This window comes from Tripterygium wilfordii, chromosome 9, assembly GCF_013401445.1.
Source record: "Tripterygium wilfordii isolate XIE 37 chromosome 9, ASM1340144v1, whole genome shotgun sequence".
Classification (NCBI taxonomy): Eukaryota; Viridiplantae; Streptophyta; class Magnoliopsida; order Celastrales; family Celastraceae; genus Tripterygium; species Tripterygium wilfordii.
This window is the reverse complement of record NC_052240.1, coordinates 5,814,997-5,883,912: the sequence shown is the minus strand read 5'-3', so window position 1 is coordinate 5,883,912 and position 68,916 is coordinate 5,814,997. Positions and strand designations below refer to the sequence as shown.

Here is a 68,916-nt window from a genome sequence, read left to right as displayed (position 1 = left end):
GGATCAGCAATTTCGGGATAAGCTGACCGAAGTACTGAAGCCTCGCTAAGGCCCGGGGTAGGAGAATCAATGATGTTCACTTCAGAGTCAGACGCAGTCTGTTCACTCGAAGTAGAGGAAGAAGACGCGTCTCCCGAAGAGGAAGATGAAGTGGAGGAACTTAGAGACATAATAAAAACAAAAACAATAGAAGGAAGTAAAGACTGACCTTATGGTATGGAAACTGAGAGAACTAGAGATTGAAGAATGTTCGGTTTTGCAAAGGAAGGCTTCGGTCGGTCAGTCAGATTAAACGCTCTAAATAGTAAAAATGAGGCGAGTAAAAATCGAAGAGAACTGCAGGCCACCTATTTATATAGGGGAAGATCTGATCTAACGGTGCGTAGGTTGAGACGCTCTGCATCCTTCGATCTTGTCCGCAAAGATGAACCGTCGAACAAACATTATTACACTCATACTCAGTTCATCATTAAGATACCTCGGTACGAGTGTGGGGGGCAACTGATATTCCCAAAATACCCCCACTAATGGGAGAAGGCCACGTGGCAGAATAAGTTCCGGTGAGGACAATACGGGAGACGTACCGAAGGGTACACTTCGGTTCTCGACCGAAGTGTATACTTCTGCACTATCAGACCGAAGACCACACTTCGATAACCGTACTACAGAAGCATGTACGCACGAAGTCCAACTGATGAAGAGTCCTCATAGGACGCCAATTCTAGATAGAGTCCTACTCCCCTTTGGAGAGGGATACAGATAGGATTTACCATCCGAGAAACCCTCTGGAAAACCAATGAGAGAGAGTCCGACTCCTACTATAACTCAAACACTTCAAACTCATATAAAAGGGGAACCTCTGCCCTCAGGTAAGGAATCTAACTCCTGCACTCTAAAATACTTACTGAGCAAGAGGTAACGCTCGAAGCAACGAGCCATCCTCCCAAGTTTAGTACCGTACTGACTTGAGCGTCGGAGAGGTCCCCCCGAGTACACCCTCGGGGCCCTACCGAAGCTTACGTTCGCTTCTTGTGCAGGAAGGAAGGAAGAGATCACGTACCAGCAAAGCAGAAATTAGTTATTCCAGCTCAATCTGACTTGGCTGATTTGTCTGATAGGTAGACCTGTTTTAGACATCATCAAATATAATTCTCTCTTCAACAAGCTCCGGCCGCTATCTTGGATATTATTTCAAGCAGATTTTCCACATTAAAGATTTTAGACTTTAAGGTTTTTTTTTGGTATCTTTTTTTTTTTAAATTCTTGTGGAACAATAAAAGATGGTTAATGGGATTTCTGGAAGTTAATAAAAACTTTTTTAATTTCACAATGAATTTGCGATAGTGGTTTAGGGAAAATTGAGTCTAAAGCCAAGAATACTTTCTTGAAGTTTCGAAACAATAGCAAAAAATCAATCTACTCTATTTGACCAAACAAATGATTCATCGATCATTGGACCAGAAGATCCAATGGTCTACATTATTATAATTCTCTTCTTTTTCAACTTTTGACATTGAAGATTTTGATTTTGATTTTGATTTTCTTTTTTATTATTCTTCATCACCGATACAGAGTGATTTTGACTCAATAGAAATTGAAGACTAATAGCAATGATGGGTGGAGCTTATCATCCTTTTTCTTTTTTTCACCACCAGTACATAGTAGATATAAGATTCTATGAATCGCTGTTGTTTCAAATCTACCGATCATCGGCATGTGGATTTGAGTGCAGATCGATGAAAAGAGAGAAGAGGAGGAAGAACTGGTAATGAGTTATCAGGGAGAAGTAGTGGATTGATTGATGACCGTCAGATTTTGAGAAAGATTTGACGGTCCACAAAATGAACAGATCTTGGAAACCCCGTCATGGCATATCGCAATAGGATGTTATAAGTTGGTAGCTTAGTTTAGAGAGAGGAGGAGAAGAAGAAGAAGAAGAGGGAGAGAATGATCAAAATACTTTTTAGGATCCAATTATTAATTGACATATGGCAATTTGAAAGTAAATCAAGTTAACTATCAGGGATAAGGACTCCAAAACTAATGTTAAATAATGAATTAAAATGCATTATTAAGTATTTTTGGTGTTAATAATATTAGTATATAATAGATTTTGAAAAACAATTCTAAATCTTAAACCTTCTTTTTTTTTTGGTAATCGATAATTCCTCAGCCCAACATACCCACCGGATAGTTGGGCCAACTCTAAACTAGGGCACCAATCTCACTCGCTCTACGTTGGCAATAGTTAAGACCGAACTAAAATAAAGTTGAAACTGCTGCTGCTGGTTATGGGAGTTAAACTTGAGACCTCCCGCATTTATAAGGAGTTACCATAGTCAATTTCATCATTCCAACCAAAGCTTCTTTGTTCCCTAAATCCTACATACAAAACCCTAAACACTAAAAGGTAAACCCTAAACTCTAAATCTTGAACCCTAAACACTAATATGTCATTTAAAAAAACAAAGATTTAACATGGTTTTTGAGAGGGAATTAGCTAAGACTTGAAGCCTTTCCCAGCTAGACTAATAGTGTTTCTATGCCAAACCATCAATTAGCTAACAAGTTGTATAAAAAAGGGGTTATTTTACTCCAAACAAAGAGTTTGAGGGGCTTAATATTCACATTTTAGAGTAGGAGGGCTTAAAGTTAAGGTTGGGTAGAGTAAGAGAGATGCTTATCCCTTAATGTTTTATGCTTTCACTTTTTTTAGAAGGAAAAAAATACAAGAAAATAAATAATAATAGTAATACTACTAATAAACATGAAATTAATTAGAAATATTCTCTTCTTCTTGTTAGTACGTAATAATTTAATGGATCAATATATATATGTAGACTTTCTTCATTAATTTTATAATAAAAGGCACATAACAAAAGCTAACAGCTGTTCTTATTTAAATTTTTTAATCCAATTTATTATGTGAGATATCTGGTAATAGACAGGGAGTAGATCTATATATACAGCTTTACAGTTCTAAAATGCACCATCGATCCTATATTTTATACTATATTCACTGTTTCAATTTCACTGGACAAAATGAGGATCGATCGACTTGCATGCAGAAAAGAGGAAACGTAAAGTGTCACTCTTACAAGTCCTGTTTAATACATTATTCAATTAACTAATAACACTCTAAACATACATTATTTTCAAATGTGGCTATAATTAATGATGATAATCTCTGTATGTCTTCTTAATTTGCAATCCCTGTGGGTTTTTATGATTTGAGGCACAATTCCATAGTACATGCACATTGGGGTAGGTCAGGTACATTATGCCTCGAACTATTAAGATTTTTTTTTTTAACGAGTAACATTCAAAATACGGTCACGTGAGCCTCCCCGATTCACACGCACTAGGGTAGATTGGGGGTAAATGTAGTATATTGTGCATAAAACTATTACTTGAGTCTCCTCGACGGATATGCACCTGCAAACAATTATATGATTTTCGGTCTATGGGATAACTCCAAATAAATTTGTTGGACGTGAGTGTTAAATTAGGATCCCTTGTCTTTGGCATGGCTAATCCGGACAACTTGGCACTCAACAACTATTAAGTTTCAATTGTCAAAATTGCCCCTTTTTTTTTTTTTTAAATTCATTGTTTTTAAAAAAAAAAATTTTCAATATTTAGTGCTTCTTATATATGTGTACAACAAGCCATAGCTTTCATTAATTTAATTACTTGAAAAGAAATACCTACCTTTGCATCCAAACACATGCATGTTGGTCTTGAAAAAGGAAAAAAGTATATGCAGAGAGCTGTCCTGTATCTGTATGTGCAACGCCCATAAAATTAAAACCACCTAAAGCAAACAAATTTTAACTTTAGGCTAATAAGCTAACCAAGATTCTTGTACCAACTGCCTCAAAACAACTTTAGCCGCCAATAGAAAAACCACTATCATTGCCAAAATGTGATGCCCTTCCAATTTCTGTTACCTTTTTCCTTGGACACAGACGCACACATATATATATTGGAAAATGGGTTTTTATAAGCCATTTGATGGGGTTAGACCTCGTAAATGTGGACTCTGCATATTGAATTGGAAAGCGGGGTTACAAATGATTATTGTAGGAACCACCTTCTAAAACCCTGATTTTTTATGTCTAAATTAATCTAAGGGGTGTTATTGAAAGACTATAATTGAGGACGAAATGGAATTGAACAAAAGGATTAGGGAAAGAAATTTGGACGACCCAGCTATACGAGAATCATTGAGGACACCACTCGTGGTTGCTGGAGAAGAGGAATTAGATAGGTAACCTTTTCTTTCTCTCCCTATTTATCTTGTCTCACGGATTACCTTACCAAGGTAAATCTAATGAGAAATCTCTATTGTTGATGATCTAGCAGTCTTGATCATGGAAAAAGAATCGTTGGGGACGATCGGTAAACTAGTAGCACTACTAAAATCGAGAGGAACTTGAGTGGGGTGAGTGTTCTCTCTCTACGCAGTCACTCTAACTGGTATTCTAACCGTGGAAAGGAACTCTGTGGTTCTACTACAGTGGTATGCCAGAAAAATCGTGACGCCTTCTGTAGGAGCAATTTCTAGAGTCAACTTTGATTACGTGGAGACTCATCTGTACCTTTGAATCCTACAAATGTCACAACAAAAACAACCGTGAAAGCTCTCGGACCGAACTGGGGGTGCCGATCTTAGAGGCTCTGACGATCAAGTCAATGGTGATCAGAGATGGAAGACCGGCGATGACTGGAGTGTTTGTGGCCGAATATTTAGTGAGGGCTTGGAGAGTTTTGATCTCTAGTTCTCAATGTCCGAATCCCCTTCTCCAACATTTATATGAAAGTGAGGACAGGCCTCGGGAGTTGTGTCACCAACTTATGTCTTTTTTGGTAAAACCCAAGGTATATGCGTATAAAAGTCAAGTATAGCGGACGTGTCAGGGTTGGTAGCCGAAAAACAAGATGAGAATGTCATGACATATGATGGGAGTTTGACAAGTGTTGGTCACAGAATGGAGAGTAGCAATATGCAACCATAAATGAACTGATATCTATGGTAAGAGATCATACCTGGAGATACGTATCTGTCAGGTACAAGGATGTTGGTGTGAACTGGATTGGATCATGCTCCCTGGGAGGGAATGATCATGGGCCAGATTGACGCCTGGGCGTCTAGGCGCCTTCATTGTGGTGGTGCCATTGCTAGGTGAGGGAAAGTTCATGTTAAGTAATGATGTCGTGAATATAGTAAAGCAGGTATACGAGAGGACAGTAGCCGCTATTGTCAGATATTATGGTGTCAAGGTCACTGTTTGCTATCACGTGATCGTGTCGTCAATGGATAGAGTCTTGAACGTTTCGTATGGGCCAGAGTGTGCCAGTTGGGCCCATGGAATGGGTATTTTGGACTTAGGTTCGTCATTAAGTGGCCTAGTGGGGCCATACTATTTTTAATAACTACAATTGTCCCTCACTCTCTAAGTATGAATGTGGCTTCATCTTGAAGAGTAGTTCGCGATGTGCACCCTGTTCGACCTACACAGAACGAGAGATTGTTAAGTAAATGTAGCCTCGAGAGACATGTATAGCTGGTATCAGCTTAATATTGCCTGAAGAGGCGTGTATAGCTGGGATCAACTTCTTGTTGCTTGAAGAGGCGTGTATAGTAGGTATCAGCTTAATGTTTCCTGAAGAGGTGTGTATAGCTGGGATCAGATTCTTGTTGCCTGTAGAGGCATGTATGACTGGGATCAGCTTCATTTTGCATGAAAAGGCGTGTATAGCTGGGACTAGCTTCTTGTTGCTTGAAGAAGCGTGTATAGTTGGGATCAACTTCTTGTTGTCGTGTCTGTTTCTGTGATTCCTGCTGAGAAATGGAAACAACGTCAACTTTGTGAACAAGAGTATAACTAATAAGTAAGTAATTGATTTAACTGATTTGAAAAAAGGTAAGTTAATTGAATACTCGTACGAGAGAATGAAATCAAAATGATAATGATAATTCATTAAATGAAACTATATAGAAATTGAGGTCCCATACAACAAACATTGGACTTTGCTACATGGCAGGTTAGGGGCCCCAATTACGTGATTGAGTGTGTTTTTAAATAGAGCAAGAACAAAGAGTTTTTAATGCCACGTGTTAGAATGAAATGGCTGGCATTACTGTGTCTGACATGTATTTGAAAATACGTTAATCATTTCTGGGGGAAAACGTTTCGTGAACCGTGAAAAGTGATGATTAGGGTTGTCTTTAGAGGAGTCACGTCATTTAATTAGCATCGTTCCGTGTGCCTTTTATACTAGGGTATGAAGTTTAGTCAGTACTTTGCCATTTTAGTAAGAGCTTGCTCGTTGTCACAAAGAGTTCACTGGGTTTCGTAGAAGTGCCATGAAGAGGGAAGCGACTTCTGAGAACGATTGTTCAAAGGTAATTCTTGTTCTTTTTGCTTCGGATTATAATTTTGGAATGGCCCGATCAAGTGAAGGTGACTCTGAGAATGAGGAGAGGTCTGTGAGCAGCAGGGCACAGAAGGAAACAAGCATGAACTTCTCATGGTTTGGGTCAGAGGCGTAGAAAGCCGGCAATGATGAAGGAAGAGACAACGATGGTGATGGTTGTGTGAGCGAATAAGGTGGCAAGGTAGAGAGGAATAGCCACATCGAAGGGCCCTTGTTGCTAAAAGGAATGAATCCCAAATCGATTTTGGCATTGAGTGATATCGACTACTTGAGGAAGACGTATAAGATTCACTAGTCCATTGAGATTAGGCCTTGGGCCGATACAGAGGGTGTCAATCATGAGGTCCTGGGATGGTCCCCTTTTTATGTGTTTATGTTCAAGTTAAGGCTTAGATACCCAATTCCAAATCTGTTGGTTGATGCTTGTAGGGTATGGAAAATTTTACACAATCAATGGATGCCCAATAGTCTCAGGATTATGCTAAGTATGCAATGTTTGGCGGAAATGGAAAGGCTGGAGTTCGGCATAAGGGAGTTGGCGATTGTGTGCTATGCCAAATCAATTGGGCCAGGCATGCATACTTTAGTGCGCAGGAGAGGGAGAGAAGACCTGATCCTGGACACGGTCTCGAATGATCATGGCGGCGGTTGAAAGAACAAGTACTTCTTTGCAAGGGGTGGCCTGGTTTATGGGTGCCATAGAGATCTAAATTTTAATTGGCGGGAAGCCGATAGTAAGTTCTAACTTAGGGAATTTATCAGTTAGTGTTACTAAATCTTATGCATTTTTTCTTTGCAGTATCTTGAAACGCAAATAAGACTTGGAAGAAGAATACAAAACTAGCTAATCTGGTGAACGTGTTTTACAGCTTGGGTAAGCACAAGAGGTCTTGTAAGAACATCTTGATAGAGTACAACTTAGAGATATCTGTGTTGTGGAGATACATAAGTAAGTCCGTTGAAGCGTAATGAATTAATGTCTCTCGTGTGATTCTTTCTGTCTTTGGTTTGATTTGTTCTTTATTCATTGTAGGCGATGAGAAGTTTAACAATGTGCTTGCTGATGTCGTCGAGATGGAAGCACTATAGGATGCTTTAGTCTAGGACTCTGAACTTTTGAAGACCAGTTAAGGGCTCTCCGGTGGACTAGGATTTGTTGCAATGAATCGTGCCGTTGAGGAAAGTAAGAAGAGGAAGGCAGTTGGAGACACCGTAGAGCTTAGAAAAAATAGAAAGGACGACCCTTCTATAAAGGGGAAATGAGAAGCTTCTGAGGTCCGCAGGAAGTCCAGGCACGAAGCGGCGGCCCCAGAGATTGGTGTTAGGAGGGGAGCTCCCAATAAGCTTATGCATAATGCTATTGCCGCCATACCCATGGGTCGTGGAGGCGTTCCCTTCACATCTGCTCTTTCCACGTCCGCTACAATTGTGTTGGATAAAGAGTCTGACGAAGATGAGGAGGACGTAATTCCTCTTATCAGAAGGATAGAAAATGTTAAGGTGTCTAGGGATGTAGGGTTTGTCCCGCCCAATCCTGATGTTGATGTTGGGGTGTTACTTGGAGTGGCGTCTGAAGATCATGGGGCATTCGACCACAGGAAGGTTCACCTTAGCAAAGAAGTCATGGAAACCGGTACTGCTCAAGATGATGCTGTGATTAGCAGGTCGGGAGCACATATGTCTGAAGAGTTAGATAATGAGGGAGATATTGTCCTAGAGAAGGAAGTGGATGGATGCCCGACCCCAAGTTAGAGTAGATATGAAATGGGGGAGATCTCATTGTGGATTTCCAAGTCGTTTTTTGTGACTTCTGCTCATATTCTTCCTCCAATGGGCATCAGGAAGTTCATCTTCCCTGAGGATGCGAAAAAGTTAGATGCCATGATGTTGCCCAACCAGTTCAACTATTATGTGGCCCATTGTTTCACTGTAAGTTTCTTTTCGCATTTTCTGTATATATTGCGAAAGATCTTTTCGGTAGTTATCACTTGTATTCACATTTTTTTATGGAAATGCAGGCTTTACAGGGTGTACTAAGGTCTGGGGAGAATGTTGTTGAGGAATTGGCTAAGGAGAGGGCCGAAAAAGAGAGGCTTGAGGGTTTGTCAGAGTCTCTGGAGGAGAAATTGTCCAAGGTTGATGCTCTTACTGGGGAGTTAAAGACGCAGTTGAAAGATTAGAAGGCAAAGAGCTCAGAGGCGTCTGCTCAAGTCTTGGATTTATGATGTAAAATTAACCCTTAAGTCTTGTTGATTCACACAGAATACCAAGATTGCAGGGACAATGAGAGGAACTCTTTTCTATTCTTCTTCTTCTTCTTCTTCTTCAAAACACTATCCCTTTTCCCAACAACCCAAACTCATAAAACCCTAACTACAACATGGGCCAACCAACAAGACAAAAGGCTCAAAACCACAGAAGCCCAAAGAACAAAGGAAAAGAGGCCCACATGTCTAACAAAAGAAAACAACCAAACTAAACATAATACAAACAACACAAGCCTGTTACTGTCCCTTGTGATCAAGCTTGTCCATAAATAGTAAGCTTCTTGTTATGCATCAATTTAGAAGGAAAATTGAAGGAATCTGATTACCAGATAGTGTGCACCACTGAAACGTTGAGTGCTTTCGAGAATAAAATCAATGATGATACCATAAAGCCCACTCAATTTGAGCTGAGGATCTCGAAGTTCGCGAGTGATGCTAAGTTCTATCAAAACTACTAGGAGGGTGTCACCAAGCAACTGGAAGAGGCGGAAAGAAAATTTCAGGTTATAAAAGATGAGATGAGGAGTCGTTCTTCAGAGCTTGAGGTTATAGCTAAGGAGAGAGATCAATTGAAGGTCTCTTTGGCTATTCAACGCGACAAAACAACTGAGAAGGTGGCGTTAGCCAAAAAATCTAGGATGACTACATCGTCAAGCTTAGGGCCATTGGTGGCATAGGTGGTGCCATGGAAAGGTTCAACTTGTTGACCCAGTACAAGAATAACCAGCACTTTAAGTGGGACATGGATTCGATGCTCCAGAAAGTTGTTTTTGTGTTGAATCACTACCAGCTGAATGAGAAATGGGCCACCGACGATGATGAATCCCAAGGTGGTGAAAGTGTGGCGCCACCACATGAAAGTGTTGGGATTCTCCCTGCTAAAAAATAGAATGTTAAAGTTTTGGAGCCACTGGTTTTAGAAAAAGAGACCGAAGTTGCTGAAGGTGAAGCTCCAGTTGGTCAACGAAATGCTGGGATGAAGTTCTGACTGGAGAGCAAATTGTTGAAGGTGAGGCTTCAGTCGACGATGTCGTGGTGTCAGTGAGTGGGGCCACGGGTCCATTGGCTGAAGCAATGGATATGGTGGAGAGCCTTCCAATAGTCATTGAAGAGCAAGTAAAGGAGAACGCAAAGGGTAGGGTTGATGTACCGCCCAATCCTTAATTTATTTTATTTTGGGGGCTTTGCTTGTAGTTATATTTTCAAACTTTATTCGTGAATTTTGATTTTTCTACCTACGGTATGAGTAGTATGGACTCTTGTCCCCTAGTTGAAGTATGAATACTATTGCGAACATAGAACTCGGACTTAACTATAGGCTGCAATCAATGGACTCTTCAGTTAATATTTTTGAATCGCTATGGTATTATGACATGAAAGTTCTAGTATTTGTAAAGTTTAGGTTTGACTATTATTGTTTATGGTATTTGTCCCCCAGTTTAAGTTTAAATAATGTTGAGAACATAGAATTTGGACTTAAATTTTGAACATTTACGTTTCAGGTGGTATCCTAGAAGTGACAGTTATACTTCCTAGGATTAACTTAGGCATACCTGCTTCTAGGGTACTTTAAAGGAATTATTCCTACCCTTTATTTGTCTTATCCCGGGCATTTAAGTCATTGGTTTTTAGTGGAATTTATTATTCCTAGTATTTTGGGAACATTTTCCTAATTCCAAGGAAGATCGAAATTTATTATCCCTAATTCCTAGTATTTCGGGAACGTTTCCCTAATTCCAAGGAATATCGGAATTTATTATACCTAATTCCTAGTATTTTGGGAACGCATCTCCAGGTATTAGGCATTTAATGCAGATCTTAGACTTTTTCGAACGGTATTAATGTGTTTCTGAGAAATTCGTGGTGAAAATCAATTCTGGCTCTTTGGTAACCGTGAGAAATTTAAGCTAATAGTAAAGAGGTTAGATTAACTAGAGAGGATTGACATGACATCTCGTCTTCTCTACCTTTAAATAGATGTAAAATGAAAGAAAAAAAGGATAGAGAAAAACAAAGAAAACTTCTTTTTCACTGAGAATATGAGTTCTTCATGCTTGCCTAGCCAATATGAGAGAGACCCTTACAAACATCTAGCCGACCTACGAGATGATTTGAAAAGTATGGATAAGGACCTTTAGCATGCTGAAAAAAGTATTTCGGAGCTCACTAAGGCTCTACAAATAGCCAGAAGCACACTGTCCCAACTTCAGGGCATGGCTGAGAAGAATGCCATGGAAAAATATCCTCAAAAGCTGCAAGATTCCCTCCTAGATCTCTTCCCACTTATCAAAGATATCTTAAGTAGGATGAGTGATACCCTTCGAGTGTGGTTTTAGGGAATCTCATATTTAAATTTATGATAGTTCAATAAAACTTTGAGATTTAGTTCTACTGTTTTATATTTTAAGTTTATTTGTTCTGGTGCTTTGAACTTGAAAACTGAGGTGCCTACCGATGACCAAGTTAACATAACTAAAATCAACTAAAATAAGAGGATTGAGTGACTATGGCCGCAACCAAGCTAAAGAATGAGATAATAAGATTGCTTAGGCCAAAGGGGGGCGTAACCTGATTATAATAGGACAATAACAGGAAAGATTAACTAAATTGGAAGAACTCACTTGCGATGGCGTCTAGATGACACTCTGTCATGGTATACCGCAGCTCTTATGAGCGCCCGGTCTTTGAGTTCATCAATCGTGTCTAATTGATCATTTAGGTCATGCCAGTTCAACTGCTCGTTTGCCCACTGGAACCTTACTGAAGGGAGGCCGGCTTCAACTGGAATGATTACTTCTGACCCATATGCAAGAGAGAAAGGGGTTTCTCTAATTGGAGTTCGGGCGATAGTCCTGTAAGACCATAATACTCCTGGCAATTCATATGCTCTGCCCAGGATCCTTTAGCCTTCTCTAGACACTTCTCCAGAGTCTTGATCAATGTTTTGTTCAATGCCTCAGCTTGCTCGTTACATTGAGGGCGCCTTGGCGTCACGAAGTTTACTTTTATTCCCCAGTTAGCACAAAACTACTGGAATTTATGGCTAGCAAACTGTGGTCCGTTGTCAGTCACAATTTCCTTGGGCACCCCAAACCTGCAGATAATATTCTTCCATATGAACTTCTTGACGTCAGTGTCTTTGATATGTGAATAAGCATCAGCTTCTAGCCACTTGGTGAAATAATCAATCATGGCCAAAAAAATACTATCACTGCCCTGATGCTTTAGGTAAAAGGCCAACTATATCCATTCCCCATTTCATGAAAAGTCAGGGCGCTACGATCGGAGTGAGCTTTTCTGGAGGCTGATAAGGGATGTGAGCAAATCTTTGGCATTTGTCACACCGCTTTACATACTCAATCGAGTCTGATCTCATAATGGACCAATATAAACTAGTTGTCAAAGCACAATGTGTCAAGCTTCTACTTCCTGAGTGGTTGCCACATTCCCTCTCATGTAACTCCGCAAGGACATATTGGGCTTGTTCCAGACTAACACAACGCTATAGAGGACCTAAAAAAGACTTCTTGTACAGCCATCCATCATATACCGTGTACCATGTTGCTTTAGCTACTAGGTGCCTTACCTCGTTTCTATCTGTAGGTAGGGTCCCTTCAATAATATACTAGATGAACGGGGTCATCTATGTAAGGTCTGAATTGATTGGAAGTACTACAATGGTACTCTGCTCTTCTGAATCTTCCTCTCTTCTGATTGACGGCCATTTTAGATAGACCAAGGGGATTGATTGGCCTTGAGTGGTCTGGATTGATGACCCAAGGTTGGCGAGTGCATTAGCATATGAATTTTCTGCACACGGAATTTGAGTTATAGAAAACTCTCCAAACGCCAATTGCAATTCTTTCACTAACTTCAAATAACAAGTCATCGTGGGGTCTTTAGCTTGATAAGAGCCTAGTGACTAGTTCACTATCAACTGTGAATCCGAATGAATCTTCAAGTTTGTCACTCCAAGCTCTTTGGCAAGCGTCAGACCGATGACCAAAACTTCATACTCTACCTCATTGTTAGTTGCACGAAAACCGCATCTGACTTCTCTCTGAATGACACTTCCTTCTCGAGAAATCAAGATAATTCCCCAACCACTGCCTTTAACATTGTTGGAGTTGTCTACATATAGAGTCCAGGCACTGGGTGCTTGCTTCATCATGCAAAGTAATTCTTTATATGCCTCAGACTGTACCGCTGGAGCAAAATTAGCTACAAAATCTGCTAAGACCTATGACACCTATGACTTCATTGTTGTTATGGGCTGACATGAGATATCATACTCGCTGAGCTCCATCGTCCACTTAATAATTCTTCTAGAAAGCTCAAGCTTGTGCAAGATGTTTCTCAAAGGAAAAATTAGTTATAACTGCAACTGAATGGCATTGAAAGTAAGGTCTAAGCTTCCTAGCCGCCACCACCAAAGCTAATGCCAACTTCTCGAGTAAGTTGTAGCAGGTTTCAGCGTCTAGTAAACTCTTCCTTATATAATACATCAGGAATTATTTTTTCTCTTCCTCTCTGACTAAGACACCACTGGCTGCCGCTTCGGAGACGACAAGATAGATAAACAATTGTTCTCCTGTCTTTGATTTCGATAACAAAGGAGGGGAAGTAAGATATGTCTTTAACTACTGCAAAGCATCCTCTCACTCCGGTGTCCACTCATAACTAACTGACTTTTTCAGGATTGAGAAAAAGTCACGACATTTGTCCGATGATCTAGAGATAAAGCGACTAAATGCTGCTAGCCTCCTATTAAGTCTCTGAATATCTTTGACGCAGGTTGGGGAGGGGATGTTGAGAATAGATCGAATCTGATCTGGGTTCGCTTCTATACCTCGCTGCATTACCATGTAGCCCAAGAACTTCCCGGACGTCACTCCAAAGGAACACTTGGTGGGGTTCAGCTTCATGTTGTACTTGATCAATAGGTCAAAAGCCTGTTTGAGGTGTATAAGATGTTGTTATGCTACTAAAAACTTTACCAGCATGTCATCGATATAAACCTCCATGGTGTCCACCAGGTACTTGGAGAAAACTTGTTGACTAATCTCTGATAGGTGGCTCTGATTTTTTTCAAACCAAGTGGCATCACCTTATAACAGTAGGCCCCTCTTTCCATAATCAGTGTTTTAAAGGGCGCTCAGGGCGTACGCGTTGAGGCGCGCCTCAAGGCGAGGCGTCTTCGAGCTCCCTCCCGGCGTACGCCCTTGATAGAGACCTGTGAGGCATACATAAGGCGTACGCCTCGGAACTGTGCGCACCAAGGCGTATGAGGCGTAGGTCTCACAGAGTATTTCAATAGGTTAAAAATTAAGTTACGAAAAAGTGAAAAACATAACCTGAAATCCTGAATCACGCCCCCCTCAAATCACGACGTCCTCTCCAGCAGGCAACAACATCCCCTTCAAATCGCACTCCCCCTTCAGCCACAACCTCCCTCTTACAGCCATGACCTCGTCTGTGGCAGTAGCAAGTCGCAACCTCAGCCTCGTCGGCGTCAGTCGCAAGTCACCTCAGCCTCGTCTGCGACAGTCGCAAGTCACAACCTCATAGTTGATGCTTAGGCTCTCTCTGTTATGTAGTCTCTTACCTACTTCTTGGTTGCTTTATTTATTTTTGCATACAGTGGTTAATTACGGGAAGCCAATAATGTTTGGGCTCGTCAAGTGTTAATGTGCTGTATGTAATTTCCCCATCTGTGGCTTCAATTTTATTTTTTTGTTGATATTATTGTGCTTCTGCTTCAAATTATGAGTGTTTCTTCGTCTATGCAGATCCTTTTTTGGTTAATATGATGTGGGTTTTTGTTTCCTACATGAATTTGGCACAATTGATTGGTTTTGTTCAATACGATATTTGACTGTGTTGAATTGTTGATTGAGCTGTGTGAAACTGTGAATATGGTGAAAGCTAGTGGAAGTAGTAGAAAAGATTCTGCTTGGAAGTATACAGAGGAGGTAGAAGTTGGAAAGGGGAAGAAGAAAGGATATGTATATGTGAAATGCAATTTTTGCAACAAAGTTCTTACCGGAGGCATTAAAAGGGCAAAAGATCATCTTGCATGCACACATAAAAATGTTGCTCCGTGTCCGAAGGTTCCTGAAGATGTTAAGCAGGAGATGAAACAATATTTGGAAAAAGGGACCGCGTTAAGGCATATGGCACAAGGAAGGTTTGAGGAGAGAGTTTCGGCTGGTTCTTACTTTGAAGACATGAATTCTAATCCTACAAGTGTTAGTGGACCTAGTGGTGGTGCATGTGTGTCATCTCGAGGAGTTCGGGGGCCTATGGAAAGGTACATTGCTATTTGCTAATGACTTTTATTTGATGCTTTTAACAATTGACATCATTAATTCATTATGCATAATTTGGATTTTGGATAGGTACATTGCCAAAATTGATGACGATGAGGATGTTGATAGGGCAAAAACCACCATGACTAGTACAAATGCAAAACAAGCTCGGAGTCGTGTTTGTTTGGACATCGGGAGGTTCTTCTTTGAAAATGCAATTCCTTTCAATGTGGCAAGGAGTCCATCATTCATCAACATGTGTCGATCAATTGGTTCATATGGACAAGGCCTTAAACCTCCTACCATGCATGAATTGAGAACATGGATTTTGAAGGATGAGCTGGACACTTCCAAGAAAATAGTTGATAATATTAAGAAGACATGGGCGCACACAGGGGTTTCAATACTATCTGATGGTTGGACTGACATTTCTGGGAGGACTTTGATCAACTTTCTTGTGAATAATCCTAATGGGACGGTGTTCTTGAGATGTGTTGATACTTCTGAACATATGAAGGATGCAGATTTGTTGTTTAAGTTGCTTGATGGCATTGTTGAGGAAGTTGGGGAAGAGTTAGTGGTTCAAGTTGTGACGGACAATGCAAGTAACTACAAAGCAACAGAAAGAAATTGATGGAGAAAAGAAAGCACATTTATTGGACTCTATGCATGGCACATTGTTTGGATTTGATGCTGGAAAAAATTGGAGAGTTGCCACAACATAAGAGAGTTGTACTCAAGGCCAAGTAAGTAAGTAATTTCATCTATAATCATCCTTGGGTGTTGACTTTGATGAGGAAATTTACGAAGAGAGAAATCATTAGACCAGTTGTCACTAGATTTGCAACTTCTGTGTTGACTTTGAGATGCATGTATGAGCTTAGACAACCTCTTGAATCAATGTTCACTTCACAACAATGGGCGGGTTGTAAATGGACAAACACAAGTGATGGCAAAGAGGTGAGGAAAATAGTTCTTAAAGATAAGACTTTTTAGCCTAGTGTGAGTTATGCACTTAAAACAACGGAGCCGTTGGTGGAAGTGTTGAGACTTGTTGATTCTGAGAAGAAACCTGATATGGGTTACATTTATAATGCTATGGATAAAGTAAAGGAAGAAATAGCGAAAAACTTGGGTGGAGAACTAGCAGATTACAAGGAGATTTGGGACATTATTGATGAAAAATGGGAGTTCCAATTGCATCATCCTTTTGAATGCTGCTACTTATTTCTTGAATCCCGAGTTTCAATATCAAGAGAACTTCCTTTTTGATGCAGAAGTGAAGGCAGGATTGTACAGTTCTGTAGTAACCAGTTTTCGTCCGGCCAAAAATATTAATAAAAGAAAAAATAAAGATATGAAATCCAAAATAAAAATTAAAGGAAGAAAAACGAACCCCAAACTTGTTTCTTTACTTAAAAGCCCATGGATTCATAAACTCAAAATTTAAAGCCCAATTCTTAAGTTTTGGCCCAATTATCAAAAACAAAACCCTAGAAAATATCTAGAGAATAAATATAAATAAATTAAATGGAAAATTAAAAGTGGAAAAGACCAAAAAGAATAGCCACCTTGGTTAAAAGGAAAGAAAAAGTAAGGGCAAAAGAGACAAATTGAAAGAACTAGGGTTTTAGGAGAGAGGTGGTCTCATTCTCTCTTAATATAAAAGAAAGGTAGCATTCTTTGAAAGAAGGGGAGGAGAGCAGCCGCACAAGGAAAGGGGGAGAGCAAAAAAAAAAGAAAGAAAAACAGAGAAAAAAAAAGGGGAGAGGAAAGAGGCAACCGAAATTAGAAAAAAACAGAAAAAAAGCAATAGGGTCTTGGTGAGAGGAAAGGCGGGAGTAGCCGCAGGAGAGAAAAGGAGAGCAAAAACCAAGAGAGAAAGGGAAACCGGAGTGCAAGAGAGAAAGCCGAGAGAAAGGGAAAGAAATTGTTGACAGTAGCGACAGAAGGAGAAGGTAGAGCTGCTGCAAATCAGAGAAGAAGTAGAAAAAAAGGGGTCCAGTTCTTCAAGGTATGTAGGTTTGGATATCTTGGTATGCTGGCTCCGTAATGTCCAATTTCGATGTTTGGGTTCACTTATTATTGTCATGCTTAATCGTTGATATTTGGCGACTTTTCTAATTTGGATACTCTTGTTTTGGTTTCGATATTAATTTTGTTGTATTTGAATATGAATCTGGTTTTGATACTCTTGATCGTTCACTGTGTTAAATCTTGATGTTGATACTTGGCTTTGATTTTTCTGGTGTGAATATTGTCAGCTCATGGTGCTCATGTATGATATGATGTCCGGTTTTGATTTTAGCTTATGGTCGTACGCTTGTTTCAAAAGAAATGTGGTTTGGATTGATATACTTATTGCTGGCTGTTTGGTTCTATAGGTGTCTGAAGGGTTTGTTTCGAAGGTTTTAGTTGTATGTAATTGTTTGAGTGTAGCTTCTAATTGTAGAATATTTTTTTGATTGACAATGATGAATTGTGACTCAAAATGGTATTCAGTGCTTCTATGATTATATTTGTAATTTGTGAGGAACGTGTATAGCTTGCTAGTCTGAATCTGAATCGGAAACCATGGTTATTGGTGACATAAGAGTTGTGTATATATATATATGGTGTGCGTGTATATGTATATGTGGCGTGTGTGTATAATATGGTGTGTGTGTATATATATATATATGTGTGTGTGTGTGTGTGTGTTGTATATGTGTTGGAATATGTATATACACCAGTTTGTATGCTTGTGTATGTGTGTTTATATGTTTATAATGTATAAAGACTTAATTTGATTGGAATCTCTATAGCATTTGAGCACAATTTTGACCTATTTTTGTGTTTGATGTTGGGCTTGGATCGGGTCTCACCCCACTTGGGCCGAGGGGCAATTTAGACGACTTGGGCCGAAGGGAATACTTAGAGGATTTGGGATGGATTGAAGCAATGGGCCTCGCGGGTGTTATTGGATTTTTGTACGTTTTATTATTTGTCATGCATAATTGTAAAGTGTAAGCCTTGTAATAGTGTAGAAAAATAGTGGATGTAAAATAGAAAATGCATACATGATATTCTAGGATGCTAGAAGCATATAGAAACTAGGAATTGATTTTGTGAATGAATTGCATTAGAATGCATGCTTAGGACTTTGATTTTTCACACTATGCCATGATGCTTAGACGTATGCTAGGATTGTTTGAATGCCATGAAAATAAATGCAACGCGTTAGTCATTAGAGTTAATCCAAGCCATCTCACTTTAATAAATACACCAAGATTAATTTACAGAACCTTTATGTTTTGTTTAAATACCAATGAGCCTTCAAGATATTGGGGTTCCATTGGCATTCATCCAAAACATTTGGATTTCGTGGACCCGGAAAGCGAATATGTTTTTAGGGATTAGGAGAACTTATTTAAGGACCCAAAGGGGGGTTTAAAGATATTTAGCCTGTCCGATGGGCCTTAAATGAATTCTTTCTTTTTTCGTGAAGAACATAATTGTGAGTAAGGCTTAAATTGAACATTTTTTCTTGATTGTGGGCCCTTTTGATACATCAACCAAGTCCCCAATGATCCCGTGCATGCCTTTCTCCAAAAACATCAAAACCCACTCCAAGTGGAATTTTTCATCCAGACTAACCAAAACAAATCATCTTTGGCCAAGCCGGGAATGGCCCCAATGATCCCGTGCACACCCTTTTTTTTCAAATATTCAAACCCACTCCAAGTGGTATTTTATCCAGTCTTTGGCCAAGCTGGGAATGGCCCAAATGATCCTGTTTACACCCTTTTTTCAAATTACAAAATCCACTCCAAGTGGAATTTTTATTCATCCTTGGCGTTCTCCAGGTAACACTATGTCTTTAAAATTTTCAAAATTGATTGAATTGACATTAACTACTAAAATCTATATGCTAAATTTTGTTTTTGTTTTTGTTGTTGATTGGTGGATCAACTTTGGAGATGAAGTACCACAAATTGCAAAGGTCTGCAATTAAAATTTTGGGACTCACTTGTTCGTCATCCGCATGTGAACGAAATTGGAGCACGTTCAATCAAGTGCACACAAAAAAGAGGAATCGGTTAACCACGAAGAATATGAATGACTTGGTATATATTTTGTATAACAAGAAGTTGAAAGATCGACATTTAAAGCTTCAAGAGGTTACAGAAGATCCTTTGGTTCTTGATGACATAGCTTTGGATGATGAGTGGGTTGCTAATCCTCCTAATCCAAATGATATTGGAGATGAAATTGAAACTTCGATATTGGATCAAGAAGAGCATAATGTTATTGGTGCTTCTCAAGGATTGAAAGGAGGAAGTGGTGGTGGAGCAAGTGGTGGTGGAAATGGAGGAGCGAGTGGTGGAAGTGGTGGAGATGGTGGAGGTGGTGGAGCAAGCAGTGCTGGAGTTAGTAGAGCAAGAGCAAGTGGTGGAGCAAGCAAAAGGAAAATGAGTAAAAGTTAGAAAGTAGAAACTTAGAACTAAGATATTAGTGTCAAAAATAAATTATATATTTTTTTACTAATGTTATATTTTTTTTATTAATGTTAGGGAAGGATAAAGAAATAAGACCAATGAAAAAGAGTAAAGGTTAGAAACTTAGAAGTTAGAAGTTAGAAGTTAGAAGTTAGAACTAATATGTTAGTGTCAAAAAAATATATATTTATTTTACTAATGTTATATTCATTAATAATGTTAGGGAAGGATAAAGGAAAATGACTTCTCGTCCGTGAGAAAGAAGAGGAGGAATTCCAAGATGCTAGTAGTGATGATTTGGATGAGTTGGATGGTCTACCTATTCGATTTGAGGATGACTCTTTAGATGATGAAGCAAGTGATGAAGATGATATCATGGATGACGATGACTATTAATATGAAGAGAATATGAAAACTATGAACTTTATGTTTATTTGTGTGTTTTGAATTGTTTTTTGCTTTGGTTTGTACTTTGTATTAAACTTCTAAATATTGTTTGATGGTTGCTTTGCTTATAGCCTTGGATATCAATTGATGATGGTTATTACTTATTACTTATTAGTTGTTACTTAAGACTTTAATTGATGATATTATTTGGTGATTTTTGATGATATTAATATTATTATTTTTATTTAGAGACTTGATCACTTGAATTGATGATGGATGGAGTTATGTCATCATAAATTGATATGATTATATTATTTGAATGTGTACATGTACATTTTAGATTAAGCATATAGGTTTTTTTGCTGATTCTTACCGAGGCTTACGCCTCGTTATGCCTCTAGGCTTACGCCTCGCCTCAAATAAGTCGAGCGCCTCTGTTTCCGAACCCGCCTTTTAAAACAATGTCCATAATAAATGTCATATTTTCTTGATCTTCTGGATGCATGAGGATTTTGTTGTACCCAGAAAAGGCGTCCATAAAGCTCAAAAGCTCGTGTTCGGCCGTTGCGTCTACCATCATGTCTATGTGCGATAGTGTGAATGTATCCTTAGGGCAAGCTTTGTTGATTGGTCGAGTCAGTTGGATTATCGATCGATAATCAATCGACCCTACCCATGGTAATTCCTAACAAAAACTGATAGTATTCTTGCCACATCTTCTGCGTCTTTTTTTTTTTATTTCCCATGTGGCAAGATCCATAAGCTTTTTTTTTTTAATTCAACTGTTGTGAGTTTATTTAACTTCTTGAATCTCTTTTTGATGAATGTTGTGTCTGGCTCCGGGATTCTTGGTTTGTGTCAAAGCTGCATTCTTGTTATTTCGATGACGACCCAAATAAGTTTGATGTCATTTTTTATGATCATGAATGACTTGTCACCAATATTAAACTTCTTCGTCTTTTTGTTTATGTTTTTTGCTAATTTCGCCATTTATGAATGACTTTACTAAGTGACAATGTGCTCTGTTTTCTTCACCTCTTCTTTATGGTTCTTGCTCAAAGAGAAGTAAATTTGTTATTGCTTTGTAATTTGAGCGAAATTGTGGTATGTAATTGAATTTTTCTTCTTATACTAATTCTTTCATTGTATTTGTTTCTGGAGTTGCTTGCAATTGAATTTTTGTTTGCATTTCTAATTGCTACAAATAAAAAAAACTATCGACAGATGGTTGATAAATTTCTAGAGATAAAATGAACAATAATTTTTGATAAATTTACGAAAACAAATCTATGCATATACATTCACAAAGTTTATTCGACTGCCTTGGGAATTTTGTTTGAATAAATTAGTTGAAAAAATAAAATTCACAATAAAAACACTAAAACGAAAATGAGACAAATAATTTTGATTACAGAAAAGAAGTTTAACAGATAAATTTCTTCACATGAGAACCAAATCCACGAAAAAGATAGATATAAAAATTAGTTTTTGTTGAATATATGAATAACAAGTAAATGTATTTACCTCTCTTTAGTCTTTACTCCTTCTTTTGGTATTGTTCTAGTGAAGATCAAAAGAGGTCGACATCGGTGTTGTATGATTTGTTGTGGAGCTCTATAATTTTTTTAAAATGAAAAGGAGTGTATACGTAATTTGATGATTTGTTTCATTATTAATATATTTTTTTCCGGTGAACATATTGGGACGTGTCTCCAATTGTGACGTAGCAAGTGGTAATTGTCTCTTATTATATATTTATATTAATATTTTCTTTCATTTTCTTACCATTTTTTCTAGGAGTGTGAATCGGTCGGTTTGGTCGGTTATTTTACATTGAAACACCCAGACCAAAATTTTGATTTTTTTAGATATAGAAAACCTATAACTAACGGTCACGCCATATGAGCATGAAAACCACTCAATGGTTTTCGATTATTATGGTCGATTTTTAGGTCAAACATATGGACTTGATACACTAACTTAGTATACTAACTAAATATGTGAAAAATTAAATAACCTATAAGTAAAATTGTAAAGCTTAAAACAACATCTGTAAGGATTAGGGGGCTCTACAATTAGTTTTAAATTGTAGAGTCTATAATTGGAATCTAATGGCTTAAGAGATGTGCCACATCATATCACATTTTGTTTTTTCATTTTAAAAATTTATATGATTTTTTCTTCACCATTAGATATGAATTATAGACTCTAGGGAATTGCGGAGCCCCTAAATCCCTTTAAGTTACTTAACTATATTATATTTATAATATTTATAAATATATAATTTCGATCGGTTTTCTCTCTATAAATAAAAAATAATCAAACTTTTGATTTTTTAACTTAGCATAATTAACCGGTTCGGTTTTCAGTTACATGTATCATATGAACAGTTCAATTGATCGGTTTGATCGGACGGTTCGATTTTTTGGATTAATTTTGACAGCCCAAATTTTTTCCTAGAAGATTTTATCTGGCATCGACGGAGAAAATAGTAAAATACGGCAGAGACTTCACAAAAACCTAGAAAGAAGCGGAGTCAATTTAAAACTTAAAAGGAACAAAAGAAATAGAGAGAAAAAAAAGGGAGATACAATAAAACACCATTTTGGACTCGCTCTCGGTATCCATACTACCTAGGGTTTCTCGAGCAGGGACAGCTAAACGTTGAGATCATGTCGGCATAAGGGACGACCGGAATGGACTCCGCCGTACTCGATGATATAATTAAGCGCCTCACGGAGGTCCGATCAGCGAGGCCTGGCAAGCAGGTTCAGCTCTCTGAAGCTGAGATCAAGCAACTCTGTGTTGCGTCCAGAGAAATCTTTCTTCAACAGCCCAATTTGCTCGAGCTAGAGGCCCCGATCAAGATTTGTGGTACGGGGTTTAACTAATCATTGTGCTGTTTAAGTTTGTACTTTTTTCTTGGTTTTTTGGGGCCTTTGTGTAATTTTGTTGGGGGGTCTTTTCGGAGTTCGTCACTACTGTTACGGAGGACTTATTGCTTTGATCGCTTTTCTTACTTTGCATGCTTCATCGTCACCGAATACAATAAGGTTTACAAATGAATTCCTTTTTCGTCAAATTGTTTGGCTTTTAATGGAATTTGGCGTGTAGATGTTAATAGGGGATCATGAACTGCGGTCAATTACCTGCGTTTAATAGGTTTCTGATGTTTTGCACAAGTGTGTTTAGATGAATTACTATGTGCTCCTTGCTAACAAATCCTACCATGTACTCCTTGCTTGCATATTCACTATTTTATTGATGGAAGCTGTAGGATTGGAATGATTAATTTGAAAAGCACTATTTAGGGTGTATTCTCACTGTTTTTTTGTCCAATTAATTGGCAGCCTTGATGTTTATACTGTAAATGTACTCTTTTTTGCATGTGGTGTTTGAAGCTAGACTGTTGGGGTATCAAGGTTCTTCGAGAGAGTTGACTACTTGTTTATGTAGCCAATGTTTCTGAAACTTTCTTGCAACTCAGAGGAATTGTTTTATATTTGCGGAGGAGCTGCTTATGCGGTGGTTCGGACACCATACAAAATAATTGATGAGAGAGATAGATATTGTGAATAAGTCTCAGCTCCAAAAGTTTTAAGTCTATTTTGGGCTTTGAGCTATGGTACATTTAAAACGTTGGCATAAAAATATGTTTTTGGTTTGATTCTCAGCTTCACATGGCCTAATGTGCTCTTTTTAGATATCTTGAAGCTTTTACTCTAGACTGTATTGATCTATGGAAATAGCTTTTCTTAAACTTGTCCTTGCCTTTGTTTGTTGTTGCAGGTGACATACATGGGCAATATAGTGATTTACTAAGGCTTTTTGAATATGGGGGTTTTCCTCCCAATGCAAATTATCTTTTTTTGGGGGATTATGTGGATCGTGGGAAGCAAAGTTTGGAAACTATATGTCTTTTGCTTTCCTATAAGATTAAGTACCCTGAGAACTTTTTCCTTCTAAGAGGAAACCATGAATGTGCTTCTATTAACCGGATCTATGGATTCTATGATGAATGTAAAAGGAGGTTTAATGTGAGACTATGGAAAGCCTTTACTGACTGCTTTAACTGCCTTCCTGTGGCGGCTCTTATTGATGACAAAATATTGTGCATGCATGGTGGTCTCTCCCCTGATCTGAATAACTTGGATCAGATTAGGAATTTGTCTCGTCCAACTGCTGTCCCTGACACTGGTTTGCTATGTGATTTGCTCTGGTCAGATCCTGGAAGGGAAGTTAAGGGATGGGGAATGAATGACAGAGGGGTTTCATACACCTTTGGTCCTGATAAGGTGTCAGAATTTTTAACGAAACACGAGTTGGATCTTGTTTGTCGTGCACATCAGGTACTAGACTTTAATATGTAGTCTGATATTTTAATTTTGAACCCATGCTCTACACATTCTTAACCCGGATGTGCTTACCTGGTCCAGGTTGTAGAGGATGGATATGAATTCTTTGCCGACAGACAGCTCGTTACCATATTTTCTGCTCCCAACTATTGTGGTGAATTTGATAATGCTGGTGCTATGATGAGTGTCGATGAAAACTTGATGTGCTCTTTTCAGATTCTAAAGCCTGCAGAAAAGAAAGCTAAGTTCTTGATGACTAACAAAATGTGATAATTGCTACGTCATTGTTCTATGGTATCAGCCAAGGTGAGCCAAATATGTTACTATTTCTTTCTTGATCTTTGTATTTTGTATTGTTAATGAAATGTTGACGGTTGTGTTTTTTTTTTGTGCGTTGACCACTGTTGTACATGCATGGGTTCCTTAATGATACTACTTTTTGCTCTCTTGTCTTGGTATTCATGGTGTAATTACTTTCTCTACCTTCTCCTGACTGAATATGGAGGGTACCTTGGGTGGTGGGATCTGAAGAATTTATTAGTCTGTTCAGGTTGATAGAATAAGAATATAAGATGCCATTTGAACAAAAACTGAAATACAAATCTAGATTGGTTGTCACTTAAGTACCATGCTAGAAGTACTGTATTGTATTTGTGGATTAGAAATTTTAGAATTTGGGTTTGTAAAATTTTTTCCAATAAAAAAGAAGGGAGTCTAGAGGTTTAATCTGCACTTTTATGTATTTCCTCTTTCATAATGACAAATAGAGTCTCTGGGGAAATGGCACCTTTGGAATACCAATTTATCTTGGTAATAGAATTTTGGAGCCTAATTTGCCACCTAAAGTTGTTTTCTTTACCTAGGAAGTTGCCCGGGGTAGAGTTATTACGAAAGACAATCCACACAGGAGAAGCTGGAGTATTGCAAACAGATGTTTTCTTGGAAATAAATTGAAGCATGTGTTATTGATCCTACTTCTTTGTAGCACTTGGAAACATATGGGTTATAGCTTGGCAACTCATGATTCTTGAGGACCTCTTGAGTGATGAATAGTTCACTGGTTAAGAAGCTTTTCATTTTTTGGTATTTCATTAGATAAGGAGTTACTAGCATGGAATATCATTTTCTAGGGCAAAGTTATGGAACTAGCTTTGGGTTTTTTTTTCCGTTGTTGCTGCTCCAATTAAAAGCATTTTTATGCTAAATAAATTATTTATTGTCTGATCAAATCTCTGGATCACCGTTGCTTCAATTCAGAGCTTAAAGGAGTTAGGAAAGCATGTTTATTCAGTTTGTAGCAAAGTCATGTGGATGGGACATGGTAAGTTGCAAGAAACTATACTTGAAATGGATTTAGTATTCTGTGGATGAATGATGTACCTGAGCATTTACTTTGTGGGATTCTTTCTACGTTGTTTGGGGCATTCCTCATCCTCTGTAAGTTAGATGTTTCTGAAACAGATGAAGAGCCCTTTGAAAAGGCCCTTTTAATTCACTCTGGGCATTCTTTCTTGTTTATAGAAAGTATGGAACACTCAAAAGTTCTGCTGTGCCTGTTAGAATAAATGAAAACCTAGATCTTCTTCATATGAGTCCCTATTTTCTTTCCCATACATTTTGATGGTGATTGACAGCTTTTGTGATACCAGTTTGTCAAATATCTTCTCTCATCTTTGTCAGATCAAAACTTTTGAGCCCCATTTATATAGGCTTTTGTACAAATAGGATTTTTTGCTTTATGCAATTTCAGTGAATGCTTTGAACAGTTTTTCTTTGATTGAATATACACATGATTTCATCTTTTTAACTACTGTGTCTCTTGCATTGGGTCTGGTATTTACCCTGATTGATGCCTGGGTTTGACGACTCTTATGCAGATTCTTTTCACGCTGCCCAGCTGTATGAGACATTCTTCAAATTGGAAAAGAAGTAAGAATTGTGCTTGATGCTATGTTAGTTTTCAGCTTGTCGGAGCTAAAGCTTCACGAGTCGGGTCCAAAATCACATGTCATGGGGTAGCCTAAGCTAGCTGCGATTTCTTCTCTTTCTTGTTTTAGCTTTTGTGCCTTGTATTTTAGTACTTAATCGGCATTACATTCTAGTACTTAATCTGCAATGGATGTGTACATATTCCAGACATGGTCGTTTTTGTTATGGTTTAAGAATTGGAGCTTTTGAGATGATTTGTCATATGTTTTTTGCCCATTTCTGTTACTCCCAGATTCTTGTCATCAATGACGATGGTGATGCCGGTGGCTGTGATATTTGGATGTTGATGCCTAAGCTTCTTTCTAATGCTTTTTTTATGACTCAATGAAGACAACAATGTAGTTTACTTTCTTACCTCCAATAGGTTGATTGGTTGGTAACTTCTGACGCTATTCAGGGGAAATACTCCAAATGGAAGAAGACAGAAGTGTCTGAAACTTGGAAATGAACAAACAAACAAACAAGAAGTCTTATTAAGGATTTTTTGGTATCATTATGATGGGGGATCTATATACGTCTAATTGCAAGTAATTCCAATTTCATTCACAATTTAGGATTGGTATTGAGATTTCAGTGTTAATTTCCAGTAATCCCATTAGGGCTTCTACTATTTTCCTGAACATTTCAGGATAAGAATATTACACGATAAGCGTATAATGATATTTACATTGGAACCTTTTTTTTTGGTAATGGAAAATGACATTAAACAAGTTTTTCATCTAACGACAGAGTTAATTGAGTTAAAGCTCAACGCATTGTGAGTGGTAATCGAATTTCGAATCTTCCTAATCCATTGCAATATAGCCTAACCTATTTTACTTTAACCTCAAAAATTACACCAAAAATAAATAATGAAAACGTATAATTATATTTCCATTCTTAAGAAAGATAAATATAGTTTGATAACATTATTAATAGAAATCAAACATGGTCTTAGAATCTATTTATACCAAAAGTGACCTCCAGTCACCTGTTGACACGTGGTAGTGAGGGAAGTACAATTGATAACGGTGTGGCAAGGGTAAGGAGATTTTAAATTAACAATTGTTCATTTTGCAAGATAATTTGATGTTAAGTGAGCTGAAATTCAAGACACAATTGCTGAAAATTAAGAATGTTTGAAAGGCTACAAATAAGGGATTTATTGTCATAATTGTTTTAACCCTTTTAAAATAGTTTGTTAAATAAAAATCGAGTTTTTAGCAAGATGAACGTAAAGAAGTTTAGAAGATTCCGGAGTTTGTAGCTTGTACGTTCCTAAAATGTCTTAAATACATTTTTAGTAACTGCACCACAACCAAAAACCTAAAGCACGTTCGTCCAGCACAAGAAGAAGTCTTTCCACGTTCAGGAAGACATAGTACCACCAATATGACAATTGTTAGCCATTTTCCTTCAATCGCAAGCACAAGGCCTACAATCTAGGAAGGTGGAATAAGATGCATGTTCTTAGTACTCCCACATCTGCCTTGAAGAAGGAGCATGATCTGAGAATTCTCACCACAATGCCCATTACTAGGAGGAAGCTGCAATTATGAAGAGTTATGACCTAGTAACCTTAGGAAACATGAGTTGAAGACCACCATGATCACTATGAAGATTATAAAAGGAAGAAGAAAAAAGACTAACACTGACCCCGCGTCAAACAAAGACTTTGCGTCAACACACAGACTCCGTGTCTACAAAATATTACTGTTTTCTTAGGCAATGATTCCGATCACTTATCTTTACAATTAGCATGGCTTAGGCCAACTAGTTCTTTAGATTAACCCTTTACATTTTAAGCCTTCGTGGTTGTAGCCTCCGCAACTATATTTTTGTTTTAACTTTTAAAGCACTCCTTAATACATTCCAAGATGTATTCCTAATCAATGAAATTCCTGATGCATTCTAGTAATGGGTTGTTTTTCATTTCATTTCAATAGGAGTTATTTCATTCCGGTTTTAGTATTCTATCTCTTGCTTTTTTCGCTCGACACTTATTACATTCTAAGTCTTTTTGCCAAAAGATAATCTCAAACCAGCAGCATTGTGTTCTTAGACTACACAGAGCTCGTTTGGTGAACAAGTCAGATTTGGTGCAACCCCATATTAGAATCTTTGGACTACTGCTAGTCCTGACACACCTGAACACACATCATTCATAACTCAAACACTTCTATCCCCTAAGTGTCAATATTTGTACATATCATGTCCAACACAGAAGATAACGAACATAATCACTCTGAGTTTATACCAAGGTTATAGACATGAAATTATCTCAATTTAAAAAAGTAGTCTCAATAGGAAAATTGACCATAAAAATACAATACAATAGGACCCGGTTTTAAACCAGACACAAAATTTTGTGTTTGAACTCGAATTTCGGACATATAACTCATGTCCAAACTTGGTTTAATTTGGATTGAACAAATTCAATCATTCAAATCGGACATAATTTTGTCACCCCTACACTAAATAGGCCTAAAAAAAGTGTTGCCTGAAAGTGCTGCTAAATAGCCCAAAGAATATAGTCTCAATACTTCCCAAACTGATGTGGTACGCCTAGTCAGCCAATCCATGTGGTAAAATTGAAATTTCATTTCAAAATTTGAAATTCTAATTTCTAGACCATTTAAAACCTCATGATTTGAGGCTTTATACATTGAAACATGCAATCACAGTAACCCATTCTCTCCAAATATATTTACTACCGCAAAAGCTTTCTTCTTCTTGTTCTTTCAATTCCAAGTGGCGATTGTAGTGTCGATGAACTATCACATTATTTCCTAACCATCAAGCATTCAAGAAACCCTAATTTCAAAGTATTTTCAGTGTAATGGAACCCTATTTCAATGTATTTTGTTTGTTTCCAGCAAAATTGATGTGTGTTTCTGTTATCCTTTTCAAGTTCTTGTTGATTTTTGTGTTTTTTCTGGGTTTCTTATGGACATAGATCGTAAAGCTTCCTGATACAACTTCTTCATCCGGGTTTCTTCTTCAATGGTATACCTTGAATTTACCAGGTATTTCATTCGAGTATCGTATATTTTATTCTTGCTACTTACCTTGTTTGTAAAATCAATGAAAAAGACCATATAGCTCTCTGATTCTTATGGTTCTACTTGTTAATTGGATACATTGAATTTTCCTGGCTTTCCCTTTGAGTGTGTACTGACCCATGTAAATTTCATGGCTTCATACTTGTTACTGGCTGGCTTCTAGGTTTTTGATGGGCCCTATAGTATGTGTGGAACTATTTTGGTGCTTACCTTGTTTGTAAAATCAATGGAAAATACCATATAACTCTCTGATTAATGGAAAAGACCTGAATGTATGGGGTATTTTGATCCTTACATTGTTTCAAGGTACTCGAGGCCTAATTTCAAGGTATATGTTCTTGCAGTGACTGTGCATTACATTCTTGTTGTTCAGACATTTATAGGGTATGTGGAACTAAATTTGCAATTACTTTGTTCTTAAACACAATGGAAGTGACCTTTGTTGACAAAAGTAAAATATTTTGAGGCGTTTCCACTTGGAATTTGAATCTCCCCTGACCATTTCGTATTTCTTCGTTGATTTTGGTTGGGTTCTATGCTATCGTGGTTCCTATAGTTTTTGTTAGCTTATTGTCCACTGACATTGTTTTTAAACTCAATACAAAAGACCAAAAAAAACTGTGGAGTTCATCTGGTTTTGTTTGAACCTCATATTCATTGAATTATATCAGGTTTCATTTCTTTCTTTCTTGCTTGCTTTGATTTGTTTCTAAGCCATCTTGGTTCAAAGAGTATATGTGGACATATTTTGCGCTTACTTTGTTCTTAAACACAATGGAACTGACCATAAAGTTGGAATTGGAATCTCCCTGACCATATTGCATGTCTTTATTGATTTTGATTGGTTTCTATTCCATCTTGATTTCCAAAATGGTTGTGCACATATTTTGTGCTTGCATTGTCTTGAAACCATATGGTTGTGTTCCTTTGTATTCCATTAATTTTTTGTTAAGGTTTTAGGACTCATTTGACAACTAGATCCAATGTACCACCATTTTTGGTCATTGCATTGTTTCATAATACAATATAAATTAGCCAAAGGAGATGTCCTTCCTCCATTTTTTGGACCAATTGCTTGAATAATGAAGTTGTTTGGAAAGGATTTGAAACCATATGGCTGTGTTTCTTTGTATTCCATTGATGTTTGTTAAGGTTTGATGAATCATTTGACATCCATCTCCCATCTGCCCCCCAATTTTGTTCATTGCATTGTTTTATAAAACCATGTAACCTACCCAACGGAGATACCCTTCATCTCTATTATGGGGGATTATGTGAATAATAAAATTGTTTAGGAAGGATTTGAAACCATATGGCTCTGTTGCTTTGTATTCCATTGATTTTTGTTAAGGTTTGAGGACTCATTTGACAACCAGATCCCATTAACCCATTTTGGTTTGTTCATATGGATCTGTTGCTTTGTTCATTGCATTTTCTCGCTCCAAATTTATTACATTATTTTAGTTGGTTGCACAATAGGCTTCCATGTAATTTTCCTTCTTTTTCTTTCTTGAAGATTACATTTTTCCCAATGACAAAGTAACTTGGATTTGAAGTTGTCAATTAGGGACGCACCCCAACAACCTCCAGGATCGTAAGTTTTCCAATAACTACTAAAACAATTATATTACTTTGAATATTAATAATTAACTTATGCATCTATATTCATTGTCTTTGTTGTCAAACAGTGTGTATTATGACATTATTGTCATGCACAAAATGGAGTACTTCTTCACCAACAAACCTATCCTGAAGACTTTGCCAGAGGAAAATCGTCTTAGGTTTAGGACTCACATTATGCTTATGCTTCACAATGACAATGATCATGTATGGGATGAGAAAGATAACCTAGTCCTTGTTTCCAATGAAGATGATAGTGCCAAGCTGGCTTAGGAAGAAGTACATTGTAAATATTTTTTTTGCTACTATGTTGAACTATTTTATCTATGTATTGTAGTTTCCTTTGTGAAAATTAGCAATATGCATATTACACTAAACATTGACCGAAAACAACATATGTTCTTTTATATATATATCACATAACTTCCTCTAAGAGTAAACAATGTACAACCCTTACAAAAAAAATCCACTCAATCTCCAAGTCATCCCACAATGGATATGGCTCATCATGCCCTTCCATTTCTTTACTAAATCAGTGGGCTTTGCCCCTACATTTACATCCCCTCAATCTCCATTGTATATCATGTTGTTTGATCCCTCAATTTCCTCGTCTCTGAAAGGGATATACATCATTATTTCCTTCCATTTCTACATTGAAATCAATGTAAGACCCTGCAAAATTCATCAAATATAACACGTAAAGTAAGCAATGTATTACATAATAATGTATTGGAAAAGGATTTGGATAAATAAACCCCCTATTTTAAACCCCCTCCCCTAGGTTGTCATGTCATGTCTCCTCTTTTTTTTTCTTTTTTTTTAAATATATGTCATCTCACTCACATACACACATATACATATATATATATTACGTACATATATATATATAGATATATACATATACGAAACATATATACATATATATATATATATATATATACATTTATTAATTTAAATGCTTTGATTAAGATTTTCTGTTTGGTTTTTTTTAATTATTATTTTTCATTTTAATTTTTTTGTTTAAAGAAAAGAGAAATTATATTTTTTTGATATTAATTTCATAATTTTGTAAGACATAGACAATAATTTATTCAAGCACATGAATAAAAGTTTCGGATGAAGATTTGATGAATCCATATGAGTGCATGTACGCATCTAATTGTTTCGCATACGGAGTCGCCCATGCAGCTGCACAAGCACGCCTACAGTGAACCCATTCAGGTGTGATGGGAGGCATTGGATAATTCCTTGTCAAACCAACTTTGACGTAGTGATTACCATTTATGTGCCCTATAGTGATGGCAATGTGTTGATAGGGTGATGGAGGAGCTGTACGTAGTGGTAGATATTGATAGTATCATAGAAGATATAGCTGTAACTAACTGTATTATATGTTAATAAGTGCTGTAGATATCTTACCATATATAGAGATAGACTGTAGAAATTAGTAGCAGGCAATCAGGGATAGAGATTGGAGCTGTTACTAGCATACAATCAGGTATATATTTAAAGATATTACTAGCATACGGTAAGGCATATGTTTAGGAATATGATATAGCTGTTAGTCACAATATTAGGCTTGTATTATGGAACAATATTCTATTTAATGAAAGGTACTCTCACAATGAGAGGCATTCAGCAAAATTGACATGGTATCGAAGCAAGGTTTCTGAACTACTTTGCTCTCTGATTCTTTGGTTTTCTTGGCTTTTGCTTGTGTTTAGTCCTAGATATCTAGGTCTCTTGGATTTTGGCTTGTCTAGGCTTGCTGTTGGAAAGATCCTTATCTTTCTGTTCAATAGCTCTTTTATTTTCAGATCTGCTGCGATTTATTTTCTTGGTATTCTTGGTTCTTTGGTTTTCTGGATTTCTGGGTGCTGGCATAATTCCAAGCTTGCGCTATTCTTGTGTTGTCAAATCATTGTTTCATCATGTCGACAAGCAACAATGATTCGTTCAATATTCGATTCACTGGTAAGAACTATTCCTCCTGGGAATTTCAGTTTCAATTATTTGTCACAGGGAAGGACTTATGGGGTATAATAGATGGAAGTGATCCAGCCCCTACAGATCCTACAAAGTTGGCTTCGTGGAATGTCAAAAATGCTCGTGTGATGACATGGATGTTAGGGTCTGTTGATCCTCTTATTGTCCTCAATTTGAGGCCATATAAAACTGCGAAATCCATGTGGGAATATTTAAAAAAAGGTTTATCATCAGGACAATTCAGCTAGATGTTTTCAGTTGGAGTATGAGATTGCTTGTTACTCTCATGACAATCTCTCCATTCAAGATATCTTCTCTGGTTTCCAGAATTTGTGGGCAGAGTTTACTGACATTGTTTATGCTACAGTACCCGCTGCATCTCTCTCTGATGTTCAAAAAGTTCATGAGCAAAGTAAGAGAGCTCAATTTTTAATGAAGTTGCGATCCAAATATGAGGCCATTCGCTCCAATTTGATGAATCGTGACCCTCCTCCATCCTTAGATGTTTGTTTTGGAGAATTACTTCGTGAAGAGCAACGTCTTCTCACACAGGCCACTCTTGAGCAGGGGAGGTTGGGTACTAATGCTGTTACAGTTGCTTATGCGACTCAAGAGAAAGGCAAAAATAGAGATATGCGGAAAGTGCAGTGTTACAGCTGCAAAGAATATGGACATATTGCTCTCAATTGTAAAAAGCGATTCTGCAATTATTGTAAACAACAAGGGCACATCATCAAAGAGTATCCTACTCGTCCTCAAAAGCGCCAAGCCAATGCGTTTCAAGCTGTAGTGGGCACTCTGCCTGATGGACAATCTTCAGAAGGGACCAACTATCAATTTATTGCTCCAGCAGTGTCTACAAGCACTCCTACGGGTGCTGGGCCAGCAGTTCTTACTGCTGATATGGTACAACAAATGATTGTTTCAGCATTTTCAGCCTTAGGGCTGCAAGGTAAGGGTAATACATCCTCTCAACCTTGGTTTCTTGATTCTGGTGCATCAAATCATATGACTAGTTCATCTCATATGCTTCAAAATGTGCGTCCGTACGATGGTTCATCACATATTCAAATTGCTAATGGAAGTCATTTACCTATTGTTGTTGTTGGTGATATTACTTCATCTTTCAACAATGTTTTTTTGTCACCGGGACTTTCTACTAGTCTTCTTTCGGTTGGTCAGCTGGTTGATAATAACTGTGATGTCCATTTTTCTCGTGATGGTTGTTCTGTGCAGGATCAGGTGACGGGGACATTAATCGCGAAGGGGCCTAAAGTTGGGAGATTGTTTCCACTACATTTTTCCATTCCTATTGTCGTCTCTTTGGCTTGTACTACTGTTCAAACTAAGGGTGATGTATGGCATAAACGTTTGGGTCATCCAAATTCTCTTGTTCTGTCTCATGTATTGAATTCTGGTTTGTTGGGCAATAAAAATCATTTCACTTCCCAAAGTCTTAAATTTGATTGCTCTACATGCAAATTAGGCAAGAGTAAAGTCCTTCCTTTTCCTTCTTCTGGCAGTCGTGCTAAACATTGTTTTGATATTATCCATACTGATGTTTGGGGCATTACACCTATTATTTCTCATACTCACCATAAGTACTTTGTGACATTCATTGATGATTATAGTCGATTTACTTGGGTGTATTTTCTACATTCCAAGTCTGAGGTCTTCTCTGTTTTTAAGACCTTTTTGGCACATGTTAATACTCAATTCTCTTCAGGTATTAAAGTATTGCGATCTGATTCTGGTGGGGAATATATGTCTCACGAATTTCATGAGTTTTTGAAACCAAAAGGCATTATCTCACAATGCTCTTGTCCTTACACGCCACAACAAAATGGAGTAGCGGAACGCAAAAAATCGTCATCTTTTAGATGTTGTTCGGACATTATTACTTGAGTCTTTTGTTCCATCTAAGTTCTGAGTTGAAGCTTTGTCTACTGCAGTTTATTTAATTAATAGACTGCCATCTCAAGTGTTAAACTATGATTCTCCATACTTTCGTCTTTTCCATGAGCATCCGAGTTATCATTCTCTACATACTTTTGGTTGTGTTTGCTTTGTGCACTTACCATCTCATGAGCGTCACAAACTTTCTGCTCAGTCTATTAAATGTGCCTTTACGGGTTATAGTGTTTCTCAAAATGGTTTTGTTTGTTATGATCCATGCTCTAACAGATTTCGTGTCTCTCGAAATGTTATTTTCTTTGAGGATCAATACTTCTTTCCTACTCATGTTGAGTCATCTCCTACAGCAACACTTCTTCCTACTTTTGATGACTTAACTTCTCCTCCTGATCGATTCAAGCCTGGCTTTGTGTATAAACGACGTCAACCAACTATACCCCTTCCGGAGACTGATCCATCACCTGAGACTGTTCAGACAGCTCCTCGACGACCTACCAGAGTCTCGCATCCTCCTGATAGGTATGGTTTTCCTCATACGTCTCTCACAGCTACTTTATCCAATATTTCAATTCCTTCATGTTACTCCGAGGCTGTCAAACATGAGTGTTGGAAAAGAGCAATGCAGGAGGAACTTCATGCTCTTCAAGAAAATCATACATGGGACATCATTCCTCGTCCATCTGCTGTTAAGCTCATTGGGTGTAAATGGGTAATAGGCAAGAATATGGGATTGACTATGAGGAGACATTCGCTCCTATGGCAAAAATGACTACGGTACGTACAATCATTGCTATTGCTGCTTCATAGAGTTGGCCACTTCACCAAATGGACGTCAAGAATGCTTTTCTACATGGTGATCTCAAAGAGGATGTTTACATGACTCCTCCACCTGGTCTATTCTCTACCTCTACTTCAGAAGTGTGTAAGTTAAACCGGTCCTTGTATGGATTAAAACAAGCTCCTCGGGCATGGTTTGAAAAGTTCCGGTCTACCTTACTTAAATTTTCATTTGTGCAAAGCCAATATGACTCGTCTTTGTTTATTTGCAAGACCTCCACTGGTGTTGTTTTCCTACTCGTTTATGTAGATGACATCGTGATCACTGGTACAGATTCCTCCTTGATTGCTCACCTTCAGCAGAAACTTCAAGAATCTTTTCACATGAAGGACCTTGGCCCTCTTACGTATTTCTTGGGTTTGGAGGTTCATACTGATACTTCTGGGGTGTTTGTGCATCAACATAAATATGCACAAGATTTGGTTGCTTTGGCTGGTCTTCAAGATTCTTCCTCGGTGGATACCCCATTGGAAGTCAATCTTAAATACCGTTGTGAGGAAGGCGATCTTCTCCCAGATCCTAGTATGTTTTGGCAGTTGGTTGGTAGCTTGAATTATTTGACTATTACACGACCTGATATCTCTTTTGCAGTTCAGCAAGTTAGCCAATTTATGCAATCTCCACAACATCTACATTTGGCAGCAGTTCGTCGTATCATTCGATACCTGCGAGGTTCTTCGCGTCGTGGTTTATTTTTTTTCTGTTGATACTCCTATTCGTCTTGATGCCTTTAGTGATGCTGATTGGGCAGGATGTCCTAATACTCGTCGTTCTGTTACAGGTTGGTGTATGTTTCTTGGAGATTCTCTAATATCTTGGAAAAGTAAGAAGCAAGATCGTGTTTCCAAATCTTCGACTGAATCAGAGTACCGTGCTATGTCTGCAGCGTGTTCAGAGGTTGTTTGGCTTCGTGGGCTACTCGCTAAACTTGGCTTTCCTCAATCTGATCCCACTCCTCTCCATGCTGACAACACCAGTGCTATTCAAATTGCTACTAATCCAGTATATCATGAGCGTACTAAGCATATCGAGGTGGATTGTCACTATATCCGAGAAGCTGTGGATACTCGTGTGATTTCTCTTCCCCATGTTCCACCAACCTCCAGATTGCTGATGTGTTTACCAAGGCTATGACAAGGCAACGTCATTAGTTTTTGGTTGGCAAATTGATGCTTCTTGATCGCCCAACATCAATTTGAGGGGGGATGATAGTATCATAGAAGATATAGCTGTAACTAACTGTATTATATGTTAATAAGTGCTGTAGATATCTTACCATATATAGAGATAGACTGTAGAAATTAGTAGCAGGCAATCAGGGATAGAGATTGGAGCTGTTACTAGCATACAATCAGGTATATATTTAAAGATATTACTAGCATACAGTAAGGCATATGTTTAGGGATATGATATAGCTGTTAGTCACAATATTAGGCTTGTATTATGGAACAATATTCTGTTTAATGAAAGGTACTCTCACAATGAGAGGCATTCAGCAAAATTGACAGATATGTCCAACTTTCTGCATGATGAAGAACATGCAATATCACATTGTATGCAGAAGCAATCAATAGACCTATGTCTGGCATTGTCATCCAGTACTCAAATGGTGTTGCAACATCATCTTGAAAAAAGTTCAGTGAGTGCTTAGCACTGTATGCCCTCTCTTCGCCGCCAAGTATTTCAACATATTGCGTCCAACTCTGCCATCAGGTTATACCGAACATTGGGTCATTCATCTTCCCCATGACCAAGACACACAACTATCGATCGAAAGTTTGACTAGTTGAGGTAACACTAACAATTTCAAGGAGAGGCAACCCATACCTGTTGGTCTGACATGTCGCATATATCAACAATACGTGTGGGAATGCATACAATCGATCTAGCGAGCCAGGATGTGCGAAGAACAAATCTTCGAGCTCATTGGTTGCATGGTTTGCTCGATAATCAAAAAAGTATTCTTGGTCTTTGAGGAATGAGAATACAACTTGCATTTGTGATTGACCCGATCTCTCAGAGGTCATGTGCTTCTTGTGTGCATTATATATGATTCTGATGGTGCTCACGTTGTTCGAATCTCGCTTTTTCAACTCTGCCAATATGTCCCGTGACTTGGCATTTTGTGCAGACATGTCAACCATAATTTGAATTTCAGATTCAGAAAGCCGACCGGGTATGAATGTCCCTCCATATATAATGCAGGATCATGATTATGCTCCGCACACACCACCTCCAACATCCAATCATCGTCTAGCTTCATTTTCCTCCCTTTCAATTTGAAAGGACATTCTATTTTTTTGGTGCCAGTCTGTTTCGTTGAGGGTTTCTTGCTCTGGTAATTGCCACCGCGATCACATTTGAATTGTAATCTATGTTTTTTACCGAACCCACCAATATCTGATCTATAAATGATGATGATATATCCCAATTTGTGTCCAGTTTGTTGAATCCACTCGATCATCGATTGTCGCGATTTGAACACATGATAATGTATTAGTTCTTATTAGAAATTTACGAATATTCATTCAACATAACAAAAGAGCTCATATTTTGATTGATTAAAACATTATACCATATCAGTTTCAAATTCACATCTATCGTTAACTTTGATATTATCGACCATCTCGTCCGCAACTTCGTCTTCTTGCTTTATTTCGGCTGAGATAAAATCACCCTACGAACAATATAATTTCCACTGAGTATTTACAAAAAAACATCAATATAATTTATATCAGTATATGTATTTACCTGTTCACTTGAACAACTTGACAAGTGGCAGTCGAAAATATCACTCAAGTAATCCATATCCACAATAGGTTCACTCTCTTTTTATCTCGAAGACAGACTATTTTAAGACTCTCTCTCGTTTTTCTCTCACACACTACTGCTATCTCTTGCAGCTTCTTAAAATACTCTGCGAACTTTTCTCAATTTATAGACATATATGTGTACACATGTACAGACAGAGATAATATATTCTCTGTCCTATACATAGAATATATTAGGATAGAGAATATACAATGGATACCCATATACAATTGATAGATAGATATAATTGAAAAGTCATATATATATATATATGTTTCGTATATGTATATGTATATGTGTATATATATATTATATGTGTGTGTGTGAGTGAGATAGGACATGATGGGACATGACATATATTAATTGAAAAAAAAGAAAAAGAAAAAAAAGAGACATGACATGACAATTTAGGGGAGGGGTTTAAAATGAGGGGATTTGAATAGTGCTTCCCATTCGAAAAAGGCTACCTAAACAACTTAAGAAGTACTCTGATACTCAAATTTGTCACCGAACATAAACTAGCATGAAAATACACTATGGTGATAGCAACTTCACTACAAAATCCTTATAAGAACATCGTGTATCAACTTGACCTCGAACCATGTTCAGTTGACAGCTTAATGATCACCTAAAAGGTTCTTAACACCAATGGAAGCACCAATATAGTTTGCAATTAGAGAAAATTTACACCAATAACTAAATCTATACTCCCTACCTTGAATCTCGACTGTGAATAGTCAGAAGTTGTTATGAAACTGGCGGCAAGTCACGAACGACTTAGCTTCTAACGATTGCTCCAACCTTGATAGCAGCTGTGAACCTACCCAATTCAACACAATCCAATTCCCACAAATGGCAGAGCTTGCCATTGATGATAGTTCAAGGTTTCCTTAAAGTAAGACAGAGAAATTGTGTAGAGCAAGAGAAAACAATTGTGTAAAGCAAGAAAGAGAACTTGTGAAATGATGTCTTTACAAAGAGAAAGAGAAAACTTTATTTGGAAGAGCGGGAAATAGAACCCTATGTAATAAAAAGTTTTCATTTATTTTGTCTTTATCCATGTTGGCATGCTGAATAATCACGCCAACTCAGTGCCACCTAGATCTGGGATTCTTTAGACAAATTTCTTTGGGATAAATAACATTTTCGTTGGGTGAATGTGCCTCCTTTTTTATTTGTGGAATGTGCCTTAGACAACAGTACATATTGCCTGAATGAGTGAAGGCTGTCATAATTAAGTTGTCAATAATAAGTCATAATTAAAGTGTTGAAAAATGCGTCTTCCTCCTATTTTCTTACCAATATATATTTTTTTCAAATCTCATCCAGCACTTCTGAAAGTGTGTTATAGGAGAGAATTTTTTTGGGTAGTTTTTAGGCTGTTAAATCTTGGAAGTGTTATATAAAAGGCGCCCGCTTTTTATTTCCATTACCTCTCTCTTTTCATTCAAATTTTAGGCCTTGCCTTCTCTCTTCCTTCCTGTAGGGTTTTGGTTTTCATTTCGATATCAAATACCAATTCAACTTTCTCTCAAGAGACATAGAGATAGAGGATGAATTCGGTGAGAGACATGAAGAATTTGGTGGATCCGTCGACGGCGCTGCTGGCGGCCTGTGGAGGTGATACCGTCAAGCTATTCGATGTCGTCAAGCCCGGCGATCCCTGCACTCTCACCTATGCTCCTTCACCGGGTTGCCTCCTCAACTGCGTCAAGTGGAACCACACTAGTGAGTAGTCATAAACTGCAAATCGGTTTTTTTTTTTAGTTGCTTTTGGTTTCTTGATTTGAATGCGAATGCTCTTCTTTTTTAATCCTCCAATTTTTTGTGACACCAGGCTGAGAATGTCTGTCTATTAATTTGTTCCCAATTGGATATAATCTCTTGCAGATTTAGTTGTGGCTAGTGCTGGAGAGGATAAGAAAATCTCACTCTGGAGGAAAAATGGACAGAGCTTGGGAACTATTCCTGTGGCTGGCACAGACAGTGGAGACAGCATTGAGGCATGTGTTTTCACTAATGCATAAATTATTTTAGTAGTTTCTTTCCGTACGGCTAATACTATTGAATTGAAGCTTGTATAAAACCCTATGATGCTTGACTGGGATTTTCAACTCTATTTGTGTAGTTAAGTGTCAACCACCACCTCCAATGCCAATGCAGGCATATGAGAGCAGTTTTTGGTGTGAAATTCAATGTATTGAGTCATTTGAAAAACTTGACAACATTGCAAAATCCTGTCACTTTTGTTTCTCATTAATGCTGGTTATCGATCATTTTTGTGGAAAATTTATTCATCAGTGAATCTAGGTGTTGTCTTTATTTGTCCACATCATAAAGTCATTGGGGATTATTTGATTTGCAGGAATCCATCCTGGCTATCAGCTTTAGCAATAAAGGATCTAGATACATATGTTCTGGGGGAAGTGGGCAAGTTGTAAGAATTTGGGATTTACAGAGGAAGCGCTGTATAAAATGGTTGAAGGGTCACACCAGTTCAATAACTGGTGCTATGTACAATTGCAAAGATGAGCACTTGGCTTCCATCAGTCTGAATGGGGATCTTATTCTTCACAATCTTGCATCAAGCGCAAGGGCTGCTGAACTTAAGGACCCGCACCAACAGGTTGTTTAGTTTATTGTATCCAGTTACTCTCTTCTGGTTTTGTTACTTTTTTTAAGCTAATTTTTCGCTTGCAAATTTTTAAGATCAGGTATTGAGGGTGCTTGATTATTCACGGATTAGCCGGCACCTTTTGGTAACTGCAGGTGATGATGGCACTGTGCATCTGTGGGATACGACCGGTCGTAACCCAAAGGTTTGTAAATGTACTTTCAAAAGCGTGTTAAAACATGTGTATAGTTAAAAACATATGTCTAGTTAGGAAATGCTATGCAGTTTATTAAGTTTTGCAAGATCATATGTAATGGAGCTATAGATTATAGAATGTTAGCTGGTTTAAATATTCTAAAGTACATCCTGAATATTGTGCCTGGAAAACTTCAATGGATTTCACCTTTTTTTGTGTGTTTCTGTGCTAATGCGGTAAGAAGAGTGGGCATCATTGGTGTATAGCAGCTATTAGGGAAGCAGAAAGAAGAATTCAGTCTTTTGGACTAGTATTTTGTATTATCAATGCCGTGATGATCTTTTCCCTTTTTTTCTTCAGATAAAATCAGTATGGAATATTTTTAGCCTTTTTTTTATTAAGTTTTCTCATTTACCAAGTGCACCCTTAGTTTGTCTGTTGAATAAGACTGATTACCTTATCTTCCACATTCTGTTTGAACTCTTCTATTTTAACTTTTGAAGAACTCGTGTCCATTACCCCTAGGTTATACTTTAGGGTTGTAGATGAGGGCTTAGGATCTTTATTGAGTCCTTTTCTCCCTATACTCCTTTTTTGCAGGTAAGTTTTCTCATTTACCAAGTGCACCCTTAGTTTGTCTGTTGAATAAGACTGATTACCTTATCTTCCACATTCTATTTGAACTCTTCTATTTTTACTTTTGAAGAACTCGTGTCCATTACCCCTAGGTTATACTTTAGGGTTGTAGATGAGGGCTTAGGATCTTTATTGAGTCCTTTTCTCCCTATACTCCTTTTTTGCAGGTAAGTTTTCTCATTTACCAAGTGCACCCTTAGTTTGTCTTTTGAATAAGACTGATTACCTTATCTTCCACATTCTATTTGAACTCTTCTATTTTTACTTTTGAAGAACTCGTGTCCATTACCCCTAGGTTATACTTTAGGGTTGTAGATGAGGGCTTAGGATCTTTATTGAGTCCTTTTCTCCCTATACTCCTTTTTTGCAGGTTTCTTGGTTGAAGCAGCACTCTGCACCAACTGCTGGTATTAGCTTTTCGCCATCAAATGATAAGGTTGGTGTCCCGTTAAGTTTCCATTCTCTCTTCTTTATAGAGAACTTGTTATTTGAGGTATAATTTGGTCGTCTAGAGAAGCATATTCTGGTCAAAATTTTGGAGGAATATTTGTTATATCCCTACATCTCTAATATTTTTCATATGGCAGATAATAGCCAGTATTGGTCTGGATAAGAAATTATACACATACGACTCAGGGTCTAGAAAACCCTCTTCTTGCATTGCTTATGAGGCACCTTTTTCTTCACTGGCATTCAGAGATGACGGTTGGATACTAGCAGCTGGAACAAGCAGTGGTCGTGTGGTGTTCTATGATGTTCGTGGAAAACCAGAGCCTTTAACTGTTCTTCGTGCTTATAGCACTTCAGAGGTTTCTATTACTCCATATTCTGCTTAATATGAAAATTAGTCAATGGAGAAATATTTCTGTCAACTATATTGTTGCTCATACTTTCATATAATTCGAGCATTGTTCATACTAGTTTATTTACTTGGCCACATATATGATTAATGTCAATAAGTTACATGTCTAACGATGCATTTTTCTTGAAATCGTGTTTAGTGTTAAAATTAGTTACTTTGCCATTCAACCCAATAAGTTAACTTGTTGGGTTGAGGTGTTTCACACCATTTATATATATATATTCTAACACTCTCCCTCACGTTTGGGCTAGGCAACTTTGACGGCCAAACACGTGCACAACAAACGAGGCCTAACCCTAGGCTACTCACATACAAAGGCCCAAACTTGGGGCAACAACAAATGGGGGTTTAAATTGCGGAGACTAAGGTTTAAACCGAAGACCGCTCGCTTTGATATCATGTTAAGATTAGTTACTTTGCCATTTAACTCAATTAGTTAACTTGTTGGGTTGAGGCGTTTCACCCCATTTATATATATTCTAGCATTTAGTTTACTAGAAAATCTTTGAAAATTTTTACACGTACGATAGTTGGAAAAATTTATTTGTAGATGTTAATTAGGAGTTAGGGTTGTTTTTGTTGAATTTAGCCTTTATTGTAATTGTTGATTATATCTTAATAGAGAAAGTGTGATGAGGAGTTGAGAATCGACTAAGATGGAGAGGAGAGAGCGATGTGTTACTATGTGCGAGAGGGAAGAGTATTTTGCTTGTTGCCATGATAATAGGCCTCATATATTGTATTAGTTGTTGTCCAAGGTGGCATAAGAGTGTTGCTGGAAACTTTTGTGGGATACTCCTGTCCTACATCGTGATCCTCTGTAAGCATTGGTCGCATTCTCCGTGGCTCAATGTTATCAGCAGAATGCCAAATATGGAATGAAGAAAAATGGAAAGGATTTGTATTGAAATATTACATTGTTATTTTAATCGTATGACAATATTCATACGTAAGGTTGCGTGCTCTTGTTCAATTTCACAGTATTCTATGCTGGAATGTTCTCAGTCATGCCCGTCCTTTGTTTGACAGATAATATATCCATTTTCCAACTGTAGGATTGCTCCTAAGAGTAATCAAATAAAAATTCTATTAAATTTACTGCTTTTTTTCCATGCAATGCATAACAAAAATGAGAATTAGTTATATGTCCTTTTGAAGTCATTATTTCGACACTTTTGTGTTCCACCTCAGAGTTTTGGTTTTAAATTTAGATTAACAGCACGACATCGATAGTATCTTTCAATGCCTAAACATTAGAAACCCTGATTTTGGTGGTAGAAACTCTGAGTGTCTCATTTTTTCTTAATACCAAATATTTAATGTATTCCTTAGGCTGTTACAAGTCTATGCTGGCAAAGATCAAAACCAGTTGTTGTGAATGAGAGCAGCTGCACTGCTGAGGCTGCTCTTTTGGGAGGTGCTGTGGAAGATTCCGTTCTAATGCCTGACCCCCTTCCCTCCATAACTTCATCAAGTCTTTCAGTATCTACTACAGTATCCGGTTCGCGCAATACTGGCCGTTTGGTTGCTTCTGTAGAAACATCTTCACTCGCTGGAATTACCAGTGGATCTTCATCGAGCTTGCTTACTATGGCTTCAGCAGAGGAAACACCACATCGTAGCCATTTGTGGCCTGGTGGAACATTGTCAAAATTACATGCTCCTCGTTCTAGTTATAATTTTAAGGATGATATGGAGGTGTTTTCACCGCTTGTAGATGTCCAGCCGATCACACCCTCTCTTGATAAGCTATGGGATAATCATGAGAGAGTGAAGAAGGATCAATTTCCCGTTGATAAGAAGCCTTCATCTATGTTATATCCATCAAGTCGGAGATTTCCTTTTGCGGAAGATGGGGCCAATGATCATCCAATATTTGATTGGAAATCCACTTCGTCTTCCAAACAGGTATAACTATTGGATCCTTGTCTCTTTATGATGGCTGCATAGATCAATACCCCTACCCCCACACCACCTTTTCTCATATTTTCTGTTCAGTTGTAATATATACCTGAAGCATAGTGCTCATGTCCTCTAATATCAACATCTGAGATACAAATTCACTTTTGTAGTTAACTAACTTGTTACAGTATTGCTTATTGCTTTCTTTTTTCCCGTGAACTCTTGATATAGTTACATTATATCATTTATAAAATTATGAGAGTTTGGCGTTGATGTGGCATTCTGTCTTCATGGTCATGATTTTTTTAATCCTCACCTGGTGCAGGATGACAATCGAGATTTTACATTTTTGGGATCCTCACCATCTCCATCTTCCAAGAGTGAAGACTCTTCAATCACTCCCCCAGAAGCTTGGGGTGGTGATAGATTCTCAGATAAATTTGCACATCTACATCAGCCACTAAATTTTTCGTCTCGTTTTGGGATGTCATCCTCTGGCAGTATTACATCAGGTTCAATGTTTGCTGGAGTGCAAGATCTATCGTCATCAACAAGTCAGATGAGTATGAGCTCATTGACAAATTCTACCTTGAGTTATACCGGTTTGCAAGCTAAAGATGTCTCGTCAAATCAGGATACTTCATTGGGATTTCGAGAGCACCTTTCCTCTAATTCTACATCGCTGTCCTTAAGTACAAAAAACATCACTGGTTATGCTAACCTTGAAGCCCCAGGCTCACCATCTTTGACTCTGCCTCGGAGATATTCAACCTATGCCGAGAGGATAAGCACCACGTTGTCCTTGAGTGATGGGACATCACTTTCTTTGGGGTCGCCTAAAACCAAGAAGACAGGAGCTGAAACCAGGGAGGAACTTCTGAATAGCTTGTTGTCAAGGTCTGATTCATCAGCTGCTGCGGAATCTGGAATGGTTCCCGCAACTAATGTAAGCCTACGTTTCCTGAAAAAAAAAAATTTGCCTACCTTTTGGGTTTATAAGCATGTTGATTTGTCTGACCGCTCAATGTTTGCTATTAAAGAAAAGTACTGCTTTTGTGTTCTGTCACCGTGGATGCCTTTGCTGTTGTACTTTGGACTTACAAAGTCAGATGTCACTAAGTTTACGTCGCCTTTATGTCATCTTCAAACGTTTCACAATAGTGATGGCATCTATAATTCCAGAGAAGTCAGATATTATGATGTGTTTTGTAACTCACTTGCCATCTTTCTTAGATTGTAATGGCAAAAGTTCAAATTTGCAGCAGGGTGGAATTGCACATGCTCATAAAGGCCCTCAATCAGATCCGCAACAAGGAAGTTCCTTCTCACTTCAACTCTTTCAACGTACTCTTGAAGAAACCCTTGATTCGTTTCAGAAATCGATACATGAAGACATGCGGAATCTTCATATTGAGATTCTGAGACAATTCCATATGCAGGAAGTAAGTGCCTGGTGGTACTGCCAGTTTTCTCCTTGATTTTTCCATGTTGTGTTCTCATAATTATTTTTTCACAGGTGGATATGTCGAGGGTGATGAGTTCAATATTGAAAAACCAAGCAGAGTTGATGGAAGAGGTCAAATCTCTCAGGAAGGAGAACCAGCAGCTCCGTCAGATGCTTTGAATGAGATTGTGTTGATGCTATAATCATTGTTGAGCGATTTTTGTATTCTTTTATTTTGATTGTCTTGTTCTTTCTTTTCATCATTCCTGCCTCGTCATTGGTCTCTGTTGTTTTTATAGGCAACTACAGTTGCTCTTTGCCTCTATGGGTAATAGCAGCGCAGGAGAGGTGGGAAAAGGAAGGGGAAAAAAGGAAAGAAATTGCGGATGCTAGTTATAGAGTGTTTAAAGATGTATATAATTTCTTATCATCTAATGAAATGAAGCTTGTAACAGGTAATTCTGTCACTATATTATGTCATGTATTCAGTTCCTCATTTGATTACTGAGCTTAATATGTGGGGTCTAATTCTCAGTTGCATTTGGTTTATAAAATGCTTGATCCATTTACGATGTAACCGCAAAAATGCAGAGTAAAGCAGATAAATTTCCAGAGAGAATGGAATGACCCAACCTGGTATTAGCAAACACCTAAATGTTGCTTGGATTGATGATTCTACATCAACCGTCTGCATATAATTGAATTCTTTAAAGCTCCAGAATAAATAATTATGATTTAACATAGAAAGAGAGCATTGTATATCAAAGTCGAATGAAAAAACAAGAGACACTAATACCACCCCAGATATAACGGTAAAGCATCCTTTAAGTTTTAGAAGATTTTCATGCCACCCCGTTCTCCTGTAATCAGAGCATAATAAACCTGCAAAGATCTTACACCAACAAGGCAATGACAGAGTTCACAGAACATTTTTTCTACAAATTTGCCTGCGTTTTGCTTATAGAATTTAGATGAGGACTTATTGTAGCACACCAAAACATCCTCCCATATATTACGAATAAGCAAGCCACTCTAGTTGATTGTCTATTCAAGATAAAGAATCAAGAGCAGAAAAGGAGGGAAAAAAAAAAAGAATCAACTTTCTATTTCTCTGCAGTGGCAGATCCAGCCAACTTTAAATGAAATTTTTGTTGCAACTTCAAAATTTCTATTTCTTACAGAAACAAACAGCATTTTCCAGTGCAATTAGTAGCTCGTCCTCAAAGGGCCAAAAACACTTTCATGAATTGATGACACCTTTGTCGACAGATGGTACAATGCCAGGCACTTCACAAAGGGAGAATTCACTTGACAACAATGACGCTGCCCACATTAATTTTGTCCAGCTTGCATGAATAACAGCCTCTTGGAGGCTAAAGTGCATGACAACGAGAGTTTATCTTCATAAAAATGTCTCACTTCTTGACCAATCTCAACACATCGCCCACAAGATGCAAAGAACCAGTAACAAGGACCTATTGAATCAAAGAAAAAAATTGTTTAATGAATCAAAGAGAAGCAGTGGTGAAAAAAATTTAAGTTCGCTCAACAAATGCCCCATATGACAACAGGAAACACAATTATGTGAGAAGTTATACACTGTGGATACTCTCAAAAAGGCATTCTGTCAGTCATGGTTGCTGATACAGCACTGTACATTTAGTATGCATCCAAAAGCAACAAAAGACTGTTCCACTTGATAAAGATTGCAAATGTGAATTGAAGAGGTGAGATAACTCCAACTTGAGAGAATGGAAAAATTGGTGAACATGGAATATCCTGAATTATCAGGAGAATTTAATTTATGTAATACTTTTGACTCGTTAAAAGGTAGAGTAGAATTGGATCCTGAGTCTTGGTGATTGGTTTATGAATCTTCTACTCCTACACTCCTGTACTTCAATGTATAGCTTTCAAACTTCTTGGCCGGGATATCCTGTCCTCTTCTTGGAGAAGGAATTGGACTACTTCCTCATTTATACAACTGATAAGTGCTCAACACAGAAAATTTAGCTTTTTCCATAGCAATATTCTTCTTATCTCAAGAAATAGTGAACACTACACATTATGAGAAAACAAGATGTGGGATAATGGAAGTAACATTTTTGACCCATTTTAAGACACCAGCATCATTGAGGTTGCAGGACTTCTAATAGATGAGACATAATGTAGTCCAATATTTTTCATCAAGTTCTGAAAATCACTTCTTCAATGACCAATATGTGAACTTACTTCAGGTCAAAGATCCTTTTGGGGATAATGTATTGTGCCTGCTATTGACTATACTTTCGCGATTATCCAAGGGACAGGGAAACCTGATGATACAGTTCCTAGTCTTTAGAATAAGCTTGTATTTTGAATGCCTAAACGCAAATATAATGAGTGACTTGATGTTCCTTCTGTCCATTTGCGTAAGATTGATCAGCTAATAAATAATGGATACACAGATAAGATAGTAAAAGAAGTTAAAGATGACGTGTCCCTTTTGTACTGCATTCTTAATTTTTCAGGACTTCCAAAATCAATGTGTGCAATTCTATCATATCAATGACCCTGTAAATTTTTCATCAGATCTGGTGGCGAATGAATCTAACTAGCCAGTAATAGACAAGGTTTCTGCTCTCAACCTAGGAACCACACTTTCCAGATTAATACAGCTTAACAACAAAACAAAACGCTAGAGAACAATTTTGTATAACGATTTCCAGACATTGGAGCAGATACAATCTCTTAAATAATGGCAGTGCAGAGATGGTTAATAATAGTTGTCAGTGTAATGCCGTAATGGACAACCAACAAGCACAGAAAGGTGATCAACAATAGTTCACAGTGATGGTGGAACAACTGTAGTCTTTGTCAGGCAATGGTAGCGGTTGCCAACAAATGAATGCATGTGAACAAACTTATTTACTGCCTATGGAAAATGTGCAGCAGTTAAGATCTTTCAATGAGGATGTAATATTATAAAGTTTCACAAATTTTTAACGCTCTAATGAAAGAAATATTCTTCATTGACCTACTTTTCCATGTTTCACCAAATTCAGAAGACTGCAGTTTATTTCTACAAAAAACATAGAGCCTGGATTTCCTTACTGCATTTGCTGTACTTTGATCTAGGTTGTTCTCAGTAAAAGGTAGTTAGGCAATCAACAAAGGAAATAGTGTCTGCTGTCTAAATATGGTATTGAAAAACCAGAAAAAAGCAACAGAGTTTAGACCCACTTTTACCGCATTCATAAAGACAAAAAAAAAAAATTTGACAAAGCAAAATACAGGATAAGATGCTATTCTCCAAAATGAGTTACCTGAAAACGTGCTGCTTGATTTTGTTGGACACTATCCCTGAGCCATTTAATAGCCAACTGGAGAGAAGGGAAGACAGTGCTATGTTCGCAAATCCTTAGACTCATTTCTTCATCATCTTTAACTTCTTCAACAAAGGCATCTGTATTATGAGCCTCCCCTCCTAATAAGTAAAAAAAAAAACATTTTCATATACAGATTGAAGTAAGGGAAGGGGTTTTGTTGAATACATTTCCAAAAATATATGTTCCGAGATCTATGTATTCACATATGTATAGGTATCTACAACAATATGGATAATACTTAATTCTCTTATATCAATCAGTAGTTGTTGGAAACTTAATTAACATCAAGACAATCCGAATGTTGAAACTTTCTGAACACTGCTTACACTTCTTCACTAAAGTTAAGACCTAATGTGTTTCTCAGTTTTTCCAGTGTCCAACCAATTCAACATGCAGTGTAGTACAAGGAATGTTTATAGCAGGTGTTAAATTGATACCTTTATCTGTTTGCATGAGGCTTTCCCACACTCTTTGAAGAGTGAACTGCCAGGACAAATCAACTTGAGAATCAGTTGGTGGGGAAGCATGGGATCCAACTTTGTAATACACAGATGTATTTGGCACAAAGAGCGCCTTCTTGAAATATACACCTATATAAGATTTTCATTACACCAGGTAGAAGTCTATAAGGTCTTCATCTTGACAAGCCTCTTGAATCTTGATACAAAAAATATCCCATTGATATCAAAGAATTATTTCTGCTTTCTCCATATTAATAATAGGTGAATCCTTCAAATTTTTGCAAATCAGGATTGTACAAGAACGAAAAACAGCAGATCATTTGGTCCATTTGCAAACACTTTCATTATGCAGCAGTTATATCTATCAGTAATCAAGATATCATAAATTGAACAATATGAAAAACTCACCATGACTAGCACATGTTTGCATCAGGTGCGGAAGAAGCAACTGAGGATCCCTCACAGACATACAATTGAACAAAAGTATCTGCGTTTCATTCTTCATAATTTAGAGCAGCATCATTCAAATTCAAGCCAATGGAGAAAGTTTCCATTCAATTCAAATGACATGAAATGTCACCATTCACAATACACTGGTGCATGCAAATACATACAGTTCACACATTCGCATTCACAAATCTGAATATACAAGCATCACATCGCTAATACGCAAAATTGTAGCTAGTTTCTGGCAGCCATGATATGGTGTTTGGTTTCCTTTCCAACAAAACCGGTAAAAGACTCTCATGCACAAAGCTAACACATTGGAGGCGGGATCAAGGAAGGGCAAGATGTATGCATTAATTGAACCCATGACCTCCTGATTGCGATGAAACAAAACAGGTTTCAGTTACCACACCCATGCTCAGTAGGATATCAAAGAAATGGAAGGACCAAAATATTTGAGCAAATATGACAGTCACTTGACAATCATCGCCATCAGCAAAGCCGTATTCTAAATATGGTGATAATCACTTGTCCATAAGAAACTAAAATTCAAATAATAGCCGGATTTTTTAAACGTTCAAGTGCATGATCCCTCCAAATAAGTAATGCGCTAGGTTTGGGAACATCCCAAAATTGACTGTCCAAGGTTAAAACCTACATTTATGCTTGATGCCCAAAAATGTAGATCACTCAAGACCGCATATTGTAATTGGGGTTTCCTAAACAAAGACTAAAGATATAATTAAGCTTCATTGTCCAACAATTCCTTTAGTTCTCTAGTTGAATATGAGAAACTATAGCTTACTCCCATCAAGTAGATTGGAGTTATCATGTTATGCAAATTATGATGGATTTTTCAAAAAAAATTATATGGACTGAGAAAAAGCATACTTGTAAAAATAATCACATATTCAATGGTCATGTAGTGGATTATAATGATCTCTCTTATGAATTCACGTAGTTTACCCCAAATTGTCTTATGATTGTTAGAACATTTATAAATGATGTTAAATGTCCCCAACCCAACAAGTTAATTTATTCAATTGAACGACAAAATAACTAGTCTTAATATGGTATCGGAGCGAGGTCTTGGGTTCAAACCTTAGCTTCTGCAATTTAAACCCCCATTTGTTGTTGCCCAAGTGCAGGTCTTTGTGTGCGTTTGTTGTTACCCTAAGTGAGGTCGAGAGTAGTCCTAGTGTTGGACCTCGTTTGTTGTGCATGTGTTGAGCCATTGGATTTCCAAGCCCACACATGAGGGGGAGTATTAGAATATGTATAAATGATGTGAAATGCACTTGTTGGGTTGAATGGAAAAATAACGAATCTTAATGATGATATATATATGCATGAATGATTTTACAGTTTGACCAAACACCACCAAATTATTAAAAAATAAATATATGAATATGATAACACATTTGTTCTTCATTATATCCAACGCATGTCTTCACGTGCAATCTACATCAATTGTAATTATAACATCAAAGTTACAGCAACAAGCAATTGTATTAAAACAACAAATTTAAATTTCTCTAGTTTGCTTCTTTTCTAATGAACCAGCAATGTTATAGCAACTAGCAGATAAGGAGTTCAGTGCTCAACCTGAGTGGAGTCGCTAGATCTTTCTTTATGAAGCCCCTCTACTGATTCAGGTGCAGATCCAGAATTGTCCTTTGACCTATAATTTAAAATCTGTTGTTTCCGGTCAGGTTCTCTAATGGCAAGAGAGAACCATCTTCCACATGCTTCCATGCTTTCTGGACTATGAGCTCCATCCAGATAAAACACCAGATCTCCAGGCCTTTCCATGTCAATGTCCCTGTCAGGAACAATCTGAGCTCGTCCTTGCAAATTGATCATTGTTAGCCCTTTGATAAACTGCTCGGGCAGTGAGTTCTATTCGAAGGAGAGAGATGAATTAAAAATTGTTGATATAAGATTTTAAAAAAAGAAATTCAGTAACCAACTTACAGTCTGATCGTGATAACTGATATGAAGATGACCTGTCCTCTGAAGCCATGTGAAAGATAGTGCAATAGCAAGACCAGCATTTAAATACTGGTGCTCGCCTTCAAGACCGAGTTTTGGACCATTCAGCAAGTCTGCATCCATTGGTGCTGCTACTTGAAGACGAACCTGTAATTAGCAGCATCTTCTGAGCTCCCATTTAAAGAAACCATCAATATAATTTATCTATTTTATGCAAAAGGAAACTACAACACACAACTCAGAGTACAAAGGACTTGGTACGATATATTTCTTTAATTTGTAATGGAAATAGGGAAAAACAAGAGCATTTTAGAATAATTCCAGACGACTTGCATATTGCACTCAGCCCTTGGATAATGCGTTGCCAGCACATATTTTTCTCAATGAAAAACATTCTTCAAATTCTCATTGATTTTCCTTTTGATTTTTCAATGGGGATGGGGATTCAATCCCCTGCCATAATATATTGTGGTGCGGAGCTTTTGGCCACTACTAATGGTGCTCTTCAACATTTGAAGTTTTCTTGATGGCTAAGTACCTATATAAATACAAAGAGATTTATTCTAAAGTATCTTTTTTGAAAGGACAAAAGGTGTATTAAAGCACCATGATCGTGCAGATAGAAGAGCTGCAAGGAGGCTAAACTCAAAACTTCAAAAATATTGTCACATATCAGTGCACTAGAATTTCAGGTTCCTGTAGTGGATGTCTATGAAAAAGTCTACAAATGGCTCGCTATCATCAAAAGTGCTATTGTTTCTCTTGTCCAGGTCATCCACATGATGGCTAAAGGAAGTGATTGAGTAACCTTCCTCTTTGAAACATTGCCGCAAAGAGAACTCCAGGCCTTTATCTCCTCAGCAACAGTGCCATTGACAACGGACAACCCATGTAAATTCCTACAAGCTTCCAAGATGTCATCCAAATGTTACTAGGCCAAGGGCAATGCAAAAGAACATGGTTTACGTATTCTAGATCAGATTTGCAAAGGGAACATCTGTTGTCTAAAATGGTACCGCTTTTCTGCAAATTATCCAGCATCAATATTACAGGCAAATATAAACATGTGATCCAATGGTTGAGTTGTTGGGGTGCAACCTAAAGGTCGCAGTTTCGATTTCTTGAAACAACCTCTCTACATAATATGTGGGGATAAGGTCTCCGTACATCATGTTTGTCCCCTACCTTGCCCATTGCGGGTGCCCTGTGTTCAAGTATGTTTTGATACAAAATATGCTTGTTGTGTTTGTTGTGCTTAGTATGTATCCATGATCAAATTTCTAGGGTTGTTAATGCTATATGATTAAGTTTATTATGTCTTCATAATGTCAAAAGCTTCCCTGCATACTCCATTCATAGTTTTGACTAACTTTTATCAAATACATGAAGCTTACAAGCTGTCAAGTTTCAGGACTACATAAATCTACTATGACAGCACATGATGTGGAAGATCTTTGCAGACCTCAACACTTGCTGACTAGGCTCAAATAGACCACGAAATTGGTGTAGATTTTAGAAGTGTGAAAGCAATAAGAATCACAGTAAAGCTGGAAACACTTATTATGGCAATATCAAAGCAAATTGGAAGATATGAGCAATCAAAAGAAAAATTTTCTGGAAGTCAAAGAAGAAATTGTAAATCAAAGATGATTTCCAAGAAGAAAAGGAAAGAAGATTCCTGGAAGACGAGTAAGGAAAGAAAATCTGATTCCTTGAAACAAGAAAGGAAAGAAGAAATGATAGGAAGGGAATGGAGAAAAATTAGGATGATTTCAAGTCCTACAATCAGGGACATGATTCAAACGGTCAAGAGAGAAACCCTAGTCCTATATAATCTTCTCAAAGGCTGCCTAAAAGAATACAAAACTTCATACGAGCTTCCAAGCAATTCTTGTTATTCACATATCTAGCCTACTATTTCCTACTCTTTGTTAGAGGTTCTTTACACTCAAAATTTAGTTTCTAAACCGTTGTGTAAAGAGGTGGGCTTGTCTTTGCATCAACAAGCTGTCATAGTGGATTATCAAATCTCAAGAGGAGCCTTGAGTAGTGGAGTAGGTTCATTTCTGGCTGAACCACTCTAAAATTATTTGCACTCTCTACCCTTACTTTTTACAGCCTTTACATTGTTTGATTGTGTTTTATTATCTGTTATTGCTCTGCTCTTCCTATGCTTACTTGTTTGATCAAATTGTGTGAACATTATTTGAATATTCTCTGTTAGAATAATTTTAGCATCTTGTTTGTTGAATTCTATTCTAATCCTAGACTATACAGGTTAATCAATTAGTTTCCAGGAGAAAACCTAGTCTAGCAATCACAGGAACCAAAAAGAGTTTTAAAAAGACTTACTTTATACAATTCACCCCCTCTTGTATTAAGCCTAAGGTCCTAACACCAGGTGCACGAGAATTATTTACCTTTTTTATCCAGCATCAATATTTTCCTCCACCCAGCTTCCCAGCAGGGGGAGAAAAAAAACAATCTTAGGAGCCATTTCAAAGGAAAGGAGGGAATGCTGAGATGATGTTTGGATTTTAGAAATTCCCAGTAGTATGTTCTGACATTGAAAATATTGTCGTTAAAATGTTTCCGGTGTTATTTGTAGGTACCATCTAGCAATTATAGATCGTTTCTAATAGATTTAAGAAAGAATCAAGTTCTCAATCCTGAGCAGCTCTATTGAAGTTAATTCCAGCTGAGACACCAGCAGTGACAAGCTATACGGATCTCTGATAACAGCATATTTTTAGGTTGCCAAACTACACCATGAAAAAGCCTTCTTAGAGGAGAATGACCCACATAAATGTCCACCCAGAAGCTTACGGAGTTACCTTTCCCAGCTTTGAAGAAGGTATTCGATTGCCAATCTTTACATTCTTTCCTAATATAGTTCCAGAACCTGCAACCATAAGGCTCTCTTCTAGTTCTTGAGCGCCAGCCACTATTTGAAAAGTGATATTTCACCACAATAACCTTCTTCCACAACCATTTGCCAATAGAGCTTTATTAACACTAGTGAGAGATTGTCAACTAGGCCAGATAATGAAGGCTTATCAAAGTACTGTTTCTACAATATTCTGGAAACCTATTTCAACACTTTGTGCGGAACATTGAAGCTTAAGATATCATAAGCTACAAAGCTAAACATCAGGATAAAATGAGCTCCATATTATTCATTTTTATATGTGAAGTGGCACTGACTAGCATAGATCATCAAGTTGACTCATAAGAAACTTAAAAAAGTCATAACTTGGAAGCAGCTTCTGAATCATGCAATTCTGTATTTCGTGAGAGACCAAATAAACAGATTAAATAGCAATCCAACTTACGTCAAGCCGAGAAGCCTTTTCTTCAAGTACTCGCATGGCTTCATCAGGCTGAGGAACAGTGAAGGCTGGGACTCCTTGCTGCATCAAGTAAAGGAAAGAAAAAGCAAGAGCCTCAAAACGTGTTGGGAAAAATAAGCATATGCCATAGGCAAATCTTTTATGTTTTAAGATAGTAAAATGACACCTTAAAAATGCCAGCTTTTTCCCCAGCAATTTCTCCAAGGGTATTTCCTGTTCATAAAATCCATCCAAAAAAGGGATTAAATTGTCATGCTTCTATTAAGCTTTTTTCAATCTCTCTGGGTAACTCTCACTAATTAGCTATGCTGTGGATAAGCAGCAATAAAGGGCGTAAAATAGAGCTAGCAAAATTTGACCCTTTAAGTACAATACTATCCACAAATACTGTCTAGTAACGTACTTAAATGTAACATAACACGATTTTATATTGCATCCTGGTCCTAATTCCTAACTAGTTGTGTGCACATAACATACATGGGCCAAATCATCTATGGATTAACTTCACAGCATAAGCACTAAATATACACCAATTCTTTACAATTGATTAAGTAAATTGCGGGACATAACACTAACCGAGAATTTCCATGTGGTCATACCCCAAGGAAGATATACCACAAACAATAGGTGCCCGAACCTGAAACATAATGGTATGTACAGAAACATTATAAATTTTGGTAATACCATTACATTATAACAAAAGGATATATCTGGAAGGCACAGTTGTGTACAATCTTGTTATTTGTGCATGTGATTGCGTGAGAGAGAGAGAGAGAGATCATTATATCCTTCCTCAAACACCAATTAAACATACCACATTTGTTGCATCGAACTTTCCACCCAAACCAACCTCCAAGATAGCCACATCTACCTGCACTGAAAATTGAAGTTAATTATTCTGATATTCATAAAAAGTAAAAACCAAATATTGGGAATGGTTAAATGTTGAAAAGGTAATTGGCACAAATCAAACCTGCTCAGCAGCAAATATCTTGAAGGCAAGTAAGGCAAGAAATCGAAAGTAAGTAGGCATTGGTACATCGTCGTTTGTCCTTTCCTGCAAAACAAAACAAAACAAAACAAAAAAAACCTTAATCAAATGTAACAGGAAAACTTCTTTTTGCAAATAACAACTAGTAGATGGTAATATTTTTTGAGTGACCAAGGCAGCATAGCTGCATGCACATTGATTAAACACTGTAAGTAAGCTTTTTTACTTTTTTTTTTCTTTCAACCTTTTAATTGAGCCAAGAATACAAAAGCTTCGGCAAAGAAAGGGAATCCTGCATCGGCTTGACCTAAGTCATTCTATATCTAATGCATTTTTGACGAAGATACAAAAAAAATAAAATTGAAACAATAAATAAAAAATGGCGCATAACGGCATAAGACAATCTCTTTCCTGGTCGAGAACAATCCTGTACACAGCAATAGGGAAATTGATAGGTCTTAGAACTCACTAAAATTGAAAAAAATAATACCACCTGCAAGTTCTGGTTCTCCAAAGATTGTAACATCGTAAAGACAAATAGCCTAATTGTATCTTAATTTTCTGTTCTTTCTATAGGCCGTTTCTTTACTTGTAGTCCTTCTCTTTGATTTCACCTTCTAGATGGCCCTTACTAAAGCTTCTTTTCACTTGCTCAGAACCAAAAAAAAATTGTGAAAGGTCATAAGCATACCTTCAGCCTATCGTAGCACCACCAAAAGTAGGCCAAAAATTTCTCCTCGCAGATGTCAATGCTGCAGCAGCAAACCCAAACACCAAAAAAAAAGAAAAATTTACCAGAACATCTAAAGCAACAGATGCAAAGAGTGCAAAACAAGTTCAAATACAAGCTAGAACAATCCAAGGCTCAAGAAGGAACCAATAAGCTATGTGGTCAATTTGATATGAATCCTAACAAATTAATTTGACCTGGAACATATAAATAGTGACAACTTCTTGCAGAGGAACAACATGCAGCTACTCATGTCTAATCCAGAGAGACTCACCCATCCAAGCGAAATCTTTCTCGGACATCAATGAGGTGAGGAGAAGTGAAAAGCCCAGTCCGAAATCCACAATGGCGCAATATAGACTCCGTGAAGACGCATGTGGATCCCTTTTTCAGTCCCCGAACAAAAATACCATTTGAAGTCAATAACACACACAAAATCAGGAAAAAAGCAGAGTCCACACTCTTATTGACTACCTTTCCTTTGGTCCCTGCTACATGAATGACCTTCATTTGTGAAATCTGCTCGTCCAGCTCCAACATCTAATAGCCCCATTACAAGAAAAAAGTTAACGATATCAAAAGAATAAACAGTACAATTTGCATCTCTTACCATCAAGTAATCGTGAAGCAGTTCGAAGCAATCCCCATTGTTGTTCTTATCTGCTCGTCTTCGTTTCGTGATAAGAGAAGACAAAGCATCCAGCGCTTCCTCATAAGGTGTCGCCGGCAATCCACTTCCTCCTTCAACAAAAACAACGACGATTGATACAGATATTGAAGCACCGTAAATGTCAACCATATCAGAGATTGCTAGTGAAACATGTCAGTGTTACCTTCTGCCATATCTATCTGAATCTGAATCTCAGAATCTGAAGAGAGACCCTGCCAGGGCAAAAGAGATGAGGAATGGAAGACACTGCGTTAGCGCGAACAATGACAAATTAGGAAAGCGCCATACAAAAAAAAAATTAAAAAAAAAAAAGGAAAGACGAAAAAAAAAATATGATTCGGTAAGCGACGGTTGGGATTCAATGAGATCAATCCAACGGCTGTAGACGGTCACATTATCATACCGTTGGGTTCTTAACACGGTATCGCAGCTCTCTCTGCTACTACTACCATTTTTAGGGTTATTGTTTCTTACCCAAACCCCAAAATGAAGCAACCGAAATTCCCAAATCCCCTAAACCAAAACCCATCACCACAACAAATTCAACAACAAGAAGACCCCAAAAGCAGCAATGAAGTCCCACAAAAGACTAAGCTTCCTACACCCAGAGAACTGGTATCCCACTATGAATCACAAGGCATGGGGTCCCGAGAGGCCTCAATGAAGGTCATAGATGACCTCCACAATGTTCTATACAGGGTTATCTCCTCCAACAATGTCAACTCCAAGAAGGGCAAGCTCATGGTTGAGACTTCAAGGAAGATTGATGTTGTCAATAACAGGGTTGCCATTGTTGATGCTAAGCTGGATTCCAAGCCTGGGTATGTGGATACCTTTGCTATTGGGGTTGCCTCTGGAGCTGCTCTTCAAGGGATTGGGAGTGTTTTGCCTCATGTTTTTCAGGGCCTTGGCCAGATTTGGACTGCTGTCAGGAGTGTTACTGATAAGCCTACTTCTTCTTGAATGTATTTTCCATTTAGTGCTGTTATTGCAAATAAATGCTTGTGCTTTTGTTTTTTCTTTGTTAAACTCAAACTTTTTTACTGGACTACTGATATGTCAAGATGATAATTATGTAGCTGTACAAGCCTTTGTTTGAAAGAAATTTGAAGAAGAATTAGAAGAAGACACTATTTCTCTGACTCTTTTTTAAGATTGTATTATAAGATGTTTTCATTTGAAAACAAATTCATATGATGGATTATCAGTGATATTCTCATAGACTCATATTGTCGATCCCAAATTTTTAGATAAAGGCTCGGTTGATGATGATGATTATATGATGTTTTCATTTACTTGGACCAAAATATCACTTGACTAATCTTAGCTTATCGTATATGCAAATAACTTTTACGAAATTAATAGGTGAACAATTCTTTGGAACTTTCAGAAGTAAAGAATCACATCCGCTTTGTCCTTAAGGGATCTCCTACTAGAGTTTTGAGGTTTCATTTACTGAGCATAGCTTAAGTAATTAGCCATTCTATTTTAGATTGATGCTGTTTGCTGTGAATTATGCTTTAATGCTCTAAATTCCCAGAATGTCAATACTGCAAGGCCAAAAATAGATGCGCAATAATCGAGCAAAAAACGGTGTGAATTGAATTTTAGTTTGACAGAAACAACTCTGCATCTCCATATTAGCTTAAGCCAACCAGTTCACCTGTCTTATATATGTGAAGCTATTTTCGCAGAATCCTAAATTATTTTTGTAAGCTAGCTAGAGGATAGAGATAATAGTTATTGTAAATGATTTCTATGCTACTTTTGACCTGTTTCGTCCTGTAGATGTTTCATTTTGACTACTAAAGCTATGTTCTTTATGCAAATCTCTAAAGTAAATCAATGCAATTCGTTCTACCATAATTGCTTATCACACAAGGAATGGATTTCATACTCCTCATCATCATCAAAGCCTTTATCCCAAAGGTTTGGGGTTGGCTGCATGAGTATATGACAACCAACATCAATGGGAATCTATCAAGTGTAGTCGTTTTCTCCATTCATTTCTAGCATGGATCATACATTCATCCACTTATACTAACTTCATATAATTTCTTATTACTTTAAGCCATGTCCTTTGTCTTTTTAGGAATTTCTTGTGCCTCGTATTCTCTCCTATACAAATTCTCTCATTCATCCTCACCGCCGCACCGCTTTCTCCACGTTGAACATGTTCATACCATCGTAAATGATTTTCTTATAACTTATCTTCAATAGGTGTTACTCCTACCTTCTGTCAGAAGCTTTTAATCGGCTGAAGTTGTTTGATTCCAAACCACACACCTAAGAAAGATATTTGGGTCTTTTTTGTTGTATCATAAACAGCATTCCACATCACCGATGTGGTGGCACATATGTTAACCAAATATTCTTGGCTTCTTGCTTGGACTCGCATTTTCCTTTAATAGTTAGTAGAAGTTTTAATCTGTCAAACTTTTCTTTACATACTATTTTTTTGTTTGTCCAATAAATCAGTAAGGAATATTTTTTATTGAGCTTATCAACATTTGCAAGTGATATAATTTAAGTTCAAGTGCCTTTGGGTCATGCCACTGTAAGTAATGGACTTTAAGGAGTATACGGAAATTCGCATTCAGATGAATACTTATAGGCATTGTTCATAGGTGTAATTACCTTTACATGTTGACTGATTTATCTGACCTACAGGTTCACCTCATCTGTAACAGCAATGTTGTAGATTTTGTGGTTGGGGCTGGGGGGGACTTGAGACTCGTCAATTTTGCAGTAATGATACGCTGTTGCTTTTATGTCATGGTTTTGGGTTCTTTTCTTTTGTTTCTTTTACAGTTCAGGGTTCAGGATTCTTAAGAAGATGTTCGACCCGGGGTATACCTAAGACCCTTTTTATGTCGAGAAGAAGAGTTCATTTTCCTTGGATTATTACTAAAGCAGAATATTCTCAGGTGTAGCTTTTGCTTGAAAGTTATTCGACCATGTTTTAGTTTCTGTTGTTCATGTACATGGACGTTTGAGTTTGCTTAGTTTCTGTTAACCAACTAGTTGCTTGCTTTATTTGTCTGCGTCTGTGTTTTGTGCATAGAAGTGCTTATCAATTCTCTTTTATTTTGGGCTTTCAGATTTTGCTGTTCTTCGATCTGTTGCTTCTCTCCCCTGCCCTTGAACCTGGGAGTTGGGTCGCAAGCCACTTCACCAACCGAGAATCACCTATTCACAAGCACCGTGTAAGGCTGAAAGCCAAAGAAACTTTGACTGTAACTTTCTGTTTCTCAACAGGTTTATGTGGGGTTAATAGAACATGTGGTCCCTGAAAGATGATCATTGTTCCAAATTAGTCTCTGAAAGTCAAATTGTGTCAATTTAGTCCTCCAATGTTCAATTTGTTCCAAATAAGTCATCCGGTCAGATTTTAGCAATTTTGGGCAGTCAACATAATGACATGGCAGTTTGACCGCTAAAGGAGGGTTTCCATGTGGATAATAATATGCCAACGTGGATTTCTTTAAAAGAAAATTGACAAAATTTTTATAGCTAACCCAACAACTATAAAAAAACCGTAGTTCTCGTTGCATCAAAATAAAGTAATGTTCCAAAACATAATGTTCCAAAACAATCACCTAAAGATTGTGTTTGTTCCAAGATCATCATAATCAGGTCCAAAATAACCACATAATAGAGTATCCATAGAGTATCCAGATAGAACAAAAGATGAATAACAATTGCCTATGAAATGCATCCAGAGAACACAAAATAGAGGTATACTTTGAAACCTATATGCAAATCAAATCTATGCTTCCTTCCTTTGATTGGTGACGGATTCTTGAGAAGCTTTCAAGATTGCATTGTACCTTGAAGTAGAAGTGGATCCTTGAATAGTTGGAGTAAGGGTAGGCCTATAGGCTCTTGATTTTGTCACTCTAGCAGGACTAGCACTTGTTACACCACTCCCAGCAGTTACTCCACTAACACCTCTTCCTACAACACCTCCACTAACACCTCTTCCAGCATCACCTCCTCTGCCAAATGATCCTCTCCCTGCAGCTCCTCCACTAACACCTCTTCCAGCATCACCTCCTCTGCCAAATGATCCACTCCCAGCAGTTACTCCTCTAACACCTCTTCCTATAACACCTCCACTAACACCTCTTCCAGCATCACCTCCTCTGCCAAATGATCCTCTCCCTGCAACTCCTCCACTAACACCTCTTCCAGCATCACCTCCTCTGCCAGATGATCCTCTCCCTACAGCTCCTCCACTAACACCTCTTCCTACACTAACACCTCTTCCTACAGCACCTCCTCTGCCAGATGATCCTCTCCCTACAGCTCCTCCACTAACACCTCTTCCTGCAACAGCTCCTCTGCCAGATGATCCTCTCCCTGCAGCTCTACTATCACCTCCAATTGATGTGGAACCGTGCTCAGTAACACTCATATCAGTGCCAATAGGTTGCTGCCATGTATAAAAGAATTTGACAGTTAAATCCAAACTTTTGTACCACACAATCTAATATGACATATAATAACATTACCTGAGGGGCTGGTGGATTAGTGCAGCCTCTTTTGTTATGCCCTAATTCACCACATTTGGAACACTTGATCCTTGGATACCTCCTTCTCAATCTGCTACTGCTTCTAGGCTCATCATGTTCCCTCCTTCTCAATTTGCTACTGCATCTAGGCTCATCATTGGAGAGTGTCTCTATTGCATGTACCAGACCCTACAAAAAAAGAAACAATCAGGCAGAATGTTCAAAGTAAACAAATAATGCTAAACAACAATTTGAGTAATGTCATTGGATATACCTTTTGTCTATCAGATATAAAACACCACCTTCTACGTTCAAATCCTCCTATATCCAACAACAACTTCCTGAGAAACCATTCCCATGAATCTCCATTTTCTCTCTCAACAACAGCCCATGCTATTGGAAATATCCCATTGCAGCCATCGTGTGAAACAGCAGTAAGAAGCTGGCCACCATAAACTGTTTTTAAAAAACAACCATCCAAGCCTATTAGAGGTCTACAACCTGCAAGGAACCCATCTCTTAGAGGTGCTAAGCACATGTATGCCCTTTTGAAAACAGTAGGATCTTCAGGTGTAGCTCTATCCACAGTAATATTGCATGTGCTTCCCCTATTAGTCCTCATCACCTCTGCCATGTAACTCCTCAGTTGGCCATCACTATCATCCTCGAATAACAAAATATCTTCATTATCGGACTCATAAACTAATTTCAACTCATCAACATCAATATCATTTTCTCCACCTGCATCATCCCCAACAGGGACCTCCACAAACTCATCTTCAACATCAGCTTCATCACCCTCTTCTTCATCTACCACCTCTTCTTCATCTTGCAGATCAGCTTCATCATCCACCTCTTCAACACACGCTTCAGTTGTCATAATATTTTGTACAACACTTTCCACAGTCCTATCAGTTGTCTCAAAACTAGCCATATACTCATCCAACACCTCATCATCATCATCATCTAAAGTCACTACACCATTGAACCCATCATCTCTTCTTACCCTTTTCAGTTTGTTACTTGCTCTGGTCAGGGGTCTCCTTGGGACAAGTTTCCCTCTATCCATATCACCTAATTGACATATTGAATTGAAACTTCAGAAGAATCGAAAACAGAAAATACTAGGTTGTTGAATACGAGATGCGAAATCGAGAAGAATCGAAAACTTCAGAAGAGTCGGTTTCAGAAAATAAAGTTTCAAAACGATATGTGAAATTGAGAAAAGAAAACATAAGACATACGATTTCAGAAGAAAAGGCTACAAAACGAGTTGGGATTCGTGGTTCTAGCAAAAATATTCAAGAATCGAGGGAATACCCACAAATTGAAACTTACCCAACAATATGTTTCCAATAAAACGTCCTGGTCTTCACTCTATTTGTGGAGATGATGTGAAATCGGAAATCAACACACAGAGTTGCAGCTTTGATGGCTAGTTTCTCCAAATCGTATAAGAACTAGGGTTTACATTAGAGGAAACTGTTGAAATTTCTGAGGGATTTGAGATTTCGCGTGAAATTTTAAAACTAAGGTTTAGGTCAGACGTCGTTTGCCATGTATGAGTTACCGTTTGACACATCATTGTAAGTTAACATTTGTTTAACGGTCAAACTGCCATGTCATTATGTTGACTTCCCAAAATTGCTAAAATCTGACCGGATGACCTATTTGGAACAAATTGAACATTGGAGGACTAAATTGACACAATTTGACTTTCAGGGACTAATTTGGAACAATGATCATCTTTCAGGGACTACATGTTCTATTAACCCGGTTTATGTGTATAGTCTGGTAGTTTATCAGTTGAGAATATTTAATAAAGAGGTGATAGATCTTTTTATTTTATAATTCACATAGAAAACAATACCCACATTATAAAATTTGGGCTCACCAAAAAAAAAAATTATAGATATATATATTTGAAATTAAATAAACTAGATTACATTTTAGAAGTCATTTGACTAATACATCAATAATGAGTCGCCAATTATGAATTTTATATTTAGTCCATTTCTCTTCTTGCGTATCTGATCGTATGTCGCCTTAGCCACAGCTGATACATCACCATATGAAACGCATCGTACGGCTGCGGCGTCTCATTCCACACAAAATGCTGACTCGCCGTCACACCCAATCTCCTCCTCCCCTCGCACGTGCCATCCAACACGCCCTTCACCTGCTTAACCCCACGTCCTGACCCCACAAACACCGCCATATCCTGCCATCTCAGCACGTCCATCAACGGTAGATCCTGGATCGAACGGTCTGTAATAACCACCGGTACGCACCCGAAACGCATAGCTTCACCAATTCCGAGCGTATCGGCTCCGTACTCGAACAAACAAAAATCACTTCTTGACAGTCTGTCCACATAAGACCTCCAATCTGACGGTTGAGAATCCACCACGAAATCAGGATCGTTCCTCAATTCTTCGACCAGAGTTGACTCTTTAATGGCACCGTTTCTCACGTAACCCAGATGTCTCGCGCTGGCGTTGTCGATTCTGGGCGTGTGCTGCGGATCGTGAGACTGAGAGTTCGCGAGTGGGGGAAGAGTTATGTCCTTGTGGGGTATGAATTTATCGGCGGTTGCAGGGAAGCACGAGAGCTGGACCGAGTTCTTCTTCAGCTCGACGAGATTTCGATCAGATTCGTACCCGATACCGGCACAGGAAACGTAGAAATGGTCGGCTCCGAGGGTGCGATTCCAGTACGGGAATTCCATTCGTAGGTCTCTAATAACACGAGCGATCGCGCGCGCGGAATGTTCAAACTGGAAGGCGACGAAGAACAGGTGAGCTTCGTTGGGATCTTGAGTTACGAAGGGGCTGTTTTGAAGTGAATTGTAGAAGAGAGACTCGACTGAAGAGTTGGAAGAGAAGGGGTTTTGAGGGGTATAGATGAAAATTTTGAAGTTTTTGAGCATTTTTTGGTAATTTGGGGAGAATATGGTGGGTGAGAGGTATGGTGAAGTGAAATCATTGGCTGATTTTGTGAGGGAGATGGATGTGAAGAGAGTGAGGCAGAGAGCGAGAGAGAAACAAATACTACCCATTGAAAAAAGAAATTTAAAACAACAAAATCCCTGAAACGAAACCCTAAAAAAATGATCTACAATCAGCGAAGCTCAACTACCCCTGTTAATGCCGGTCTCGCTAAGGGCTCGATTGACTATTGAGAATGACGCTTCAACCACTATATATTGGGAGCACGCGCTGTTAAGCATGATAATTTGAGAAGGAGATGTAGAAGGATCAGAACCGAAGTTCAATGGTATCTTCTGGTTTTAGGTCTTCATGACGATTAAGGTCCCTACGGATTGTTCGAGGTTAAAGCCCGATTTCTCGTCTTTCTCATTTGGGCTGGATCGGTGTTGCTTCATTGGGCCTATTTGGTTCTTCATTTAGTCATATTGGGTGGGTAATAAAGCCCACATACTTTAGCCCATATTTCAAGCCTTTTCTTTTCTTTTAAATAAATGTATTTACAAGGTAAGGGCAAATGCAATGGTTATTTATTTGCTGGGCCAACATTTTTGTTGATCTGTTCCATCTCTATTACACAAAAAGTCAAATCAAACACGTATTCTAATACAGTCACATCAGCAAAACACATATTCCAACACAACCACATCAACAAAACACAAATTTCTATACAATTTCTCTTCCCACCCAACATGGAGGCCAACAACATTCAATTCCTTCATATTATCCACAACAAAACTACACCAAATATCAATACATCCACATCAGCAAAACACTTATCTCAATACAGCCACATAAGCAAAACACATTTTACAATACAGCCACATCAGCAAAAGACAACATCTTTGTTGGCTCAATAACATTTTACCATTGCATTTGCCCTAAGAATCGTAAGATAGTGGAATGAATTCAAATTCAATTTGCTTTCTCTCTCTCTTCTTCTTCTACCTTCTTCTTCTCATTGCTTCAAACCTGTAAAACAAATATCAAATATCAAAACCTCTCCAGTAATGGCTGCCCTTGATTTCTTTTGTTGTTTTCTTAATAGGATAGTCAATTGCTGATCATGAAGTATAGCAGAAGATCAAAGAGGAAGAATAAGAACAGAGAAAAGAGAGAAGAAGAAGACAAGTAGAGAATAACAGTAATTCTCATTAGTACCCAACGGGCAATTTGCTTGAATATTTATACTAGAATATCAAGAGAAAACACAAATTAATAAGAAGGGCTTACTTTCTCAACGATAAACTCACACAGAACATAAAGTTCATATAAAATTCCATGTCGCACCACACCCCAAAGCAAAGACATACAGCTTTGAGATTACCTATCTTAGTTCACAGATGAGGACTATTTGCACCATTGACTTAACTTCTAAACCAACCCCAACTAAAAATATAACATTTATGAGCACACTCTAATTTCAGTTTTTTCACAAAAACATTATCTACACCCCTTGAATCCTAATTCTCAATCCCTTCAAAAATGTCATCTTTGACTGCAGTTTCCAGATCTAGCACCTGCGCACCAGCTCAACAAAGACCACTCAAAAATCTCAAAGATTCATCACCAACACGAGGACAAGAAGAAGCATGCGGGAGAGAAAAGGAGAACGATAGAGATAGGAGTAAAAGAAGGAAGAGTATTTCTTTAACTATCTTTCAATAGCAGAAGATAGAATATCAAAGGGGACAACTTTTCTCCATTATTTGCTTTATCAATCTCTTTCTTTGTTTCTGGTCAAAAGAGTGATCAATTTTCATCATCAAAGACATGATGGAGGGTAAGGGAAGGAACCTAAAGGAAGGAGGAGAAGAAGAGCTGAAGGAAGGTGTTCGAAATTGGGTTTTAAATATGGGCCGCCCATGAGGGCTTGACCCAGCCCAACCCATATTAGGTTGGTTATTGAGCCGTTGTCTTGCTGGTAACCTACGTTAGTTACAAAGATGTAACTGACGTTGTTCTCTCTTTAAAAAGAGAGAACACAGTATAGAGAAGGAGAACTCTCTGTCAAAATCTTCCATACATTTTGATCTTGGAGAATCAAAGTTTACAAGTAAATAAAAAGTGTTCGTACTGTGGAATAGTTCTTGGTTCTAGTAATCAAGTAGGAATCGATCCTCATTTATTCGTACCGATAAGGAAATCAGTAAGTTTCCGATTTCTCCTTAGAAAAACTACATTGGTATCGGAGCATAGGTTGCTTCTATAATGTTCAATCTGCTTTGCATGATTAGAACATATATACATGACTGAAAATTGTGTAAATCAGGTTTATGTTCTTCAAAATTCATGAATAAAACCGAAACTTTGAGTTGAAAATTGAGTATCATATATAATTTTGTTATGCACGAGTTTGGTATGGTTGGAAAGCTCTTGAAACAAGCTTTCTAACAGATATTTTTGCGAAATTTTTAGAGAATCATGTGAATTGATATAATTTTTCAAAGATTAAAATTGAAACTGGTTCAGAATTTCTGGTTTATGTTTTGAATAACGAATTACAGTCGCGAGTTTAAAGTTTGAGCATCAAACACTAACTTAGGATACTGTAATGGTAAATATAAGACCAGAAATGAAATTGGGACACCCTATTTGTCCATATAGAAAACAAATTGTGGCAAAAAATGCCGCAGAAGGCGGCGCGTGCGTCTCACGCTCTAGTTGGGTCAACCCAATCAATTGACCGGATCAAATAGCGGATGCGGGTATGGCGGACACGGGTCGGGTTTGACCCGCGCCCTATAACAGATGTTGCTGCATCTGTTTCAGGCGCACCAGAGGCGCGTGTAATACACCATCGATCATCAAACTATTCAACTTGTGGTGGCACGTGAGAGAGCGTGTGACGTCCGATTTTCATTCTGTTTTTTCCAGATTAATTAGAATAATATTTTCTATTTTTTTATTATTTTTCTGGAAATTTTTGGTAATCAAAAAAATCATTACATATGATAATTAAATAGTTAAAAGTTTAATTGTTAATGTGATTTAATTATTTGTGTTTGTAGTGGCTACAAGAGCACAAATAATACAGTTATTGGGATATAGAAAAAATCCTAATCACACCATGCATCTACACATATATCATATGTATACTTGGATGAAAAATTTGTGGATTCGGGATGTTCATGAGTTATACATCGAGCAACAAATTCAGATTGTTCTTGATCTCTATCGAAAGAGTGGAACATAGTTCGAGACTCATTGAAGCAAAGGTTGAGCACGTTGAGTTTCGAAACTCTCGCGGATGAGCTACTACTAGAGAGGGAACGTCAGTATGCTAATATGGGTATACAACGCACTGGTCGTAGCAC

The 68,916-nt window shown here is 37.7% G+C and overlaps 10 protein-coding genes across 12 annotated transcripts; 6 read left to right on the top strand and 4 right to left on the bottom strand.

Annotated features, from left to right (window-relative positions):
* The first annotated feature begins 14,171 nt into the window (after positions 1–14,171).
* On the top strand, positions 14,172–15,650 carry LOC120005961. Its single transcript, XM_038855839.1, has 3 exons — positions 14,172–14,261; positions 14,606–15,018; positions 15,107–15,650. The coding sequence occupies exons 1-3, from the start codon at positions 14,172–14,174 to the stop codon at positions 15,648–15,650; spliced, it is 1,047 nt and encodes a 348-aa protein (XP_038711767.1).
* A 3,325-nt stretch (positions 15,651–18,975) lies between these two features.
* On the top strand, positions 18,976–19,890 carry LOC120005960 (heavy metal-associated isoprenylated plant protein 32-like). Its single transcript, XM_038855838.1, has 3 exons — positions 18,976–19,471; positions 19,570–19,608; positions 19,757–19,890. Exons 1-3 carry the CDS (start codon positions 18,976–18,978, stop codon positions 19,888–19,890), a joined length of 669 nt encoding a protein of 222 aa, XP_038711766.1.
* Positions 19,891–22,440: 2,550 nt separating this feature from the next.
* LOC120005843 (serine/threonine-protein phosphatase PP1 isozyme 4) lies at positions 22,441–26,498 on the top strand. The gene is made up of 4 exons (XM_038855697.1): positions 22,441–22,755; positions 23,671–24,230; positions 24,318–24,542; positions 26,114–26,498. The coding sequence occupies exons 1-3, from the start codon at positions 22,578–22,580 to the stop codon at positions 24,504–24,506; spliced, it is 927 nt and encodes a 308-aa protein (XP_038711625.1). The 5' UTR covers positions 22,441–22,577; the 3' UTR covers positions 24,507–24,542; positions 26,114–26,498.
* A 9,113-nt stretch (positions 26,499–35,611) lies between these two features.
* Positions 35,612–36,758, top strand: LOC120005959 (uncharacterized mitochondrial protein AtMg00810-like). The gene is made up of 3 exons (XM_038855837.1): positions 35,612–35,708; positions 35,874–36,163; positions 36,216–36,758. The coding sequence occupies exons 1-3, from the start codon at positions 35,612–35,614 to the stop codon at positions 36,756–36,758; spliced, it is 930 nt and encodes a 309-aa protein (XP_038711765.1).
* Positions 36,759–37,100: 342 nt separating this feature from the next.
* On the bottom strand, positions 37,101–37,768 carry LOC120005958. The gene is made up of 2 exons (XM_038855836.1): positions 37,452–37,768; positions 37,101–37,146 (listed from the first exon to the last, which is right to left on the bottom strand). The coding sequence occupies exons 1-2, from the start codon at positions 37,766–37,768 to the stop codon at positions 37,101–37,103; spliced, it is 363 nt and encodes a 120-aa protein (XP_038711764.1).
* A 1,990-nt stretch (positions 37,769–39,758) lies between these two features.
* Positions 39,759–46,592, top strand: LOC120004777 (protein NEDD1-like). 2 transcript variants are annotated; one of them, XM_038854069.1, is made up of 10 exons: positions 39,759–40,163; positions 40,326–40,438; positions 40,801–41,061; positions 41,150–41,254; positions 42,252–42,317; positions 42,469–42,690; positions 44,076–44,651; positions 44,971–45,591; positions 45,908–46,087; positions 46,162–46,592. In XM_038854069.1, the coding sequence occupies exons 1-10, from the start codon at positions 39,989–39,991 to the stop codon at positions 46,267–46,269; spliced, it is 2,427 nt and encodes an 808-aa protein (XP_038709997.1). In that variant the 5' UTR covers positions 39,759–39,988; the 3' UTR covers positions 46,270–46,592. The 2 variants fall into 2 exon arrangements, with proteins under 2 accessions (XP_038709997.1, XP_038709998.1); XM_038854070.1 differs by having other exon boundaries at positions 39,762–40,163; positions 45,911–46,087.
* A 482-nt stretch (positions 46,593–47,074) lies between these two features.
* On the bottom strand, positions 47,075–58,402 carry LOC120005264 (folylpolyglutamate synthase-like). Of its 2 annotated transcripts, XM_038854806.1 has the most exons (16): positions 58,262–58,402; positions 58,039–58,169; positions 57,903–57,968; positions 57,703–57,812; positions 57,390–57,450; positions 56,681–56,764; positions 56,522–56,578; positions 56,284–56,344; positions 55,874–55,920; positions 55,690–55,767; positions 52,340–52,504; positions 51,971–52,264; positions 50,327–50,405; positions 49,895–50,047; positions 49,395–49,555; positions 47,075–47,564 (listed from the first exon to the last, which is right to left on the bottom strand). In XM_038854806.1, the coding sequence occupies exons 1-16, from the start codon at positions 58,269–58,271 to the stop codon at positions 47,505–47,507; spliced, it is 1,617 nt and encodes a 538-aa protein (XP_038710734.1). In that variant the 5' UTR covers positions 58,272–58,402; the 3' UTR covers positions 47,075–47,504. The 2 variants fall into 2 exon arrangements, with proteins under 2 accessions (XP_038710734.1, XP_038710735.1); XM_038854807.1 differs by lacking the exons at positions 57,390–57,450; positions 57,703–57,812; positions 57,903–57,968; positions 58,039–58,169; positions 58,262–58,402 and adding an exon at positions 56,925–56,968 and having other exon boundaries at positions 56,681–56,766.
* A 134-nt stretch (positions 58,403–58,536) lies between these two features.
* Positions 58,537–59,240, top strand: LOC120005266. Its single transcript, XM_038854809.1, has one exon. It carries the CDS (start codon positions 58,585–58,587, stop codon positions 59,059–59,061), a length of 477 nt encoding a protein of 158 aa, XP_038710737.1. The 5' UTR covers positions 58,537–58,584; the 3' UTR covers positions 59,062–59,240.
* Positions 59,241–61,722: 2,482 nt separating this feature from the next.
* On the bottom strand, positions 61,723–64,083 carry LOC120005263. Its single transcript, XM_038854805.1, has 4 exons — positions 63,951–64,083; positions 62,887–63,686; positions 62,613–62,801; positions 61,723–62,533 (listed from the first exon to the last, which is right to left on the bottom strand). The coding sequence occupies exons 2-4, from the start codon at positions 63,679–63,681 to the stop codon at positions 61,868–61,870; spliced, it is 1,650 nt and encodes a 549-aa protein (XP_038710733.1). The 5' UTR covers positions 63,682–63,686; positions 63,951–64,083; the 3' UTR covers positions 61,723–61,867.
* A 426-nt stretch (positions 64,084–64,509) lies between these two features.
* On the bottom strand, positions 64,510–66,107 carry LOC120005265 (probable glycosyltransferase At3g07620). The gene has a single exon (XM_038854808.1). The coding sequence runs from the start codon at positions 65,668–65,670 to the stop codon at positions 64,618–64,620; it is 1,053 nt and encodes a 350-aa protein (XP_038710736.1). The 5' UTR covers positions 65,671–66,107; the 3' UTR covers positions 64,510–64,617.
* Between the last annotated feature and the right edge of the window lie 2,809 nt (positions 66,108–68,916).

Bases quoted from the DNA above. Each gene is read 5' to 3' on its own strand.
- LOC120004777 (XM_038854069.1), top strand. From the start codon at position 39,989: ATGAATTCGGTGAGAGACATGAAGAATTTGGTGGATCCGTCGACGGCG. The intron at 41,255-42,251 runs GTTTGTAAATGT...CCTTTTTTGCAG, and splicing joins CGACCGGTCGTAACCCAAAG to GTTTCTTGGTTGAAGCAGCA. The intron at 45,592-45,907 runs GTAAGCCTACGT...TCAAATTTGCAG, and splicing joins GAATGGTTCCCGCAACTAAT to CAGGGTGGAATTGCACATGC.
- LOC120005263 (XM_038854805.1), bottom strand. From the start codon at position 63,681: ATGGATAGAGGGAAACTTGTCCCAAGGAGACCCCTGACCAGAGCAAGT. The intron at 62,802-62,886 runs GTATATCCAATG...CTTTTTTTGTAG, and splicing joins TTATATCTGATAGACAAAAG to GGTCTGGTACATGCAATAGA. The intron at 62,534-62,612 runs GTAATGTTATTA...TATACATGGCAG, and splicing joins CTAATCCACCAGCCCCTCAG to CAACCTATTGGCACTGATAT.
- LOC120005960 (XM_038855838.1), top strand. From the start codon at position 18,976: ATGAAGTACCACAAATTGCAAAGGTCTGCAATTAAAATTTTGGGACTC. The intron at 19,472-19,569 runs GTAAAAGTTAGA...TATTAATGTTAG, and splicing joins AGCAAGCAAAAGGAAAATGA to GGAAGGATAAAGAAATAAGA. The intron at 19,609-19,756 runs GTTAGAAACTTA...TCCGTGAGAAAG, and splicing joins ACCAATGAAAAAGAGTAAAG to AAGAGGAGGAATTCCAAGAT.
- LOC120005264 (XM_038854806.1), bottom strand. The intron at 52,505-55,689 runs GTAAGTTGGATT...TGCTAATTACAG, and splicing joins AAAAGGCTTCTCGGCTTGAC to GTTCGTCTTCAAGTAGCAGC. The intron at 47,565-49,394 runs GTAACTCATTTT...TTGATTCAATAG, and splicing joins ATCAAGCAGCACGTTTTCAG to GTCCTTGTTACTGGTTCTTT.
- LOC120005958 (XM_038855836.1), bottom strand. From the start codon at position 37,768: ATGGTTGACATGTCTGCACAAAATGCCAAGTCACGGGACATATTGGCA. The intron at 37,147-37,451 runs GTATGGGTTGCC...TTCATCATGCAG, and splicing joins GCGACATGTCAGACCAACAG to AAAGTTGGACATATCTGTCA.
- LOC120005265 (XM_038854808.1), bottom strand. From the start codon at position 65,670: ATGGGTAGTATTTGTTTCTCTCTCGCTCTCTGCCTCACTCTCTTCACA.
- LOC120005959 (XM_038855837.1), top strand. From the start codon at position 35,612: ATGGACGTCAAGAATGCTTTTCTACATGGTGATCTCAAAGAGGATGTT. The intron at 35,709-35,873 runs GTAAGTTAAACC...TCGTTTATGTAG, and splicing joins TACCTCTACTTCAGAAGTGT to ATGACATCGTGATCACTGGT. The intron at 36,164-36,215 runs GTTGGTAGCTTG...TCTCTTTTGCAG, and splicing joins CTAGTATGTTTTGGCAGTTG to TTCAGCAAGTTAGCCAATTT.
- LOC120005266 (XM_038854809.1), top strand. From the start codon at position 58,585: ATGAAGCAACCGAAATTCCCAAATCCCCTAAACCAAAACCCATCACCA.
- LOC120005961 (XM_038855839.1), top strand. From the start codon at position 14,172: ATGACCTCGTCTGTGGCAGTAGCAAGTCGCAACCTCAGCCTCGTCGGC. The intron at 14,262-14,605 runs GTCACAACCTCA...TTGTTGATTGAG, and splicing joins CTCGTCTGCGACAGTCGCAA to CTGTGTGAAACTGTGAATAT. The intron at 15,019-15,106 runs GTACATTGCTAT...GATTTTGGATAG, and splicing joins GTTCGGGGGCCTATGGAAAG to GTACATTGCCAAAATTGATG.
- LOC120005843 (XM_038855697.1), top strand. From the start codon at position 22,578: ATGGACTCCGCCGTACTCGATGATATAATTAAGCGCCTCACGGAGGTC. The intron at 22,756-23,670 runs GTACGGGGTTTA...TTGTTGTTGCAG, and splicing joins GGCCCCGATCAAGATTTGTG to GTGACATACATGGGCAATAT. The intron at 24,231-24,317 runs GTACTAGACTTT...TACCTGGTCCAG, and splicing joins TTGTTTGTCGTGCACATCAG to GTTGTAGAGGATGGATATGA.